At 33.0% G+C, this 54,910-nt stretch overlaps 8 protein-coding genes and 1 long non-coding RNA gene across 10 annotated transcripts; 1 reads left to right on the top strand and 8 right to left on the bottom strand.

Moving 5' to 3' along the window:
- Positions 1–1,913: 1,913 nt before the first annotated feature.
- LOC133689687 (proteasome subunit alpha type-4) lies at positions 1,914–4,658 on the bottom strand. Its single transcript, XM_062109668.1, has 2 exons — positions 4,497–4,658; positions 1,914–2,855 (listed from the first exon to the last, which is right to left on the bottom strand). Exon 2 carries the CDS (start codon positions 2,842–2,844, stop codon positions 2,092–2,094), a length of 753 nt encoding a protein of 250 aa, XP_061965652.1. The 5' UTR covers positions 2,845–2,855; positions 4,497–4,658; the 3' UTR covers positions 1,914–2,091.
- A 929-nt stretch (positions 4,659–5,587) lies between these two features.
- On the bottom strand, positions 5,588–19,338 carry LOC133688171 (36.4 kDa proline-rich protein-like). 2 transcript variants are annotated; one of them, XM_062107571.1, is made up of 2 exons: positions 18,719–19,338; positions 5,588–5,718 (listed from the first exon to the last, which is right to left on the bottom strand). In XM_062107571.1, the coding sequence occupies exon 1, from the start codon at positions 19,279–19,281 to the stop codon at positions 18,727–18,729; it is 555 nt and encodes a 184-aa protein (XP_061963555.1). In that variant the 5' UTR covers positions 19,282–19,338; the 3' UTR covers positions 5,588–5,718; positions 18,719–18,726. The 2 variants fall into 2 exon arrangements, with proteins under 2 accessions (XP_061963555.1, XP_061963554.1); XM_062107570.1 differs by lacking the exon at positions 5,588–5,718 and adding an exon at positions 18,263–18,588 and having other exon boundaries at positions 18,719–19,337.
- On the bottom strand, positions 5,840–6,556 carry LOC133688431 (36.4 kDa proline-rich protein-like). Its single transcript, XM_062107912.1, has 2 exons — positions 6,469–6,556; positions 5,840–6,357 (listed from the first exon to the last, which is right to left on the bottom strand). Exons 1-2 carry the CDS (start codon positions 6,554–6,556, stop codon positions 5,840–5,842), a joined length of 606 nt encoding a protein of 201 aa, XP_061963896.1.
- Positions 19,339–26,088: 6,750 nt separating the features above from the next.
- On the bottom strand, positions 26,089–27,198 carry LOC133687794 (36.4 kDa proline-rich protein-like). The gene is made up of 2 exons (XM_062107121.1): positions 26,443–27,198; positions 26,089–26,311 (listed from the first exon to the last, which is right to left on the bottom strand). The coding sequence occupies exon 1, from the start codon at positions 27,157–27,159 to the stop codon at positions 26,455–26,457; it is 705 nt and encodes a 234-aa protein (XP_061963105.1). The 5' UTR covers positions 27,160–27,198; the 3' UTR covers positions 26,089–26,311; positions 26,443–26,454.
- Positions 27,199–35,333: 8,135 nt separating this feature from the next.
- LOC133689522 (uncharacterized) lies at positions 35,334–36,385 on the bottom strand. Its single transcript, XM_062109380.1, has 3 exons — positions 36,257–36,385; positions 35,774–35,905; positions 35,334–35,627 (listed from the first exon to the last, which is right to left on the bottom strand). Exons 1-3 carry the CDS (start codon positions 36,383–36,385, stop codon positions 35,334–35,336), a joined length of 555 nt encoding a protein of 184 aa, XP_061965364.1.
- A 514-nt stretch (positions 36,386–36,899) lies between these two features.
- LOC133689121 (uncharacterized) lies at positions 36,900–38,271 on the bottom strand. Its single transcript, XM_062108870.1, has 3 exons — positions 38,103–38,271; positions 37,274–37,975; positions 36,900–37,167 (listed from the first exon to the last, which is right to left on the bottom strand). Exons 1-3 carry the CDS (start codon positions 38,158–38,160, stop codon positions 37,136–37,138), a joined length of 792 nt encoding a protein of 263 aa, XP_061964854.1. The 5' UTR covers positions 38,161–38,271; the 3' UTR covers positions 36,900–37,135.
- Positions 38,272–42,018: 3,747 nt separating this feature from the next.
- On the bottom strand, positions 42,019–43,461 carry LOC133687895 (hyphally-regulated protein-like). The gene has a single exon (XM_062107233.1). It carries the CDS (start codon positions 43,313–43,315, stop codon positions 42,200–42,202), a length of 1,116 nt encoding a protein of 371 aa, XP_061963217.1. The 5' UTR covers positions 43,316–43,461; the 3' UTR covers positions 42,019–42,199.
- A 1,936-nt stretch (positions 43,462–45,397) lies between these two features.
- Positions 45,398–46,504, top strand: LOC133688093 (uncharacterized). The gene is made up of 2 exons (XM_062107483.1): positions 45,398–45,969; positions 46,254–46,504. Exons 1-2 carry the CDS (start codon positions 45,505–45,507, stop codon positions 46,353–46,355), a joined length of 567 nt encoding a protein of 188 aa, XP_061963467.1. The 5' UTR covers positions 45,398–45,504; the 3' UTR covers positions 46,356–46,504.
- Positions 46,505–49,765: 3,261 nt separating this feature from the next.
- Positions 49,766–51,437, bottom strand: LOC133688094 (uncharacterized). The gene is made up of 4 exons (XR_009841105.1): positions 51,271–51,437; positions 50,978–51,035; positions 50,441–50,619; positions 49,766–50,326 (listed from the first exon to the last, which is right to left on the bottom strand). It is a non-coding gene; the product is annotated as an uncharacterized LOC133688094 (long non-coding RNA).
- Positions 51,438–54,910: the final 3,473 nt, after the last annotated feature.

Below are 54,910 nucleotides of genomic sequence, written 5' to 3' on the forward strand. Positions count from 1 at the left end.
GGGAAGGACTTGGATCATTGTTTTCGTGAGCAATATATAAGGGGAAACCGTGACGGAGAAGCCAAGAGAGAAGTTCGTAAGAGCTAAGTTACCTTTGATCACCATTATTTCAGGATTATCTTGTTAATTACCCCCATTATGTTGTCTTCTGCTAGTTACCATTATCTCAATGTCGTCCATGTGAGTTTCTTGGCTTTTATCATCACATGGATCAATTTGACAGACAATGGTGATAAACTCAAAGCAATTTCTTACAAGCAATACTAATCAAATCAAGGAAGTTGGCTGTCTTTGCATGAGGGAATTGGAATTTCAGTTCTTGTTTGATGGATGAGCTAGATTAAGAATCTCTTTGTCATTTAGGAGAGCAGCCAATTATCTTGTGCTTGACAAAAATCTTTTCGGCTTAGAATCTATTAATCATAACAGAAACATCTGTAATTGGCCGGTGCTAGAATCTTAGCACAGGTAGGTTTCTTTAGAGATTGTAGCTGCCATATGTCCAATGTGGAGGGAAAGACAGGCTAAGCAGGGCAGCCTGCAAGATATAGCAAAACACAAACCAAAGGGTCAACATGGTCTTTTAGTTGGCCCTCGGCCTTCAATAAGAAAGCAGAAACTAAAGTTCCAGGGAAGACTTCTGCTTCATAATTGTAGTAGAAATATTACCTAAACACTCTACCAACTTGAGTTTATTATACTATTTATATATAATGAAGCATCTTCATATTATTTTTTTTAATTCATTTCATAATAATTAAGTATCGTAGCTGTAGCTGTAGCTGTAGCTGTAGCTGTAGCTGAGTTGATTAACGCTATCTCATAAGTTAGAGATTGGAGGTTCGAGTGATGAGTCTTTTACCTATTTTCTAAATTATGACAAACGACTTATCTTTTATCACATGTTTTTTTATTAAAAGAAAATAAAGGATGGATAATATGTTATATATAAAAAAAATAGGGACAAGCTAGCGGGACCAGCCCATTGTTGATTTTTTCTTTTTTTTCTTTGGTTTTTTTTTAACATTATAAATTTTTTTTATTAGATTTACCTCTTTAATTTTGATATGATTCTTAAATATTATTAAAAGTTTTTATTTATATTTTAATAAATATTTTTTTAATTATTATATATTTGATGTGGAAATAATAATACTAATAATAAATTGTTCATAACAACTCGATTAAAATTAAGTTTTTATTATTAAAATATTTAAATAGATTTTAAACATAATTTTATCATATTTATAATTTTTTTTAGTTTTTAATCACACAAAATACCAACATACTATTTTGATATTTTTTGTTAATTTACTTTAATAATCATAAAATATATTTTTTAAACAGAAATAATAATTATATTTAAAAATATTATTTTGACTAAGATAAACAAACAACATATTTATAGAAAAAATCAAAATGAGTGTATTTTAAGATTTAACAACAAAATTAAGAATATTAGAATCCCTCACGGCCCAGGCATTACTATCGAGCAGTGTTGTGCAGGAAACTAAGGTCAGCTATGTATCCTATAATAAGAGGGAAATATGGCAGTCATTATGTCCCGTTTTATTGCATGTTACATCACTTCTTGTTTGTCTATCAGATTCAGAAATGGAGATATTTTCTTGCCTGCTTGAGCCCCAGGCTTGCGGCTTGGCTTCTTTGGTCATGTGCTGGATGATAGATTTAGGGCCACCTGCAGAGACAAATGGCCCTGAGAACAGAGTTGTCTAACCAGATTCTAGGTCTAACCCAGTTAAAGTTTGAGTTAAGAGATCAACTCAGAGGTTACCTGGTCAACCAGGTCAATAAAATTCACGATGAGAGTCTAAAATTCACTTAGAAGTGCATATTTTAGCGCTAAAATCACAAAACCAGTAGTGTGAATGTAATAATTTCAACACAAAACATGATAAAGTTTAAAGGTAAATTTAGTTAACCAACAAAAGTATCTCATAGTACTGTAATTCTAATCAAGACATGGTCTTGGAGTCTCATTTGCATGAAGCATTCTGAGAACAGAGATAATACAAGCATGAATTGCTCTGAAGCAGTGATTTACTGAAACGAGATACAAAAGAGCTTGAATCAGGAAGTCTCAGCAGCAGGTTGGGTAACTCCAAACTTCACCAACAGCTTGCTTAGAACATCGGGTGAGCAGACTTGGTATTTCACATTCCCAGAAGGAGAAAGGAAGACCTCAGCCAGTTCGAGCTTCTCTGAAGTAAGGCTTGTACTATCCATGGTTTTGCTGAGCACCTTCAAAGCAAGTTGGACAGCCTCCTCCCTTGTGATTTCATCCTTGTAATCCTGCTTTAGCATGGATTGTGCAGCCTGGTTGTTTGCACCAATTGCTCCAGCTTTCCAACCAGAATAATTTCCACTAGGATCGCTCATGTAAAGTTGGAAGCCATAATTTTTGTCCCATCCTGCAAACAGAAACGACACACCAAAGGGCCGAAGACCTCCAAACTGTGTGTACCCTTGCTTAGTATCACAAAGGGATTGAACTAGTTGCTCTACAGGCATCGGCTCTTGGTATGCAAAGGTGTAGCGTTGTGCTTGGATCCTGGCAGTGTTGATGAGGATGTTGGCGTCAGACATAATTCCAGCCACAGCACAAGCAACATGATCATCAATCTTGTACATCTTCTCAGTGGAAGTTGAGGTTTGCAATAGCTTGGATGTAACCTTCTTTTCTCCAACCAAGACAACCCCATCTTTGGATAATATTCCTATTGCAGAACCAGCATTTCCAATGGCCTCCATAGCATACTCAACTTGATACAGGCGTCCTTCAGGGGAGAAGATTGTTGTGCGGCTATCATATCTCCTAGACATTTTTCGTTACACTGAAAGAAGAGAATTTAAAAAGAGCAAGCAACAAACAGAACAAAAATATTTTTTACCCTTGCAATCAAATAAATAGGAAAGGCCAGAAAGCAGGGTTGGGGAATCCACAGTAAGAGAGTCAGACACTCGCACAGAAGATTAATTACATGCAAAAAAATGAGAGCACACAACACATCAGAGAAAACAGAAATTAGAGCAACTCTTAGAGTACAGCATAGCTAGTTATGCAAGAAGCATGATCAACTCAGGAGTGAAAACTTAAAACAATAGGAAAAATGTTTCAGAAATAATGAAGCTTCAAGAACCAAAAAGAAGTCAAAAAGTTGTGGAAATTTCCATAAAATGAAATGGTAAAATGTAGGAGATGCATTTTGCAAATTGACCATACAGTAAATTCTTCATTTTTTTTAAGAAAAAATTTTGATTAACCAGAAAAGTTAAGAGATGCAAGGATTGTGCCATTTTCCCAATCCAGCCCCTTTACATCTCCTTGTCATGCTCATCCATTTTTAAGGAATATATTTGAAGGAAATGAGCAACATTTTAAATCATAAAACTTGCCTAGTGGAAACCACATACCTATTTCCAGTTCCAAAGAGCCAATTGCAAGCATAGAAGAACATGTATCACATACACATGCATGAAATTTTTAAAGGATATGCATAAACTTGAGTTTCTTAAAGGAGAAGAGGCCATCTACATGTGCAAACCCTAAAGTTCCCAAAAGAAGCTGAAAATGTCAATAACTAGGAATTATAATAACTCAAGAAGTCATGAATACATAAAGGAGGAATGAATTTATTAAAATAAAACCTTAAAACTGTAATTGAAAGCAATGTTAACCCTTCATTTAAGATCTTGGCCATCCAAAACAACATAGAAAAGACATTGAAAACTCTAACTAAAAAAATTAATATGCTTAAGAACAATACTGTAACAAAAATCCATATTCCAAAATATGTTTTCATACCATTGTTCAACTCCATTATACCTGTCAAAAGTATTATAAAGGACATATAACAAATCATATTACAATAAAAATCCAAACATCAGTCATCTCTAGCAAATATACAAAGGTAGTTCCGTCATTGTTCTATTTCATCTCCAATATTCAATCAACGATTCCTAGTAAAGTTGCCAAACTAAATTCAAAATCTGTTTTCTCAAATTTTATGTCTCTATACTACACAATCAACAATGTGTTTTCTCTATCGAAATTCCACTTTCAACAAAAAACATTCAATCTCAAAAAAGTCTATGTAAAGACACTAACCCAGGTTCCAATTCAGAATCCACCTACAAATCACATCAAACCCATGAAAAATCACCTATAAGAACTAGTATTACCAACTAAAACCCCTCGACCAAGAAACAAAATCAGAAAACAAAAAAGCAAACACTTTTATGCTTTACCACTGTAACAATAACCCAAAAACACAAACAGATCTATGTAAACAACTACAAAACTAACTTAAGAACACTTAAAAACAAAAACCCATGATTAATTTTCAATTAAAAACACAATCAAACACAACAACAAAAAAACGATTATAAAAAGTCTGAATCTTGAAGACCCAGTTCATGGAATCAAGAGAAGAAGACACAAATAGCATTAAGAATCGAAGGAGAGAGCTAATTACCTGTAAACTGCGAGTGATTTAGAGGAATGTTCTGTGTCTTATGACGCGAGTGATTTTGAAGAACTGAAGAAAGCTTCGACTTTTTTGCTGATTTTATACGGGTTTCCTTTGTAGCTCTGCCTTAACTTCTTGCTCAAGAAGAGGGGAAACAGCTGACTCAGTGGGTTGGGTTGGGTTGGCAATACTGTAAATATTGGGCATGGCCTTAAAGTTTAGGCCTAATATGATTTTAAGCCCATTTAGATTTGTTTTTTTATTTTTATTTAAAGCATGTTTTGGAAGTGCAGTATAAATGATTTTTAAAATATTTTTTATTTAAAAATATATTAAAATTATTATAGAAATAATTTTTGATAATTAAAAATTTTAAATAATTTTAATTATTATCTCAAGATAAAAGAGATGTCTTTTGTATATTTTAAAATAACATAAAATTATTTTAAGATTGTGAATAACGTATATTAGTAATATACGATATTACTAGTATACTAATTACTATGTAATATTCATTTACTAATTACCATGCATTAAATAAAATCACCCACATAAACGTGCTAAAATGTCCTCGCCAATATTTATAGCTCCACAGTAACCGTGACCTTCCTTATTTATGTGGTGAAATTAGGGTTTAGTTTTGTCATGTAATTCAAAGAAATTGTCGTTGAGCGTATAAAATACATGCAAAAGAACTCATTTGAGATACGCGCAAATTGATCCGGACACCCACATTAAATTAAAAAAAAAAAAAAACCCATTCGATGCCATTATAACTTCCATCTCCTTTCCCATTTCTAGCCTTTTCCGGTGAACCAAGCACTACCCCTTTACATTACTTTAGTTCACATCACAAGAATTTGCTCGAGAGAGAGAGAGAGAGAGAGAGAGAGATGGCCTTGGTCGCCATTAATCGAGTAAAAATTTCAAATCAAGCATGGATTAAGAGAAAACAAACATTATAATTCTTTAAACTAATTAATCCATATCATGTAGCCCGAGCCCATTACAAACTACTTTTGATACACAATGAGTAAGACAAATTAACACACAATATATTCTCTTGAAAAGGGAAACAAGGAACAGAAGAAAATTCTCTAGGAAAACAAAACACAAGATATCCTATAGAAAACTGCTTCATTCTAGCCACTTGAAGATCCCTCGTGCAGTTATTCTTTAATTATGCTTCCAAGCTCACACATGTATACTCTGTAAGTTACAGCACAACCTGCAATCATCAAACATAGAGCGCAAACTATGAATTTTACTGAATATCTTATCAAAACCAACACAAATTTTTTTATATACAGCAAAAGCCTGAAGATTCAAGTTAGCTGGAACCTGATTAATTAGGCAGGACACTTGAACCCTGGAGGTGGGGTCTTGCCACAGTCAGCAAGGACGTCAAGAGCAATGGGTATAATAAGGTTGATGTTGAGAAGTTTAGCCTTGATGACGGTGCAAAGACATGAAGCAGCATCCAAGTCTACAAGACCTTCAAGCACTGGGCAGCATTCATCCTTGGCACTACTGCAAGTACGAATGTGGACTAGTCCACCTAATACATCCACACATGCACCTAACTTGAGAGTGTTAATGGGGCACGTCTCTTGCTTTGGTGGTGGTGGTGGGCATAGCTCTGGTGGTGATAGATGAGGAGGGCATGGTGTTTCAGGTGGTGGTGGTGGGCATAGCTCTGGTGGTGATAGATGAGGAGGGCATGGTGTTTCAGGTGGTGGTGGCTTCATGATTGGTGGTTTTGGTATCACTGGAGGATTTAGTGGTGGAAGAGATGGTGGTGGTGGCTTCATGATTGGTGGTTTTGGTATCACTGGAGGATTTAGTGGTGGAAGAGATGGTGGTGGTGGCTTTATTGGAGGAGTTACAGGAGGCCTCCATGGTGGTGGTGGCTTTATTGGAGCAGTTACAGGTGGTAACTTAGGAGGATAGTTTGGTGGCTTAGAGGGTGGGAGCGGGTAAGTGCAGTCGGGATAAGCAAGTGAAGTAAGCGAAGTGCCCGAGTTCACAAGAAGGATCAAGACATTGGCCAAAGCAAACTTAGCCATCGTGGCGACTTACTCTACTGAGTTCTCAGTGGATATGAAGCTCAAGTCATGCATGCCAGCCTTCTTATAGACATGATATACGTCTAAAATTGATCTTGCTCATATTTTCAGTCCAATATTTTATTGTAACTTTTGTCATCATTGATTGACTACCTCATTCAATTAATTTCATTATCATATATCAAATTGGATTTTGGGGCAAATATATTGGCATTGGTACTGTTACGTGCATATCAACTATATTGAACTATATATCCAGCCGAACCAAGTTATTAATTAGTTCTAAGTAATACATTAGAATGTTGTAGTGCAAGGATCAATTTACTGGTGATCTCTTTCAAAACTTAAATCTTAAATCATAACTGCACACGCCTATATATCAAATGAAACATGTAATTTCCTTAGAGAGAGAAAGATCTTTATACGAAGAACTACACAAGAGGACAAGCCACACTCGGATTTTTGGCACTCCATGATAGACTTGTAAATTGATCTATCTGTCTAATGAATCCAATGGTGCCGCACACAGGCTCACAGACACAGTTAAAATACAGAAAACTAACCACCAGTTTGGTTGTGCTTTTCTTGCTTCAGAGTTTCCAAACAACAAACGTGGCTTCATTTGCATAAGTGCTCGAAAGATTATTCTTACATCTTTTTATTCTTTAATTCTTTTTTCATGTTCCTCCTACGGTCCTCTTTAGGATAATTCAATTACTTTCTTCAGTAAACTTTTGAGCTTCACAACCTCAGAAAGGTCATATCGTTTCCACATCTGCAATGCACTTGTGCGCATGCAGAGGACCCGAATTGTAAAGATTATATATTTAGTGAAATAGTACCCCGTTTTTTTTCCTTTGTTTTTCAGACCACTATGATAAAATGATACAATACTTATAAGTACCGCCATCATTATCTCCAAGCTGCATGATATTCAAAGCTTATTTCAATTCCAGAGGAGTTGAAACTGGTTGTTTGCAAGATATATTTACATTTTATTTAGTTTTGTTTCGGGGCTTATATTTTATTTAAGTAGTAATAGTGGGATTGGATTTTTTGTTTTGTTTTTTGTTTGATTAAGTGCTAACTTTTGATAAGAACTCTTTAACAATGTTATTCGAACATAGATCTAATCAAACTATTGAATTACTATGTACTGGTTTAAGTAGTGGAACAATGGTCAAACAACTGGATCGATCGAAAGCATTATAATATAAATATGTTTTCCAACACTAAAATTATAAAACTAGAAATGATAAAGTGGTGTTTGCATGATTTATTAAGGTGAAGGTACCAAATTTGAAACCTGCAGAATGTAACTTTTATCTTTTATTTTAAAAAATTGAATTAATGTCAACAAGACTATCCAAACCATCATAATTTTTCATTTTTTATTTAGTTTAGCTGGTTTTGATCTAGATTTATCTAAAACTTGTATAATTTAGATTAATTTTTATTTAATTTAATTTAAATTCTGATTTAGATCAAATCCTGATTTGGGTTAAATTTCAAATTAATAGATCATCACTGGTTAATCTTTCAAAATTTAAATCTTAAATCATAATTGTAGACACCTATCAAATGAAACATGTAATTTCTTTACAGAGAAAATATCTTTATATGAAGAACTACATAAGAAGACAAGCCACACTCGGATTTTTGGCACTCTGATAGACCTGTAATGATTTATTCAGATGCCTAGATGCTACGTATTTTGAAATGGACTAACAATTAAAGATTAAATAGCATTAGCGTAGTTCTTTGATAAATGTATAGGTTTTTTCTCTCGTCTCCTTATCTTCTGTACTATTTTATCAGTTTCTTTTCTTCCATAATTTCATTTACTTAGTTACTATTTATTTTTATGTTTTAAAAATATTTTTTTAATTAATATTTTTTTGATATTTTTAAAATATTTTTATATATTGATATCAAAAATAATTTTTTAAAAATAAAAAAAATATTATTTTAATACATTTCCAAATAAACTGTTAATAATTTACTGAAGTCATTAACAAAGCTTTAATTATTATAAAAAAAAAAATTACGATAGACTTGTAAATCGATCTATCTGTCTATTGAATCCAATAGTGGCGCCCCCACGCTTACGAACACAATTAAAATAGAGAAAAAGCACTAGTTTGGTGTACGCTTTTGTTGCATTAGAATTTCCGAACAACGAACGTGGCTTGATTTGCATAATTCCTCAAAAGATTAGGGTACGTATTGTTAGAATTTATTATCAGCTAAGAGTTAATGGAATTTAGAGTTTATAAAAGTTATAATATTTTAAAAGGGCTTGTAAGAATATATAAAAACATCTTAAATATTCAAAAAATATATAAGAAAAATAATAAGAGGAGTTATTGTGTTTTGCAAAACCTAAATGAATTTTGAGCTTCATCCAAGTACTTTCTTCAATAAGCTTTTGAAATTTCATTACAACAAAAACTAAATGGTATAGGAAAATCACTTTAGATCAAGAAATTTTTCACTGTGGATTATAATAATAATTTTACTTTCTTATCTTTTCACAAGTGGATAAATGTTTCTTTGGTTTATTTTCTTCCTCGACGAATGGGCAGCGCCGACACCATTAAGGAAGCACGTATAATGCTTGCTGATGGCCAAATCTGGTCATCCGTTGTCTAACTAAATGCACAGCCACACCTTCTTCCACATGGTGTGACGCGTGTAGACAGATAACATTTAAATTGCCATCGATGATCTATTGTTTGTATTTTTTTCTCTGTTTTCTCTCTCCTGACAACTAAAGTGCATAATTTTCTTTTTTGTTTGTTATTTGTCAAATCTAGCATGTTTACCATACATAAGCACCTTGGGTCTGGTATGATTATCAGACCCAAGTGGCTTGGGTCTGGCAACCCTGTACAAGTGTATTGTGAACCAAGACATAATCCACTATAGATTTGCATAATGAATTTTCCAAGCTCTGAAGGCTTTGGATGAGGCTAATGTTATCTTTCCATAAAAAGTTAAATTATCATTTTGCTCTTTGGTTGAAAAAATTAAAACCTTGGTTATAGGGGGTATTTCGGTATTTTTCATGGGCTCATTGGTCATTAAACATTTGAGAGGGGGTATGGTAGTCTTTTCATGTTTATTTGCATGGTAAAAATATTATTCTACCCTCAAGGTTAACAAAATAAAGACTTGTTACCCATAATTTTTTTTGACATTTCACAAACTGTTAAATAGTTAAAATATATCTTTAGCCTTGGAAAATACAAAAAATAAACTTTGCATATACGAGTATTTTTGTTCTTTCATACTGTTTTTTGTGTAATTCTCTATAATTATGAAGGTATTTTGATATTGTTTTATTATTTTTAAAGTTACAAAGTTGTATCTGACCCACGTTTACTTGGGCTTGACAAACATGCTAAACCCAACTTACTTGGGTGCTAGATCCAAGGTTCTTGAGTTTGGCAACCCCGTGCAAGTATATTGTGGACTAAGACACAATTCATTGTAGACTTGCACTGTGAATTTTTCAAGCTCTAAAGGCATGAGATGAGGCTAATATTGCCTTTTCACATAAAGTCAATTATCATTTTACCTTTTAGTTGACATTATTAAAGCCCTGGTTGTAAGGGTATTTCAATATTTTTGTTCTCTTTCACACTTTTTTTTGTATAGTTTTTTGTAATCATAGAAGGTATTTTGATATTGTTTTATCATTCAGACCCAAGACGCTTGAATCTGCGCTTGAGTCTGGCATGATTACTAGATCAATGTTACTTGAATCTGATAAAAAATTAAGTGAATATTTAAAAATTAATCCACTTTATTAAGTTTAATAAAACTATTAAAATATTTTTAATAGTTTTTTTTGTATTTAAAAAATAATAATATTAATTCGCCACACAACTCGGTACAATTTACTATTATCCTCATTAATGTCATATCGTTTTCAGTCTCTTTGTATCCATATATGCAATATTGTTTTCAGTCTCATATCTAAAGTCAAATGATTTTTTTCCCGTAAACCACCATGATAAAATGGTATAATATAGTTGTAAGTGCCCTCGTCATTATCTCATCCTGCATAGTATTCAAAGCCTGGTTTGAACTCCATGATAAAACTTCAATTCCAAACGAATTGAAATTGGATGTATGCATTATATATTCACATTTTGTTAATTGTTTGATTGAGAAGGAATTTCTGCAGACCTTTTTTGCAATGTAATTAAAACCGATTTGAAAAGTGGAATAGTGTGGTTGAATCATTTGATCAACAACATGTAATAAATGTATCAAATTTGAAACCCGGTAAAATGTGTTTTTTTTATGTAATTAGATCAATGTCAAACTCAATTTTCCAACAAATAATAAATTTTCAGATTTTGTCGGAGTTAGCTAATTTTGATCAAGCATGATCCAAACTTATATTCATGCTCCATTGCATCAAGCTAGATCAGTACTTAGATGACTAAATCATTGAATTTTCAATCCTACCAAGTTGATACAATCTAGGTTTAATAACATTAAGCATGGTAAACTCATAATAGTTATATACTAAACTTGACGTCGTTACCACTACCCACAAGGATAGGTTTTTAGGATGTTTCTCATTTTACACCACGGAAAGATCAAGGATGTTTGAAAGTGTGATAGTAATTTTTTATTATTATTCTTGATTATTTTGTCTGTTATTTTTTATAAAAAAGAAACTTGTTTTTTCTGTTTATGTGGTTTCTATTGCACAAATGATTAGAAGTAAACTCGATGGCTTAATGGATTTTTTCGACTAGTTAATCTCGGGTCCTCTTATCAAGTTTCACCAGATTTTACCCATTATCATATCAAAATACATGCATAAGAGCCCTTTCCATGCCAGTATAAATCTCCTTCTCCTCCTCCTCCTCCTTTTTATGCCCCTTTTTTCTAGCCTTTTTCCCGTAAACCAAGCACTATCCATATATAGTATTAACTTTAGGTAACATTATAAGATTTTAGATGTTGGGGATTCCAGCACCCCAATGCGTGGACCGGTGGTGTACTGATATTTGCTCATAGGAGGCTTAAGCACACTGTGACACAATACTTAACGTGGTTCAGCAAATCACCTACATCCACGGGAGAGAGTCCATATTATTTAGAGATAGAGAAAGGATACAATAAATACATGGAGGACGATCACTCAACTCCCAGCTCACACACTCTGGTGCATATGGCAGCAGGGCTGCTGCCCATGGCAGCAGCTCCTCTTTCTCTTCATTTCATGTTTTCCCTCACTCTCACAACTCTCACAATTTGCTCTCCACAAGACATGCCTATTTATAGGCAAGTATGGTGGCTCCTCTTTTTCAACAATAGCAGCTGCACATGGGTTGATACATTTGTCAATGGTAGGTGCAACTACCATTGACAATGACAACTCTCTCTTCTTAGGGTAGGCTGCACAAGTCATTGCCCATTAATAGCAAATCCCAACAATCACCCCATTTGCCATTCATATGGGGCAATTGTCCTCTTGCTTCTTCAGCACATGCTTGCATCTTGCAGCTCTTCCAAGTTTACCATTCTGAGAGCATCTGTGACCGAGTTTACAGGTACTCGTTAAACCTTTCAATCACCAGAATTACCAAAGCACACTTTTTCTCACATAAAAGGATCACTACAACCAGATGGTCTGCCACTTCACATCTGAAGAGTGTTAACGTTTGTCTCTAGAACACAACATTCCCCTTCGAGCGTATCAACCATGCTCGGTCCGGAATGATTCATCAAGCTTTACATCAAGGCTTACAACACCCCCTCAAACGGAAATTTCTATTTCCAAGTTCGACAGTCATTATCTGAGTATCTCAATATGATCACGAGCTCACCACTCTTCCAAGAGTCTACTCATCCAGGAGTTGCGCCTGCCCTCTGTTCCACCCTAGGAACCATGACTTCCTTCTCCGTGAGTCTCTCGCTCTTAGTCGTAAGAGTCCAGGTAGCTCTCCACCTTTAATCATGGGGGCAGCCCATTAAAGGTTGATCCATATCTATCTTCATACTCTGAGTATTATAATGCCATTACCGAGCTCACCACCTTGACAAGAGTCAACTCGTTCTCGGAACCTGCGCATGCCCTTCTGCTTCTTCATAGCAGCCGCGTCTTAATGCTCCACAAGTCACACACTTATTGTCCAAGGCAAATGTCTTCTAGCTGATTGATTTTTAGCATGGGGGCAATATCCATGAAAGTCAATCCTGCATTTGTCTCCATACTCATCATAGCCACTTCATTGGCTATACATCTGTCCACTCATATCTAGCCCTCACATTGGCTCTGAGGCGTTCTGAACTAGGCTCATATCACGGCTCTCACACCTTTTCTAAGGCGTATTCGCCCGTTGTCATGGGGCGGTCTGAACTGGGGCTCCTCTCATGGCCCTCACACCTTTCCTAAGTTGTCTTCGCCTGTTGTCATGAGGCAGTCTGAATTGGGGCTTCTATCACGGCCCTGACACACCTTCCATCTAAGGTGTCTTCACCTTTCATAGGTGGTCGCATCCTCCTTCAGCTGAGATGCTTCAAAGTGGCTCCAGAATTCTCCACCACCATGTGCACTATGAGAGAGATACTACCACTAATCATATAGAAAGAGAAACTTGCGGTATACTCCTCGCAATCCTCCACCTCGATTTCTATGTTTGGAGCTTCTGTGCCTTTCTGCTTGACAACTCCACCTACACCAACTCTCTTTGGTGTCTTCGCCTTTCATCATAGGCGGTCGCCTTTTATCACAGGCGTTTGCACCCCTTCAATTAGGTGCCTCTACACCAGCTCTCTTTCCATCCTTGCATGCATTGGAAAGCTCTTCGCTTGTTGTCTTCATCAAGAGCACAAGAGACTTCATGTTATACAACTTCTACATAGTCTCTGCTCTGAGCTTCATCTGGGAACACTTCTTCTCCTTGCACCTGATGTCTCAAAATAGTACCTTGTTTGATCCTATGGGTACCCCTGCACAATCTCCGTGTGCCCTCGTGCAATTTTTGTTCTCCAGATTTCTCCATATTCCTTGCTTATGTTTGACAGCAGCTCATCCTGTCACAACACCTATCCAAGTCAAAATAGGGTGTCAATCTTTATCCCTTTGCTGTATTTCTCTTCCATTATCAGGGTCTTCATCAATTCTCCCCTCAAGAAATCACAGTCACCGAATCTAACTTCTTTGGAGAAATCACCACTTCATCAGATCCTTCAAAATACGGAACCCAACTGTTCCCTTGTGCCTTCGTCTTGCTAGTCTTCAACCGTTTCATTACAAACTGCTATATATACAAAAATAATACCGTATGGATAATCCTTCCACTAAGCAAGTTCTCAAGAAAGATTGGAGGGGTCACACTGGTCCCGCTTAAAACCCAATCTCCTAGACAGAACTTCTCAGGCCATATCTATCCATCGTACTGCCTTTCCGTATATACAACCATTTGCTAGCTTTGTTGCTGCTTTTCTTTACAAGTGATCTGGAATATACTGGTTTAATACATGATTTCTCAACATCTGGCTAGACTACCAGTTCTTAGATTCGTCAAGATTGGTCTTCGTCAATTTCACTCTACACCTCAAATTATCCAGTTGATCGGGTGTCCAGAGTGTCCCAATTTTGTCTTCCCTCAAGGAAATTAAAATTCTCCCCACTTAGCAGTTCAGCACATGCAATTGGGTAAACATGTGCGATTTCTTCTTCTTTATCTCCAACGTCCACCATGGAGACCATTGGATGCCTCCTGATCAGACAATCTCTCTTTAATAATTCACCACCACCACTTTTGGTCTCAAATCTCAATGATTGGACCATACCATTGCATCCGGAACGATCAAATTAGCTGGAAACAAGTCTGAAATCGTCCCAAATCGCATTTCAGACGGCTAAGATTTGATCAAAACAATTCTGGCCTGATAAACGGCCCAGATTCAATCTCAGATCCGGTTGCACGTAGACTCTATTGCACAGAATCTTAGCCCTCGGCTCGCGGCTTGGCTCAGCTCCACAACGGCTCGGCTCAACTCGGCTCGCGGCTAGTGACATGGCAGGTGGGTCTCGCGGTGATGACATGGCAGATGACTGGTCGTTGACATGGCATGCCAACTGTGCATATTGACATCACAATTACATCATGCTGATGTCATCCCTGGCATGCCTGCTGTGCATGCTGACATCACAATTATGTCATGCTGATATCATCCTTTGCATGCTTACTGTAGACTACCACCTCGTCGGCGCGTGGGGGCATGTTTGACGTCTGTTTTTGATGTCGTTTTCGCTAGTGGCTTCGTCTCGGCCTCCTCTACATAGTGGTATGGTCAAAACACCATTTTGAGAACTTTTATTTTTGAGCAAAAATCAAACACCCCTTTAAACCATGAGCTCTGATACCAATTGTTGGGAATTCCGGCACCCCAATGCGCGGACCGGTGGTGTACTGATATTTGCTCATAGGAGGCTTAAGCACACTGTGACACAATATTTAACGTGGTTCGGCAAATCGCCTACATCCACGGGAGAGAGTCCATATTATTTAGAGATAGAGAAAGGATACAATAAATACATGGAGGAGGATCACTCAACTCCCAGCTCACACACTCTGCTGCATATGGCAGCAGGGCTGCTGCCTCCTCTTTCTCTTCACTTCACGTTTTCCCTCACTCTCACAACTCTCACAATTTGCTCTCCACAAGACATGCCTATTTATAGGCAAGTATGGTGGCTCCTCTTCTTCAACAATAGCAGTTGCACATGGGTTGATACATTTGTCAATGATAGGTGCAATACCATTGACAATGGCAACTCTTTCTTCTTAGGGTAGGCTGCACAAGTCATTGCCCATTAATGGCAAATCCCAACATTAGATAGCTGAACCCAATCACATATATTTTTCCTTTTGGCATTTAGATAGCTGTTGCGTGGTAAATGCCAAAATGGAGGGATTAAACCAATAATTCAAGTTTTAGATTTTATTAATATTGAATATCATGTAGCATAACTTTCATCCATAATCCTTGTCTGCTAAAAGAATTCATGCTAGATATCGAATATCTTCTCTTTTTTTTATTCGAGGAAACCCCACCCTCCAGAAAGCGCACTTTGTGGGCCCAGGTGAGTGAGTAAAACCCCGGCTGTCTCAGGCTCTTACAGGAGGTGCACGCCCTGACTCGAAATCGAGACCTGCTGTGCAGATCTCAAGCCCTTTGCCACCACGCTACACCCCCTGGGGACTGATGTCGAATATCGTGTAGCATACTATCATATCCCTCTTGCTAGATTTGTTACCTGTGATTTGTAAAGGGCCGGGTAAATTTTTTTCAAAGTAAGAAAAAATTTTGTAAAAAAAATATAACACTTGAGTTATTGATTTAATTGTTAATTTAAATAATTAAATAAAAAATATAACAATAATAAATACACTAACAAAAAAAATAATAAGTAAAAGAACTAGACTTGAACGTATCTGGATTATCAAACAATTCAATATTAAACGGTGAAACTATAAATATAAAAAAATCAATTTAAAAAAAAACCATATTAGATCGGGTGAACTCGAAAACCCCGTGACCAAGAATATAAGATTGAGATAATCTCATAAAAAAAATCATGGGAAAAAGTTTGAAGGATAAAGTTCAAATCTATCAATTTTTTTTAAAAAAATGAACCTACATTAACCTAAAACTAATTCGCAAACCGTAAAAAATAACAAATCAAAACTAAAAAAAAAAGATGATAAAAATAAGAAAACATCAACTTAATAAAAGAGAGAAAAAAACTGAGCAAACTCAGGCGAACATCCTAAACTTTTTCTAATCTCTAAAACTTGCAACCTGTGAAATCTTGGTTCCAGGTTCAATCAAAAAAGTTAATTCTCAACCAATTTAATTCTAAATAATGAAATCATGGAAAAAATATTAATAAAAAAAATTGCAAAAGCAAAAAAAATAAAAACAATATTTTTTCGTTAAAAAATAAATAAATGATGAACAAGTTACAACTGGATTTTTTACCGAGTTAGGACATATCGATTAGGTCATCAGGTCAACCCTGATTTTGACCAGATTACTCGGGTTTTTGACATTTTCTTGCTTTTTTTTTAAGCGCAACTCGATTTTACTTCGGGATTAGACAAGTTCCTAGTTAACCTGTCAGATTAGATTTTAAAATTATAGTTATGATCACACATCATATGATAACAATAGAATCCCCATCAAACTAATGAGAAAGTATAATGTTTAAATAATTTTTTATTATAATAGTCATCGAATGCCCGAGGATGTTTTACAAGAGTATTAACCTCGGGTGATGAATGGCCGTGAAGATTGAAGAAATAGGGAACTTAGAATTCAGATTTCAAATGGGATTTCAAGATTTCTCAATTAAGATTTTAATCCAAACTCTGTCACTGACTTATAACTAAAAACTTTAAGTATTAAGGCATTATATTTAATATATACCTTTAGGTAACCTCGAAATTTACAATAAAATAAAATCGATGTAAAATAATAAAAAAAATCCTTAAATGAAAAGCATTATATTTTTTATTCTAGATTTAAAGTAGTAACTTTACTATGCAAAAAAATGAAAAATCTAATTTCATACAATATGTTAAAGATAATTATGTTATAGCAATAAATTACTTTACCCTTAATATCTAATTCAATAGGTTTTTTTCAAGAGCAATTTCATAATTATACTATTACTCTTAATAATATTTTAAGTTACATTGTAACTTCTTGAAAATATTTAGTTTTTTTAATAAATAAAAAACATCTTACTAATTAAGGTGAACATGCCCAACAAAAAAAGAAAGCAAGAAGTTAGGCGCTGCTGGGCCTAGCCCATTAAAGAAAGGGCTCATGTGTGGGCCTGCAAGAGGCCTATTTTTTTAAAATGTAATCGCAAAAGATGCCTTATCGCCTGTCCCATTATTTTTTGAAAAAAATATTTTAGATGATGTGTCGTGTGGGATTTTTAAGATTTCAACCTTTATGGTGGCCGAAAAAATAGGATATATGTTTTTTTTATTAAAAAACCATGTTTTGACCCAAAACAATTAGAAAATAGCACAAATATCTTTACAAACCCATAAAATAGCTTTAAAAAAACCATACAAAAATCTAAAATCAATCTGAAACCAAAAAAATTTTTAGTCTAAATCTGGGTTTTAAGCCATTTCAGAATAAAAAAAAAATATGGAACTCTCCTCACAAAATAGAACTTTTAGACATCACAATCAACCATTTAGTGGTCGAAATCAGGGAAATCATTGAGTTTCTCTTTCTATTGTTAGATTCTGGCGACCTGCCTGTCTTTTATTTCTCAATCCAGAGACAAAAAAATAACAAAAATGAATTTTTTTATCAAAGTTGAATTGAAAAAATATTAAAAAACTGAATATATATATATATATATATATATATTCAGTTTTTTAATATATATAAAGTTGGAAACCATAAGCCTTTCCTATTTGGATCTCTTTCATTTAATTTTTTTCTTTATCATTAATTTTGAGTTCAAAAAAGATACAAGTTATAAATCACAGGGAATGATCTTGTTAGGCGCAAAACTTCTAGGGTCCAAAACCATGATCTTCATCTTAAAGGAGAATCGTACGTTTAAAACACCCAGGCCAGGATGGACGCTAACTTCATTTGTATCTTAAGCTTTGAGGTGGGCTTCATGACCATCATAACTTGGAACCAAATTTCTTGTAGTATTAATTTCAAGTGGTTGGTACACGAAGAACATCAACCCCTGGCCCATGACAAAGTATAGCCATAATGGATACACAAGAAGAAGTAAAACAAATTAACACACAATATATTCTCTAGAAAAGGGAAAGAAGAACAGAAGAAAATTCTCTGGGAGAACAAAACACAAGATATCCTATATAAAAATGCTTCATTCTAGCCACTTGAAGATCCCTCGTGCAGTTAGACACTTGAAGATCCCTCGTGCAGTTATTCTTTAATTATGCTTTCAAGCCCACACGTGTATACTCTGTAAGTTACAGCACAACCTGCAATCATCAAACACAGAAGACAAACTATGAATTAATATTTTTCTAATTACTGAACATCTAGTCAAAATCAATAAAAAAAAAATCGTTTATATATAGCAGAATTCTGAAGATTGAAGATAGGCAGTACCTAATTAATTAGGAAGGACACTTGAACCCTTCAGGTGGGGTCTTGCCACAGTCAACAAGGAGCTCAAGAGCGATGGGTAGAATAAGATTGATGTTGAGAAGCTTAGCCTTGATAACGGTGCAAAGACATACAGCAGCATCCAAGTCTACAAGACCTTCCAGCAGGGGGCAGCATTCATCCTTGGCACTACTGCCAATACCAATGTGGATTAGTCCACCTAGGACATCCACACATGCGCCTAACTTGAGAGTGTCAATGGGGCAAGTCTCTTGCTTCGGTGGTGTTGGTGGTGGCTTCACGATTGGTGGTGTTGGTATTACTGGAGGAGGAGGGCACGGTGTTTCAGGTTTTGGTGGCTTCACGACTGGTGGTTTTGGTGTTACTGGAGGCTTTGGTGGCTTCACGGTTGGTGGTTTAGGGTGAAATGGCGGCTTTACTTTGGGAGGTTTTACTGGTGGCTTAGGGTGAGGAGGGGAAGGGCAAGAGGGACAGGCAAGTGAAGTGAGCAAAGCGCCCAAGTTCAAAAGAAGGATCAAGAGATTAGCCACAGCAAACTTAGCCATCGTGTCTACTTACTTAACTGAGTTCTCAAGTGAATATGAAGCTTAAGTCATGCATCCTATCCTTCTTATAGACATGGTAGATCTAAGATTCATGCTCATATTATTTTCAGTCCATTATTTTATTGCGACTAGTTTTGTCATTATTGATTGACTTAACATACACCACTGCTTTGCGCTAGTAATCGTGATTGTTCAATTCATTATCAATATCAAATTGGATTTTGGGGCGAATAAAATGGCATTGGTGTTACGAACATTTCAATTATTTTCGTCGCCAATTATCAAATTGGATTTTGGGACAAGGAAATCAAAAAACACGGTTTTTGGATGGAGGACATTTTAACCTTTAGTGCCTTGTTGTGCTCGTTATTGGCTAAGGCTGCTAGAAACCACTCGTGGAAAAGAAACAATTGATGGTAAGAATTAATGTATCAACTTTCAAGTATTGAGACTAAATATCTTTTATCTAGTTTGAAACAGAGTTATTAAAACAGTACCTATCCATCACCCAGTTAAGATTTTGATTACGAGTTGTACAATTAACTTGGATAAATTTAAAATAATTTTTTTAAAAAATAAATAGTTGTTGTTTTGAAATTTTTTACAAATTAAATTAGATTTTAACTGGTTTAATAATATTATGAGTTAATTGAATTAATACTCATCCAATTTAATTTAAAATATAATCCTTGCTAAGTTGTGAATTCACCGGTTATCAAATTGATTAGTTGGGTTTGGCATTGGCAAGTTTAATAACATTGTTTTATATTACATAGTTCTTTAACGTTAGAATGTTGTATTATAAGGAACACTTTACTATCTATCTCTTTCAAAACTTTAGTCTTAAATCATTATTGTAAACTTCTATCAAATGAAATATGTAATTTTCTTAGAGAGAATAAATCTTTATATGAAGAACAACATATATAAAAGGACAAGCAACGCTCGGGTTTTTGGCACTCTACCATAGACTTGTAAAATCTGTCTGTCTGGTGAATCCAATTGTGTCGGCCACATACTCACAAACAATTAAAATAGAGAAAAACTCTAGTTTGATGCATGCTTTTCTTGCATTAGAATTTCCAAACAACCAACGTGGCTTGATTTGCATAATTGCTCGAGAGATAAGGACATGTATTCTTAGAGTATGTGGTTGATAACATTTAGAGATTTCAATCATTTTTATTTATTTAATAAAAAATTAAGTATAAAATAATATAAACTTATACAAGTTTTAAACCCAAAAAGCTTTCACTTAAGAAAATATATTAAAAAATAATATAAATAATCATATCTAAGAATTTAACTTAACAACTTAAGCTATGAAATTAAAATAGTTTTGTTACATTAAAATATGTATTCTTAGAGTCTATAGTCTATAAGAATTAAAGTTTTCAAAAGTTGTAATATTGATAGAAATATGCAATATCAAGATAATTATACTTATATTATAGGATAATTTAAGTAATTTTTAAAAAATATATCTTTAATAATTATAATGCATTTAAACAATTAAAAGAATGCTTTGATTTCAAAATTAATTCTAATAATATATTCATATTTTATTTTGTTTTGTTTCAGGGGCTTATATTTTGGTGGGATTGATTTTTTTTTATATTTTTTTTATGGAGAAATCTCTTCAGTGAACTCTTTAGCAATGCTATTAAAATTATCAAACTATTGAATTACTATGTAATAGTGTAAGTAGTGGAATTACATTGGTCAAACAACTGGATCAATAGCATTATAATATAACTTCTTTTTTCCAGAATTAAAATTATAGAACAAGAAGTGATAAAGTGGTATTTGCATAATTTGTGAAGGTGAGGTACCAAATTCGGAACCCTGAAGAAAGGAAATTTTTTTTTTTTAAGAAAAGAAACCAGATCAATGTCAAATTCGACTATCCAACGAATCATAATTCTTCATATTTAGCATGTTTTGATCGAGATTTATCTCAACCTTACGTGCATGCTCCATTAATGCATCAACTTAGATACGTTGGATGGCTACATCATTGGATTTTCGATCCCACCAAACTTATTGACATTAATAGTTATAAACTAAGCAAACTGGGCACAGCTACCAATTGAGCCGACGACATGGCTACTTGCTCACGAGGATAGGCGGCGATTGGGAAGTTTCTTTCTCACTTCACACCGTAGCTAGACTGGGTATGTGTATGTCCAAAAAAGACAACTTGCAAGGCCAGCTCTTATCGATGGCACATCCTTGTGGATTATATTAATTCTTTTATCAAATTGGTGTTCGTCTTTTTGGGCATCATTCTTCTTCTTTAGTCATCCAAAAAGATATATATATATATATATATATATATATATATATATATATATATATATATATATATATATATGTATATGTATATATTCAGTCAGTCTTTCATCCAAATGAACTCTCTATCACCACCAGTGACATTGACTGGTAATGGCACTGTAGCTGCCCTCTGAATCCAGTCTTTACAGTGCATGCATGTGAATTCAAGCTTCAAATGAATTACATTTCATGGAGAGAGAGTGAAATTTGTTGTTGCCTTCGACCGACATCACCCTGTGTCTCTCACTCATTTCATCGAGGTTTCACCAAGCCACAGTGTTGGCCTGCTCATCAGTTTATGAATCTCTTTTACTGCATGTCAACGGTATTTTTGAATATAGGATAACGGTTATTTTTGAAATGTTTTTTATTTAAAAATATATTAAAATAATATTTTTTATTTTTAAAAAATCATTTTTAATATTAGCATATTAAAATAATTTAAAAATATCAAAAATATATTAATTTAAAATAAAAAAAATTTAAACTTAAAAAAAAAAACTTTCTGACTTTACTAAAAGAGAAACTGGGAAAATTGTATCTACTAATTTTTTTTTATTAAAATCAATAAAAGGTAATAGAAATAGAAACATATATGAAACTCAGTGAATAAAATAAAAGAAAACAAATATTCTGCAAGGCCTGACATATCAAAAATATTATTTTAAAATAAATATTTTTTATAAAATAAAGCTTATTAGTATAAAATAAAAAAACATTCTTCAAAAATTAAACCGTGATCTATTAGAAAAGGATTGCAAAACTCGTGGTTTAAGTCATGAGATCAGGATAAATCGATATAAAAAAATTAAAAATAACTACAAAACCAATATTTTTTAAAACAATAATACAAAATCATAAAATAAAATGAGAAAAAAAATTTGTAATTGTATGTATCAACTTGTGATCCGTATTATTATATTAGAACAATAGAAAAATCATGAAATCTAATTTCCAACAAATCAAACGTCGAAGAATAAAACTTGAGAAAAATCAATCACATAAAAAATTTTAATTAAAAGAATAAGGGTGAAAATGAAAATAAAATAGAGGGCAAAAAAGTAAATAAATTAGAGGGTTAAGTTGAAAAGAAAAAAAAAATCAAAAGCATGAGAGTTAAATTGAAAAAAAAATAAAAAAATATAAACTTTGATTGAAGGATAAAATTGAAAATAACAAAACTTTAACAAAAAAGTCATGGAAAAAAATCAGAAATCAAAAGAATAAGGACTAAATTGAAAAAAATAACATATAAGAAATTGTAATTTATGGACTAAATTAAAAACATTAAAATTGTTTCTAACAAGACCAAGGATGAAAATAAGCAATAAAAACATAAGAGATGAAATTGAAAAATGAAAAGAAAAGAAAAAAAATGTATGGTTTCTCTTGAAGAGAGAGAAAAGAAGAACGAAAAAAAAAAACAAATATTAGTAATTAACCACCCATCAACTATCTTCACGCACCGTACTAAAAGAAAGAGGGTTAGGCGGCGCTTCCGACGACATGCGAGAATGCAAGTGGAAAATGTTTTAACAAATTTTTAATTAAAATATAATTATTAAGCATAAAAAGTCCAAAATACCTTCATGATTTTGGAATCAACAAAAAGATTAATGTAAAAAGATGAAATCTTTCATGAACACATGCCTTTATTTTTTGGATTCTAAGGGCAAAAAAATTATTTCTATGTTTTAAAAAAAAGAAAAGATAAAAATTCCCTTTGTAAATGGATCTAATTTTTTTTATTTTAGAAATAAATAAGTCATTTTATTATTCTAAAAAAGTGAAGAAGATGATAAAATAGCCCCTGGCAAGCCATTAAAAACAACCGAATTACTCTCCAAAGTCCAGACAAAAGCATCTATTTTTCTCGAAGGACAAAAGCGTGATTTAACTTTCACAGTAAATACTCTTTTGTGTTTCTGTGTGCACAATGATTTATATAGACATCACCGTTTAGAAACTGTTTGAAAATACGTGTAAATCGTATGATTAAAAAATTTTATTTTTTTTATTAAAATTTAATATGATTTATATATTTTAAATCATTTTGATGTGCTGATATTAAAAATAATTTATAAAAAATAAAAAAAAATTATTAACATATATTTCAACACAAAAAAATTATTTACAAACCAACCACTACCATATTATTTCTGAAAATAATAGCACTATAGGCTTATAGAACAAAGAAAAAACAAATAGTACTTCAGGCTTATAGAAAGTGAAATGCTGAATATGTTCCTCCATGTCACTGCTCTGGATTGTTTTGTCTGCACATTTTATTTTTTGTTTTTTGTTTTTTTTCACCTTTCCTATCTCATAATTGATTAAAAGCAACGTTATTGGTTTAGTGTCTATTTAGCGATGCAGCCAATCTCATAGACAGCCGCACTAATAATCTATTTATTTTATTATGAAAATAATTATTTTTTAAAATATTTTTTATTTAAAAATGTATCAAAATACATTTTATTTTTTATATTATCACATCAAATCAATTTGAAAACAGCAAAAAAATTCTTAATTTATTTTAAAAATACAAAAATAAACAAACTTTAAAAATATTATTTTAAAGGTTACAGAGTTGTTGGCACCAAGGATTTTTAAGGGTTTTTCCTTTGTCCTGGGTCCCGTTATGAAGTTTCACCACATTTAGCTCCTATCATCTGAAAATGCATGTAAATATAAATTTCCCCCTCCAGCCACCCCTTTTCTAGCTTCTTTCCCTGAACCAAGCACTACCCATATATGGTAAAAAGTGAAGAAAAAGACAAAACTGCCCTGACAATCCTTTAATGATCAATGTCCTGTTGAAAAAGACGGAATTACCTTCCAAACCCAGGCATCCCCTTTTTTCTCGAAGGACAAAAGTGTGATTTAACTTTCACATGAAATAGTATTTTGTGTCTCCTTGTGCACGATGATTTCTGTCGCGTTCTAGCAACATCATTTATTATCTCTGTAAATAATAGTACTATAGGCTTATAGAAGAAAAAAAAAGACAAATTAAAGAAAAAAAATAGAAAAATAGTACAAATTAAAGAATGTGAAAGGCTGAATATGTTCATTCCATCTATTGTTTTGCTGTGCATTTTATTTTTTTTGGTTTTTTTCCCTTTTCTATCTCACAATTGATTAAAAGCAATATCGATGATTTAGTGTCTATGCAACAAATCTCATAGCAAGTCACATTAAAATTTTATTTTTTTAAATATTTTTTATTTAAAAATATATATAAATTATTTTTTTAAAAAAATATTTTTAAAACATAAAAATAAATTATTTATAGAATTGTTCGGCCCAAATCCTGTGTCCTGTTGTCAAGTTTCACCACATTTAGCCCATATCATATCAAAATACATGCAGAAGAGCACGTTCCATGCCGGTATAATTAAATTTCCTCCTCCTCCCACCCCTTTTCTAGCCTTTTCCCCCTAGCCAAGCACTACCATGATATATAGCATTAAATTTCGGTCACATCATAAGATTTTAGCTCATAGTAGGTCGTTTATTCTTAGTAGCCATACATTCTCGGTCATGTTATCGGTCTACAATATATTGTGCACATAAAATACGTACGTGCATAAGAGTCCATTCCATGCCAGTGTATAATTAATTTCCTTTTCTTTTTCTATTTCTAGCTTCTCAGGCGAACCCATTACTGCCCATTTATAGTACTTTAGGTCACATCACAAGAATTTTCTGGGGAGAGAGAGAGAGAGAGAGAGAGATGGTCTTGGTCAACAATCGAGTAAACACACAATAAGCAAAAAAAAAGAAAGAAGAGGCAATCCATTTAAATTAGCTTAACGTTCATCCATAATCCTTGTCTCGTAAGGAAATTCATGTTCTAATTCTCTCCTATAAAAACAAACTGTTCAAATACAGACAACATCAAAAGCACATATGCACGCCATGCTCATCACATTTTGATCAAATTAAACATTAAGTAATCACTGCAGTGGTAAGAATACATAAAGAATTAGACTTTGACAATTACAACACTTGCAAAAACAAGTTTCTTGAGAGGGGAATTCTCTTAATTATGCCTAAATTCATGTGATAAATATTGGTTCTGGATGCATGAAGGCTGTTTAATGCTGGACGCTTCATATGTGTTGGATTCTAGGGGCCTAGAAACCATCACCTTTGTTTTAGAGGAGAAAATTGGGAAACTCAGGCCGAATGAAATACGAATTTATTTAGATATTAAGATGAATATATTTTTGGTTATTTTTAAAGTGTTTTTTATTTAAAAATATAATAAAATAATGTTTTTTTAATTTTTAAAAATTATTTTTGATATTATATTAAAATTAAAATGATATGGAAACATAAAAATAAATATTAATTTAAAATAAAATTAAAAAAAAAACACTTTGGGAAAATAAACAGTCCCTAAATTATAAGCGAGTCACGTGTAAATAACATAAACCCCGGCTCCACGACAGAGTTTAACACATAATAAGCAAAGCAAATTAAGACAGTATATTATATCGTAAAGGGAAAAGAGGAACATAAGAAAATCAACTAGGAGAACAAAACACAGGATATCCTATTGAAGTATGCTTCATTCTAGCCACTTGAAGATCTCTCGCGCAGTTAGACACATGAAGATCCCTAGCTAGTGCAGTTATTCTTTATGATTTCAAGCCCACACACATGTATCGTCTGTATGTTACACCAGAACCTGCAATGATCAAACACAGAATACAAACTATGAATTAATATTTTTCTAATTAACTGAACATCTACTCAAAATCAAGAAAAAATTATATATATGTATATAGCAAAATCCTGAAGATTGAAGCCAGGCAGTACCTAATTATCTAATTAGGAAGGACACTTGAACCCTTCAGGTGGGTTCTTGCCACAATCAACAAGGAGCTCAAGAGCAATGGGTAGAATAAGATTGATGTTGAGAAGCTTAGCCTTGATAACGGTGCAAAGACATACAGCAGCATCCAAGTCTACAAGACCTTCCAGCAGTGGGCAGCATTCATCCTTGGCACTACTGCCAATACCAATGTGGACTAGTCCACCTAGGACATCCACACATGCGCCTAACTTGAGAGTGTCAATGGGGCAAGTCTCTTGCTTTGGTGGTGTTGGTGGTGGCTTCTCGATTGGAGGTGTTGGTATTACTGGAGGCTCTGGTGGAGGAAGAATTGGTGGTGTTGGTATTACTGGAGGAGTCACTGGAGGCTTTGGTGGAGGAAGAGTTGGTGGTATTGGTATTACTGGAGGAGTCACAGGAGGCTTTGGTGGCTTTATAGGAGGAGTCACAGGAGGCTTTGGTGGCTTAATAGGAGGCTTTGGTGGCTTTATTGGAGGAGTCACAGGAGGCTTTGGTGGCTTTATAGGAGGCTTTGGTGGCTTTATTGGAGGAGTCACAGGAGGCTTTGGTGGCTTTATTGGAGGACGCTTCGGCGGTTTAGGGTGAGGTGTGTAAGGGCAAGAGGGACAAGCAAGTGAAGTGAGCAAAGCGCCCAAGTTCAAAAGAAGGATCAAGAGATTAGCCACAGCAAACTTAGCCATCGTGTCTCCTTACTTTACTGAGTTCTCAAGTGAATATGAAGCTTAAGTCATGCATGCTAGCATTCTTATAGACGTTATTAATTAGGAAGGTATTAGATTTGCTGTAGCCATTTTTACTTACGCTCTGGACTCATTGTCAATAAAAATATGCTTTTGCCCTTGACAACAGCACACAAATAGCCTTTGCTGCAGGGTATAATAGTATTTTTCTGTTTACTGAACAATAAAATGATTAATGTGCCCTCGGAGGGGGGAAAAAACAGAACCAGCGAACAAGGTCAGTTTTAACTTTTTAATTTTATTTGCAAAATAAATTTAAATTTTTTTTTGTCTTTTTCATATAGTTATTTTTGTTATTATAGAGTTTAATCAAGGATATTTAAATATTTTATTATAAAAAATATTATTTTGTTTAGAAAAGCAGGCTAGGCATGGCATCATGCGAACATGTGTGGGTTCTTTTATGATATTCAGAAGGTGCATACATTGCTATTCTGTGGGTGGTATTTTAATCCTCACGACATTGTTTTTATTTTTATGTGACAAGTGTAACAAAAATATATCGGGGTTTTTTTGTTGATGACCATTTAATTTTTTTCTTTTTTTCTTTTCATTTTTTTACTTGGTTTCAGAACCAACCCTTCCATTTATTTTGCTTTTAAATTTGGTTTATGTTATTTTTATTTGTTTTATTTTAGATTTTCCATACAAAAAATTTTTTATTTCAATTGAATCATCATTTGGTTTTTTACTGGTTTTAGATTTGATCTTTATTTTTTTTATTTTAATTTTTTTAATTTTCTCTCAATTGAATTATCTTTTCAATTGCATTCCTCAATATTTTGTATCATTCTTTTAATTGCATCCTTCAATATTTTATATCATTCTCTTAATTAAATTATTTTTTCAATTGCATTCCTCAATATTCTAGTTCATTTTATTTTATATTAGATTTGATTCTTATTTTTTTATTATTATTTGTTTTGTTTTTAATTCATTTTTATTGGATTTTTTTTCAATTTCATCCTTCAATATTTTATTGATCAAGATTTTGTTAATCTTTTGGATCACAAGTTTAAAAGATTTGACCGGGTTAGTTTATATTTTTTTTTTCAATTGATTTTTTATGGTATTATTTTTCTATAATATTATCTCGATCTCGTATACTGGATCACAAGTTTCAAGTGTTAACTCAACTTTACCTGTAGCAATATTTTTTTAAAATTTATTTGTTGTTGTTATTGCTTCATTTTTTTATTATATTATTAAATTAATAAATATTTAATCTAATTATGAAATCTCTTTTAATTCTTTAAGAATATAATAATCTTCTGAATTGTTTTTTTGGTTAAATGTTTTTTTAGTTCTGCCTGCGACATCATGGGCACACCAATGTAGTGGTAGATCTGAAATTAATGCACACATTATTTTCAGTCCAATATTTTATTGTATCTTTTGTCATCATTGATTGACTTATTCAATTAGTTTTTGTTGCCATATGTGAAATTTAATTTGGGGGCAAAAACATTGGCATCGGTGTGTTGCACAATTCAACTTTTAAGGATATATTAAATTTAAAATAATTTTATTTTAAATAAAAAAAATATTATTTTAGATTTTTTTAAATGTTAAATAGAATTCTAATTAAATTAATCAGGTTATAAATAAATCTGGATAACTCCCATCTAATTTAATTTAAAACATCATCTATACCAAATCTTGAGTTAATAAATTATCGGATTAAACAATCATTCCATATTATACATTAATTTTAAAAGTGTCATGTATTCACATTAGAATATTGTACTGTAAGTAACAATTTACTATTCACCCCTTTGGAGACTTAAATGTTAAATCATAATTGTAGAGTACACCTATCAAATGAAATATGCAATTTCCTTGGAGAGAAAAAATCTTCATACGAAGAACTACATAAGAGGCAGACTCTCTCGGATTGTTTTTGGCAGTACTCTATGATAGACTTGTAGATCATAGAGTACTGTCGAATGAATCCAATGAAAATCTTCATACGAAGAACTACATAAGAGGCAGGACAAGCCACTCACTCGGATTTGTTTTTGGCAGTACTCTACGATAGAGTTGTAGATCACAGAGTACTGTGTAATGAATCCAATGGTGTCGGCCATATGCTTACAACATTTACAACAGTGAAAGTCTCCGGTTTGGGATATGTTTTTCTTGCATTATAACTTCCAAGCAACAAACATGGCTTCATTTGCATAATTGCTCGAAAGATTAGGTTACGTATAATCCATTATAGTTCTTCTTTGGCGTTCTTTTCTTACATCTTTTTATCCTTTTTTTTTTTTCATTTCCCTCCTATGGTCCCTTTAAGATATTTAACAATAACATTAAAACTCATGGGAGTCTATGGCCATGTTTGTTTTCTGAAAAATAGTTTTCGGAAAGCCACTTTTCAAATTTTCTTGTGTTTGTTTGCCATTAGAAAAGTTAGTCAACGAAAATTATTTTCCTGTCAATGGAAAACACTTTCCAATCAAAGAAAAATTTGGTTTGGTTTTCAGGAAAGTGTTTTTCCTTTTGACTGTGTTTGTTTTTTGGAAAGTGGTTTCTGGAAAATCACTTTCCAAACTTTCCTGTATTTGTTTGTCATTAGAAAAGTTGGTCAACGGAAAACACTTTCTAGTCAAAGGAAATTTAGCTTGGTTTTCAGGAAAGTGTTTTCCTGAAAAATTTGGGCATAAAATACTTTTTGAAAGTTGTGAAAAATTTAGAAATGTCATTATTTGTTGATTATATCAAATTTGACCCTCAAACTTTTGATTGCTATATATAATTTGTTTTGAATATTTATTTTTCAATTTCATCTCTTAAAATTTAATTTTTATATTAACTTTGGTCCTTATTTTTATAATTGCTATTTGCTTTTTCCTTATCATTTTTTATTGAAATTTTTTATCTATCAAATTTGGTCCTCATTCTTTTGATTTTTACTTATTTTATTTGAAATAATTTATGAAATGTTAATTATTATTATTTTAATTTCTTCATCTTTCATTTTTTTTTCTTTTTTAGATTCGATCTCTATTATTTTGATTATTATTTATTTTATTTGAGATAATTTATGAAATTATATTTTTTTTCAATTTCATTCTCATTCAACTTTTTAATTTGTAAGATTTGTTCCTCATTATTTTAATAAACTTGAGAAAAATAAAATATTAATAAGTTATTTTCCAGCTCATTTTTCATGACATAACCAAACACTGGAAAGTGTTTTCCAACTTATTTTCCAATACACTACCAAACATTGGAAAATACTTTTCCAGAATTTACTTTCCCCGTAATTCACTTTCCAAAAGGAAACTACTTTACAGCAAACAAACGGAGCCTATAATGGAATTATTATGTTGCCCTTGACTGGAAAAGGACGAAGTCTTGAGAGTGAGAGTGATTTGTTTTTTTTTACAGGTCTATTGATCATTAAAAGATTTTACAGGAGTGTTTACGTCTTTTTAAATTTTCCAACATAGTAAAAATATTATTTTACTAAAAAAATCAACAAAAAATAGAATTATTGACCAAGAGCTTTCTTGACTTTTCACAAGTTTCTTAACAATAAAAATACTTATTTTCCCTAAGGTCAAAAACTTGTTGGGCTGCTGGATAATGGTTTTTTAGGGTTTTCAAATATCTTTATACAATGAAAGTACATCTTTAACCTTGAAAAATACAAAAAATAATCTTTGTATTTAGGGGTATTTTTATACTTTCACACGAGTATTTTGTGTAATTTCCAGGGTCACAGGGGGTATTTTTAGTATTTTTCATATTATTTTAAAATTAGAAAAGTTGTTGGTACATGTTCAACATGTATTAGTGAGTGAGTTGCATCTACGTCATTTAAGTAGCTCGTGTAACGTCATTCTATGGCTGAAATTGGACTTCCACCATCTCTCTAGTGCACCATTATGTCCTCTTCAATGTGAAGTAGCGCGTGACAACTTTCGATGATTGGATTGTCGTCGGTGGTCGTTTGATTTCCTCCCTTTAGTTTCTCTCTCCTAATAAATAATGTACAACATTGTTCTTTTTTTTCTTATTTTTTAATTTCATTCATTATTCTCTTAATTTATTATTTCATTCCTTTTCAATTTATATAAGTTTTTTTCTTTTCAACTTAGTCCTTTAATTGAAATTTCTTATATGTTTTTTTTTTTAAAATTTCATTCCCCATTTCTTTTAATTTATTATTCAATTTATAGAATTTTTAGTTTTTCAATTGCAATTTCTCATATATATATATTTTTATTTCCTTGGCACTTTTATTGAAGTTGTTTTTGGCTTTCAATTTCATCCTTCAATCAAAGTTTTATTTTATTTTATTTTTTTTAGTTTGACCCCATTCTTTTGATTTGTTTTTCCTTTTATCAAAGATATTTTTAAATTTAATTTAACCCTTTAATTAAAAATATTTATATAAAAAAAACTCTAGTCAATTCCAATAAATAATATTTTACGACATAAATTTTTTTTTAGGGTTAATGTAGCTTGATTTAAACCTTCCGTACATGCTCCATTATATCAACCTAGATTAGTTGAATGACTAAAATCATCGATCAGACCGAAACTGATTATTTTGATGCATCTAGGAGTCCTCGGATTAAACAGGGTAATCTCATATTAGTTATAAAGCAAGCTTAGCAAAACTACCAGTTAAGCCTAATTACACATGGCTAGTGGCCGACGAGGTTAAAATATTGGGAAATTTCTTGCTTCACACCTTGACAGGACATGGTCTCCATGTCAAGAAAGACAACATTTCTTACTTCACAGTTCACACCTTGACAGGACATGGTATACATGTCAGGAAAGACAAATTCTATGTGACTGTCGGAAAATAATATATATTATATTTTAAAATTTTATTTAATAACTTAAAATTTTAGTTGATATAATTTTTTTATGTAATATAAAAACTTTTGTAATCAAATAATCAATAGTTAACATCTCATCCTTTTCATTTTAATTAATAAAATTAAACATATGCTATTTTGATTTTGTTTAAATTTAAAATTTTAAAAATTCACTTAAGAATATATATAAAAACTTATTTATTATTTTAAAATTTTAAATTTTAAATTGAGATAATGATTCTAGGATTATTATTTTATCATATTGGTGTTCGTCTTTTTTTTGTATCATATTCTTTTTTAGTCATTCGAAAACGTATATATTCAACCAGTCTTTCATCAAAATGGACTCTCTATCAGCACAAGTGACACTGACTAGTGATGGTACAGTGATTGCTCTCTGAATTCAGTCTAATCAAGACGTTAAGATCCATATGAACTTTCTCTATATGTTCCTTTCATTTTCATTTTTCCCCACTAAATCCCAATAGAAATTAATGTCACATTTCAAGTTTTACAATATCCTGCTGTACTCATATAGTAAGATTTTTATTGTCTTCGTTCATTTATCAATATATATATCATGGCCCCCCATGCCAAAGCACTAGAAGACTAGAACCTACCAGCAAAGTAATACCCCACCATGACAGCTTGTGCATAGAATTCAAGCTAGACTCCATGCAACAACTAGCTGGCAAGACTTGCGGATGTTATCTCATACACATCTAATGAAGTGGATTTGGAGATTATCTCAAACTCCATGGCAGTAATTTGTCTTGTTGGTTAAAGGCCATTCAAGAAACCATGAAAGTCATGAGTTCTTTTTGCATTGCCATGTGGTGTTACGAGATTGTTGTACTTTTGAATCTAAAAAGTAAACAATCGTGGGCTAATTTTTGTTGCCAAAATTGTGATGTGAATGTTGTTAACTTAGTTAACCATGGCGTTTTGCTACCCTACTGCATGCCGACAGTCATCACAATATTTCAACAATTCATGCACCAAGGTTGCGCTATCTCTTGCGAGAATTCTGGTTTGTCCATCTAGCTATATGTGAGATCGATGAAGTCGATCGTCGACTGAAGAGATTATCATGTCCCTGCAATTCATCTTTTTTTAATGATCTCAAAAGAATGTAAAAGGGGAAGATACATACATACATACATACATATATATATATATATATATATATATATATATATTCAATCAGAGGATTAGCTAGTGAATACTGAGTAAAGCTTAAAAGGTAACGATTAGTTATTGGTATTTTGTAATATGTTGTATTTATATATATAAATACTCGATTATGAAGAAAAAATAATATATCTAGAATATCGAAGCAAGATAAATCAATCTATAATAAAAATAAACTGAGTATATTATATTACACTCATTTTGCTCTAATTGACCAACCAATATTAGATTTAAGAGTTTTTCTAATTCCTTACAATAGAACAAAAGCTTGTTAGAACAGTACAAATGTAACATTTTTTTCCCTCTGCACGGCATGCCATTAATTTTCTTACAATTTACTCTAATGTTTTATTGCAATATATGTGGGTCATCATGATATTATGTAGGTGGATCTCAGCTATAACAAGCATTACTGTTTCACACCACAAGTTTCTCTAGCAATTATCAAGAGCATGTGGGAATACAGCATGACCTGATCAGGATCAGGCACCGTGTGCTCTGGGCACACACTAGTGGTTCGAGGCCATCTAGACTTTGTGGTAAGGGGGCCTAGACTGTCTGGTTGTGGTTTTGATGGACCCCTATTTGTCATTAGAAATTTAATTATATGATGGTTTTGGATAAAAATTTAACTTTAGTGGGCTAGGCCCAGGCTAGGGCCACCCCGCTCCCCATCACCTTTTTTTTTTAAACCTGTAACAGTAAAAACTACATCAATATCAAGTTATCTTATATTTTAAAACTCATGGAAAAAATATTGTATTGATATTATATACATAAAATATTTGTATTGTAAACTACATCATAGATATTTAGAGAATCATGAGGATATATATGTATGTGTATATATATATATATATATATATATATATATATATATATATATATTATTTTAAAAAGTGTTGACACGTATTGATCTAAGATATTTAAAATATCTTTATTTTATATTTTTATATTATTTTATATTAAAATAATTATTGTTAACCCGTTATAAAAGCAATAGCAATATGCCAGTACACATTAAATCAAGATCCAATTTCTCAGTAGAAATCACAAGGGTGTTTTTGTCAATAATCGATACTTTAGGACCAAGTGTCAAAAAAATATCTTTAAGGGCTATGCCCTCTCTAAAAAGGAACTCTTTCAGTTACTATCAGATGTTGTCTTTGCCTTCCAACCACCATTACAGGCAATGCTTCCCCTGCTTCTCTTGATAACAGGCCTCTGTTTTTTTTTTTTTCCAAGTTTTGACTCGTTTAACTTGCTATCACCATTGAACAATCTGAAAACAGCCTTATTCACACTGCAATAACACTGAAAGTTTCTACTTGGGATTCTCAGGCTTTCGCAAACTCTTAAAACTAGATTTGTCACATGGAGATGCTTTGAAGAATGCATTTTTTTACCCTTTCACCGATGCCTAGACGACATGAGTTGGTTGCATTTTGATCTCAGGAAGTCATTAAGTGTAAAGATTCCAGTTAAGTTTACAGAATTTGAGAAGCTATACATATGATCAGATGTTAGTAGCTTAAAATATACATTTGGCTAACCAGTTGATGACTAATGTAATTGATCAAGATTGCACCATTGAAGGGAACACAATTTCAATCTAAGCCTGGTTGAACCTGAAGCAAGCAAGGACGAATACACCTTATCAGGACTAAACTAGTTTCAGAATTCCGGTCCATACTTATTATTTCAGGCGAGGAGCACATCAGAGGTATCATAAAGGTTCTCATCTTAGCAAAAGAAAGGAAGGAGAAACAGGAAGTCAATATAAGCCCATGAAATGTAAACACTTGGTGAATTCTGCTTCACAGTGTTAGGAAAAGCCGACATCAAAAGATCAAAAAGTAATATCGTTATGAATGCTTGGCTGCCACAAGTTAGTTATCTCTCTGATAACTTTTCTAAGTTATCTAGTAACCATTTCAAAATGTTATAGAGAACAAGATTTTATGAATTATATAAATAAAAACAAAGAAAGAAAACAAAATGTTCTTCCATCTTCCACCAAACGCCAAGAGAACAAGATCCTCTTGTCTTTGAATGTTGCAAGGAAAGAAGGATATGCCATTTGTATTAGTCAAATACAAATGCAACAACTGCAAACAAATTCTTATGAAGCAAATGATGCAGAGAACAAAGTTTCATAACAATAGCCTCAATCATCAACCTCAGCCTTAATCTAAGTTCGAAGCTCCTCTTTGTACTCTTCAAATGTTCCAGGGAAAGTATCCAGAGTTCCATCTTCCACCCCCCAATTTCACTCTTCTCTTCACCATGACAGTCACGCGATATCAACCTAGAGTCATGACTGACAAGGACAACTCCACCGGTGAATTCATCCAGTGCATCGGCCAATGCGTCTATACTCTGCATATCCAGATGATTGGTCGGTTCATCCAGTAACAGAATGTGAGGCTTCGGTATGTATATTGATGTGAGAACAATCCTGGCTTTCTGCCGCCCTGATAAGTTTGCTATAGGTGTAAGATGATTTTACTCAAGTCCAAATTAACCAAGCTTCTCTCGAACAGCCTCCACTTTGCCAAGGCCTTCTTGGTCCGGACGGAGACGGAGGAGGCACTGAACTGGTGTTTCATGAGAAGATCCACAAAGTGTTGCGAGTACCTTTTACTGTTCCTCCTACTCTAATAATTTGGTACAGAGCATTAAAAGACATATAAATCAACATATAAAAGAAGTTTGTTGATAGAATATTAACTTTTAATTTTTAAATTGAAACAAGAATCATTCCTATGATCTTAAAATAATTTATTGTTCGAACCAACGAGACTCTTAATTACTCTCCTTAGAAAGGAGAGTAAGATTTTGGCAAGAGAAAACGTAAAAACATGAGTTCTAGAAAGACGAGAACTGTTCTTGATCTATAAAACATTGTCAGAATTGTCTTTATAGACAATCTTGATATTACTTCTTAAAAACAAACAAACACATCCTCTTAACTACACATCTTTATTTAAATTCATTTACTCTAACACCTTCCAATCCTCAACTTCTGACTCTGCCGCACTTTCAACCTCAGTTGGTAGCAAATCACCTTCAAGAAGATTGAGCAGAGTAGATTTTCCATCCCCGTTGGGTCCAACAATAGCAACGTGAGTCCCCATATCGATACCCACATCAACATTGGACAACTTGAAATCCGATCGGTCTGGATGACTAAAGCTTACTTCATTGAGCTGCAACAATGGTGGTGCTAGCTTAGTAGGTTCAGGAAAGTGTTTTTCGACACTGTAATCTCTCCACCTCTTTGGATGTTCAGGAAAGTGATAGTTTGTAGTGCATATTCCTTTTATTTTGGATATATTCAAATTATTACTAAGCACAAAGTGGTGGGTAGAGTTACGATTCCATTGTAACACGAAAAAAAATAATGTTATTGTGTGAATTGTATATGATCATTAGAGGGAGCAAACTCATTAGCTACCTAACCAAACCTGTTGAGTTAAATTAGATTGATGAAGTGAGAATTATATTTACTCTTATGTGCCATTTGGTCGATAAATGTAAGAAGTCAAAGGATGCTTGGATGATTTTAGGTATAATCTTAAAAATCATGGATAGGTTACTGTATCCCCAAGCTATTAAGTCCAACGTTGTTTTTCCTGAGGCAAATGAAAATGCTGTCCATGAATCTGAATACATAGATGCAAAAGATATAGAAGTTTCGTATACAAAATGTGAAACAACTAGAAAATATCACAGCAATACGTTTTAACTCATTGGCTAAAACCCTATAAATTCAACAAGAATATTAATTTTCTAACAAAAAGTATTGTCTTCAACTATATTCCCGACACCAGTGCACTGAACTCAGTGGACTGGCTGGTCTATGAAAGTGTCTGTCTCCTTGGTGCTCAATTATTGATGAAGTTGCAGTCATTATAACCTGCAGCAATCATGAAGAGATTAGTTAGTAATTATCAACATTGTTAGCTAAAAAAGGAAATATTATTAGCATTTCTTATCCTCCTTGAAATTAAATTCATACTCACTTGGATCAGTTGTGACAAGCATGGCACTCCCACCAAAATCACAAGTGCCCCCACGAACCTTTGTTTTCTGCCAGCAACTATTGAAAGCATATGAAGCATGAGCAACCAGTGTATTGGGCTGAAAGCAATGCCCATTGGGCTGAATTTGTTTGCATTCAGCACCCGACCCGCAAGCATAGTCCAGGGCCTCTTGGATTATTGAATCAGGCACGGTTGGTTTTGCCACACACCAAACAGCATATTGTGGGTTCTTATGTGGCGGTGGCGGCATGGCGGGTGGAGGGTAAAGCATCGGTGGTTGATACCCCGATGGGCTTGGAACACGTTTTGGTGGGCTAGGCTCATAATGAGGGGATTTCGGAGTTGGTGTGTGAGTGGGCGGGCAAGCGAAGTTATAAGATGGGCTTGGAGGTGGGTTTTGGATAGGTAAAATAGGTGCAAAGGGTGGTGGAGAGGCTGCTGGAATGTGGCCTATTGGAGATGGCAAAGTTGTAGAAGGTGGCGGTGGACCAAATGGTGGGTTTATACAATAGGGAGGAGCACTATCAGGTAAAGAAAGTGGTGACAATGATTCTAATGGTGGGAGGGACAATGGAGAACTAGCGCCATATTCTAAATCAGCTTTCGGCTCTGATAGCTGATCAATCTTCACTTGATTTGACACCTCCGGTTTCTCGAACAATTGCATAGGAAGTCTTGCATCTGCAACAAAACAAATTATAGGCATGACGGGGATGTGAAAATGTAGGTGCATAGACACAAACTAGACATGCCAAATATATTCATAGAAGAGACTAAAAAGCTCTAAAAACAAGAATGAACATGTTACCACTAAGAGTGAAGAAGATAGGCGCTATAACGAGAACGTAAAATACTATAATCTCCATAAGGTCTACTAATCTTGGCTTGAAATGTAGCTGTCTTCAAAGCTCCAGAAGTGAAACTTCTAATAGAAAATTTTCTGACATCCTCCTTGCAAGCTCATGGGGATATATAATTTATCCATAAAGAGAGGACTAACTACAAAGTGGAGGAAAGCGAGGAGGGTAGGAAAAAAGCAGGTGGACATAAGGTGGGCCTATCGACTCAGAGAAACTAAAGATTATTCCCTTGCATTGCCACAATTATGTTAGAAGCTATCTTAGTAATTAACAACAACACAAAACGCAAAGATGTGTGATTGAAAGAGTAATCAGAAGGTTGTTTAACTAGGAATATATGCTTGCTTGACAAGAGAGAAAAATTAAAGAAATGGAGTTTAACTCACTTTTATTTTGCTTGCTTTCTACTCAAAGATAACAAATGTTTGTTTTCTTGCTTTTCGTCCTATGTAATATTCTTTCACTTAAGATTCCAGAATCATAGGCACTGTCCGTTCTTAGGAAATAGTCCATTGATTCTATGCTTAATATTAACCCGTAACATAATACATTACAAAAGTTCAGAGTAAAGTGTTTGATATTGCGTTTATACTGTATTTGAATTTAAAAAAATGTTAAATTGTTATTTTTTTAATGATTTTGATATTATAATACTAAAACATAAAAAAAAACAAGAGAAAAGACAACATGTCAAAGCTACGATCTAAGTTCACATGAGTTAGCGTATCAAATCCACAATTTAGTTGTGATACCAGCATAATCTCATATAATACAATTTAAATAAAATTACAAAACTCAATTTTCAAAACAATTCAATATTGAAAGGTGAAATTGAAAAAAAATCAATTTAAAAAAAAACAATGAAAATAAAACCTCAAGTAAACCTAGATTAACATGTCAAAACTACGACCTGAAACATGATATTGAGATAATACCATATAAATAAAGTAAAAAAACCACAGATCTCATTCCCTAACCAACCCAATATTGAATGATATAATTGAAAAAAATAATTTAAAAAAATTACTAGAAAAAACTGAAGTCAGCTTAAGATAATCTTTTAAACTCGTGACCCGGTTCATAAAGTCAGGATTACTCCATATAAGACAAACATGAAAAATTCATGAAGTTAAATTCTCAATCAACTAAATGATCAGGGATGAAATTGAAAAAAAATCATTTCAAAACAAAATAAATAGTAATCAATAGAATGATGACTAAATTTAACATTAAAATACAATGACACCAAATTTTGATGGATGAAATTGAAAAACAAAATTAAATTAAGAACATGATCCAAAACAAAAGAAATTGTAATAAAAAGAATGAGGACTGAACTTGATATAAATATTAAATAAAATCAAATGCTAAAGGGAAAAATTACAAAAAATTAAAAAATCCTAAACAAAACAAATAGTAATAAAAAAAGACCAAATTTGATATCAGAATAAAATGACAAGATATCTTTTAATTTTGGCAGGCCAGCTAGAATTCTGAGAAGAGAAGAGGGAGGAGAAGAAAAAAAGTATGCCACAACCTTACCACCGCTCCATTGCTAACATATGTCTAACCAACGAGAAAATCATGTTGTGTCATTTCCAACATCATCATGAAAACTGGTTTTTGTCTATCGAGAAAGCCGTATGTGCTACCTGAACATAGTGGGCTTCCTCCATAAAATGGTGCATTTGTTGCGCATGATATTCAATTTTCCCTTCTCACTTACCCTAATTCCCATATTTGTTTTAGTTTTAATTTTGGTCTCTTAATACTTAATTATTTTAAATTAGTAAAAATTTTGTTTTAGTTTGCAAAACTAAACGTTAGTCGAGCACAAAAAAAAAAAACATCTCAATATTGAGAGCTCCTTGTATCAAAGCAAACAAAAAAAGTTAGTAAATCAAATCGTAAATAAAGTCAATGAAAAGGGTCGAATTAAACATAAAAAAAATTAAGGGATCAATGTTATAAAAGGGCCATCAACTTTTCCATGACCATCCAAATCAGTCTCTGATGTTGGCAGAAAAAAAAAGGGATTGAGAATTTCTTTAAGCTTCACATTTGATAATTAAAGCTCTAATTATTTTAAATCAATGAAATTAAATTTTGTTTCACCAAATCGAGCGATGTAACATTTCCTCAACTCTTTGAGATCCACATTCATAGGCATGAAAAACAAATCACCAAGAGTAATTGCATATCAAAATAATATCAAAGGATCAAATAAGAAGAAGAAAAAAAATTAGGTGCCTAAGCATAAAAAATTCTATGAACCAAAAAACAAAAACACTTTTCAAATGAGCAATGCTTCTCCTTAGGGTCTATAGTTAAATACCAGCACTCTTAATTTTATTTTATTAATGTACTAGTTCTTTTTTTAAATGAATTAATTAACATGTTCTTAATTTGTTTCATGGGCTTAAGTAGTGTTTGGAAACGAGACCCAAACATTATTCTTAAATATTTAAATTTGTTTTTGTTTAAAATTAATTTTTTAGTTATTTTTTTAGATTGTTTTAATGTGGCGATATCAAAAATAAATTTTTCAAATAAAAAATATATTATTTTAATATATTTTTAAATAAAATATATTTTAAAAAATAACTACTACCACAATATCAAACACCGAACCCTAAAATAATGGTTGAACGTGCAGAAGATGCATCATCTACCAATCTAGTCAGTCTTCCACACAAGTTGTCAATATATATAGCTGTCATAAATATACTTGAAGGGTGCATTAAAATGATAACCTTAACTAAGAAAGTCCTCCCTGTTTTCTTCGATAATTATTACAAAGGACCTTTGACTTTTCGTGACCTAAATTCACGGTTGGGATACTTGTGGTTATGGCAAACTTGTTTGGTAGGTGTATCTGTCCAAGAAAAAAAAAATGTGACCTTTCCTTTAGTTATATTGATTTGGTCTAATCTTTCCCCATAATATTGATATAAAACTATATAATTAACAATAAAATAATTACACAGTTTAATTTTTTTAAAAAAAGACTCTCGACAGCAACATAGATTTATTTATTGTTGTTGATTATGTAGGAATTTTTCAACCATGTTTCAGTGATTTTTTTAACTAATTTTGTTTAAGAAATTAATATAGTCTGTTGTTAGGTGTAGTAATTAGAAGATGAGGGGTACTATTTTCAATTGCATCTGATGAACCTAATTTTCAATTGGCTTCTTTTCTAATTTAAATTCGATTGATGCAAAGTTTTTCTCTTCGAAAATTAACATAGAATTCGATTTGCTTAATTTTGTAAAATTTGTTTAAAAGATTTTTCTTTTTTCCTGTTTTCTTTCAAGAGAGCTTGTAGTTTTTCCTCTCTATTTTTTTAGTATATAGAGCTTGTAATTTTTCTGATTAATAACACGACCTTAAAAATATAAAATATATATTATGAATATTTTTTTCACATTTATTAAGTGTTATTTTTCTCTAATTCATGAAGTACCATGGATGAATTTGGTGATTCATTTACTCAGCTGGATTGGATTTTATTTTAAATTAAATTGAAAATTAATCCAATCAAATTTAATTGATAAAAATAATATCTTATAAATATAAATATACATTTCAGATATTTTTATGAAGTGTTATATTTTTTTATTCTTGAAACATGACGGATTAGTTCGGTGATTTGTGTACTGAGAATTTAGTTTGAGTTGGACTTTATGTTAAATAAGTTGAAAATTGATCCAAACAAATTTAATTGACATCATGCATCCTGAAAATATAGATATATATTTCTAATATTTATTCCTCATTTATTAAGTAGAGTACTCCCAATTTCCCTGTAATCTTCAAAATTCCGATCAATTTAAAAAAGAAAGAAGGAGGAGACATCAAAGCTAATAATAAGTTGTATGTATTAATTTGAAATTTCAGCGATTGAAATTTTATATAACCTCTATTACATGATAAATCATAAAATTTCAATAAAATAAAAAAAAATTATAATTGAAAAATAAAGATATATCAAATATTAATTAACAAAAGAATAACTCAAATATTTGTTGTGGCTAAACACGAGTCAATACTTGGTGCTGGTAGTGTATTTGTTTCCACAACAAGGACTTGGACCCTCCTTAATTCCTCCAAGTGTCCCACTGTTGGTGAACCCATGTCCTACACCAGGGCTAGAACCCTCCTTAATCCCTCCTAGTGTTCCACTGTTGGTGAACCCATGTCCTACACCAGGACTAGAACCCTCCTTGATCCCTCCAAATGTGCCACTGTTGGTAAACTCATGTCCTGCACCAGGGCTAGGACCTTCCTTAATCCCTCCTAGTGTTCTACTGTTGGTGAACTTATGTCCTACACCAGGGCTAGGACCCTCATTCTTAATTCCCCCAAGTGTTTTACTGTTGGTGAACCCATGTCCTACACCAGGGCTAGAACCCTCCTTGATCCCTCCAAGTGTGCCACTGTCGGTAAACCCATGTCCTGCACCAGGACTAGGACCCTCCTTGATCCCTCCTAGTGTTCTACTGTTGGTGAACTCATGTCCTACACCAGGGCTAGGACCCTCATTCTTAATTCCCCCAAGTGTTTTACTGTCGGTAAACCCATGTCCTACACCAGGGCTAGGACCCTCCTTAATCCCTCCAAGTGTGCCACTGTCGGTAAACCCATGTCCTGCACCAGGGCTAGAACCTTCCTTGATCCCTCCAAGTGTTCCACTGTTGGTGAACTCATGTCCTACACCAGGGCTAGGACCCTCTTTGATTCCCCCGAGTGTTTTACTGTTGGTGAACTCATGTCCTACACCAGGGCTAGAACCCTCCTTAATCCCTCCTAGTGTTCCACTGTTAGTGAACTCATGTCCTGCACCGGGGCTAGGACCCTCCTTGATCCCTTCAAGTGTTTCACTATTGGTGAACCCATGTCCTGAACCAGGGCTAGGATCCTCTTTGATTCCCCCAAGTGTTTTACTGTTGGTAAACCCATGTCCTACACCAGGACTAGAACCATCTTTAATTCCTCCAAGTGATAACCCATCAAATAAACTCTCAGTACCTCTGCTAGCAGCAGAGTTTCCTGACTTCATAATGTTGAAGGGACGGGCTTCGGTAGTCCCAATGAAGAAGAGGGAGTTCACCATCAAAAGAATGACAAAGAAGCGGAGAGATTTGAGCGTGGTTGCCATGTTAATTAACGTCAAAAACAAATTAACAAATACTTTATATCTAGCTAGAGATCAAACTGATGCTTTATTGGTGCAAGGAAGTGTATGAGATCGATAATGGAGAATGCAGGAGTCCATGTGGGTATTTATAGCGTTAATTGGCTTGTAAGATGAGGCTTCTTTGACTGGAAATTCGGGCATGCAAACCATTCAAACAAACGTGAGGCTAATGGCAGAGAATGAGATCAGTGCCTAGCCAGCTAGGAAGCAACGAGGGATGTTCATAATTTGATCAGCTAGCTTGATAGTCCAAATTGGAAGGTGTAGAATAGAAAGCGTTAATGGTAGAATGTTGAAGCTGATAATTCCTATATGTTTTCCTTCTTCCATGAGGTCGGAGCCCGAGTCATGGGAAATTTCTCTTAATCAAAGAGCTAGAATGGAGACCAAAGACCGCGCAATCTTTGAATTCTATGGGTGACACGGTTAGTCAAATGTCAAAGGTTACATGCTTCAACAGATCAAAAGAGGAATAGAGCGATAGATTTGGATTGGGTGCATTTATTCAAGTTCGTATTCCCTTCGACAAGGGAACAAGAAAAGTCCAACACCAGGATTGAAAATGGCACTCGTTATATTGAGACTCATATTTTTGCTGACCATCTTGCACTCTACAGATTATTATTATTATTATTATTATTATTTATAAAACTTGATTTAGTCTATGACCTGATATAAAACTTAAATGACTGATTTGATCGATCACTCGGTTTAATCCAAAACAATATTGTTTGTTTTAAGATTTTATAAATTTTGTCACTGTGTTTGCATTTGTGAATGATACAAATTTAAATGCTTGCTAGACATTAAAACAACATATACTGGCTTCAAAGATATATATCCACTTTGTGATTCAAGTCCTCCAGTGTTTGTGTGGGCCTGGATCTGACCCATTCCAAAGCCCACCCATTTCCCATTTCAAATGGGCTTCACCCGAAAACAAAAATACCACTGTTCATCATTTGGAGAGCCGAATCATGGAATAAATCAAACCATGTATTAATTAATAGTAGTGGTGATGGAGGAGTCAAAACCCACCGCTCTGTGTTTCCCCTGTTTTCTCTCTTATATTTTCTAATATTGTAAAGAGTCAAAAACCCACAGCTCTGTATTTTCCCTATTTTCTCTTTTGCATTTTCTAGTACTGTAAAGAGTCAAAAACCCACTGCTCTGTATCATGAGTTTTTTGAAACAATCTTAAATAAAATTCTAATTGATTGTTGCCTTGTTTATACCACATTACTCGACAAAAGCACACAGCACAAGAAACTGGGGGAAAAATTAGTTGTAGGTTTGGACTTGTCGGTTTGTTCAATGGAGGAATTAGGTCTGCCAATCAGATTTTTAATGTCTACATTACTAACATGAACGGGGTATTTTTCATAACTTATGCTTTTTAAAAGTACTTCTGATATTTATTTGATTAGGATAGTATTTTAACCAGAGTTTTCACAATTTTTTTTCAAAAAATCTCTTATTTTAAGATATATATTTTTATATCGTTTTGATATGAATGAATTTTAAACAATAAAAAAATTATTTTAATATATTTTTTTAAAAAAACAACCACTACCACCATCTTAAATATCCCTCTTAGCTTAAAAAAATATTAAATTAATTTTTTTAATGTTTTTTTAATAGTCTTAATGTGCGGTTATCAAAATAAAAAAAATATTTTAATACATTTTAAAAAAATTATTTTAAAATATATCATATATCATAATCTCAAACATTAATTATTGTATTACAATAAGGAGGGGTAAAGCTCTAATAATCCCAAAGATAATGAGAAAAATGTCAAAAAATATATAGATATAGAATATTTTTACTTTGATCCCTATACTTCTTTATTTTCACAATGTCAACCTTAAGGCTTGCATGAAGGTGCAAAATTCGCTTTTGGTTATCCTCCATTCGACTATTCTAGTTTGAAATGAAACACAGCTCGGGTTACCGTGGATCCAAGGGCAGGAAAGGACAAAAAGTGTCCTAAAATTTAATTAATGTACCTCTTTTCTTTTGCAACGGTCACTTTTTGTGTCCTGTTCATCATTTGTCACCTCTTTTGGTCCCTAAAACAGTTGGGTCTTCATTTCAAACACTGCAAAAAATAACGGTCACAAAACAAAGAAAAAGATCCAACTCCAAAAATGAAAAGGAAACAAGTAGAAGAGGAGGAGCAGGAGGTGGAGGAGGAGACAGCACGGCTTATTTCTTGTAAAGTGGTAGAATATTTAGAGCCAGTGATGTCAAAAGAGCTTCTCTTCAAGTTCCCAGATAACTCTGCCTTTGATTTCGACTACGCTCAGAGCTCAATATGGTCTCCTTTAGTGCCAAGAAATTACAGCCCCATGGATTTGGACTTGGTTAGTCCAACAAAAATCGCATTTGGGTTTGGCTCAGAATTGGACACCAAGAACAGCAGCAGAAGTGGTTCCAAGAAACTGAGCTCCAGCATCAAGAAGAAGAAGAAGATGATGATGAAGAAGATGGCTATCAGCACAACTGCCTTCAATGTTAGTCTTAGTAAGTTGAAGATAAGGAAGCATAAGGTTAAGGTCTCTGAGTTCTCTCCAACTTCAATTAAGACTTCTTGTGTTCCCTTTGCTACCAAGGTAAATTTTAAGTCCTTAGTATCCTTATAGGCTTTGACAGTTTGAGTAAAATGTTTTGATTAAAAGAAAAAAATGTGAAGAATATTTATACAAGATCCATAGAAGGGCAAGGATTTAGAGTTCTTTGTCCTTCATAATGTTTGTAAAATGGATGCCCCTTCTAGATCCTTTAATGTGCATCCTTTTCTTCTTTATTGTTATTAACTTTTAACCCTTTGATTATTTATTGTTTAGTGTTGTAATGACCATGTTAATTATCATAAATGGTTGCTACATATATTCAGGGATGGAATAAAGTGCTGAAAGCTGCCACCAAACATTTCAAGAAAAGGAAGAAAGATCCCACAGCCCATGTGAAGCTTTCTAATTATTTGAGAGATGTATAGCAATTGAATTATTGAATTCATTGCTCAGCTGATTTCAATTCCTTTGTGATCGTCCTAAACTAGAATAATCAATTGGATGGTATCTACATTATATTTGTAGCACTTATTCTTTAAAAGCTATAATAAATGGCAGATTCTCTTGTCAAAAACATGTGAACTCGTGTTAATTGCTGAGTCTAAATGTCAAAAGACTCGAAACATCTGTTCAAGGCTGCATTTCAATGTCATCATGCTATAGATTATTGTTCAAAATAAGCATGCTTGAGGGATCGAAAAGAAGATATAAAAGTGATGGTTCATGCACCTGGGCTGGGCATGGTGCACAACTTGACCAAGAATTCAGAAAAATTCCGATGACACCTTTTTTAAATTCGGTGGCGTTGTTTCTTCATTGTCTAGAAAAAATAAATTAGGTATTAAAGTTTCAAAATTCAAATCCAAAGCTTTGTCTATTGTTTTGATAAAATTTTAAACTTTAGTTGATCATCAAATCAAATATTTGTTACTTCTTTCATGTATATTAAGATGTTTTCTAGCATTTTTGAGCAATAAAACATCTCAAGGACTATCGAATCATCTGCGTTAATTTGTACATAATTGCAAACTCTACACCTGTAACTGCAGATTCACCCACAACTGTAACTGAAGAACTATTGTAACCGAAGATTTTGGGTCAACTTTACAAGCTATTATCACTGATCATGCATTATGAAAAAAGACTGAAATCTTGGGATTCAATCTTTACTGTGTATATGAAATCTGCTGGAAATAATAGCAGCAGATATTGATTTCTTTTACTGTATATATATAGTACTGCTGTAATCTTGGAAAGAAATACGAAAAACAATCTTCATTCTATCATTTTGTATAATTTTCTATAATGACCATTTTTTTTTCCCATTCCTTGCTCCATTAATTTTACAAGCTAAAAGCTGATGTTCCAAACTAATCCTTCATGGTTACAACTTATTGCTAGTATAAAACCTTTTCTTTTGCAGATCGTCTCATGGCAGACTCTGCAAGTTGATCGATCTTTAATGGCAAAATAGAGCTACAAAACCATAACCATTATCAGAGAAGATTTTTTGAAAACACATTCTCTAGTCAAGATCTTTCCTTAACAATCATTCTCTATCCCTTTATGCCAGACAAAAACTTGGAAATATCTGTATCTTTTTATAGTTGCAGATGGCCTGATACTCCGGCAATTTTAGGTCATGAAACCAAAACCTATTAGTAAATGGGAGTGACAAAGACAGAGCAACAATTGGGTCTAACCTGGTTAGCTTGAATATTTTTTTAATTAATTTTTTTATTTTATTTTTTAAAATTAAATTGATTGAAAATATAATGATTTTTATTTATTTTTTATAAAATTATTATGATTTCAGAACCTGAATTTTGAGTTTAATAAATTAATTTATGTTAACTCGAATAGGTTTTTTTTTCTAAGTTTTAATTCATTTAATATTTAATTAATTAAAAATTAATTTTCATAATTTTATGTGATTAGTTAATCTAAGTTAAATGCTAATTTGGATGGATAAAATATATTACCTCCTTAATTATTGGAAAAAAAGATATGTTACTAATCGCTTGTACATTGATTTTGTTAAAAACAATTGATGGAACACCAGAAAATGATCTAGTTCTTTGCTATTGCCACTTCTTTCTTTTATACGCAGCTCTTTCACACCCTCGTGCAACCACCAGCCATCCTTTTGTTTTTTCTAAGAATGCCACGTGGACACGTAGCACACACCTCATTGTGCTCTTTTTGGGTCGAGCTTCATTTCTTCACGAAGAGATCTATTTCTTTCTCTCTACAATATTATTTATTTTGTTAACAGATCAAATTTATTTCAATATCATGCGATGTAACGGACAGGTGAAGAGCTTTAAATATGATTAAATGCTATGTCTTTGTCACTTCCATTGACTAATAGGTTTTTGTTTGATTTCATGTAATTGTAGGAGTAAAAAGGAAAGGACCAACTGCAACTATAAGAAGATAGAAGAATCATACAGCTATTTCCAAGTTTTTTACTGGCAATAAAAAGATAGAAGCAATTGCTGCGGCTTTGTATTTCAAGGCCTCAGATTTATTGCTTTCTTCTTCTTCCAATGCACCACGTGTGCATTCTCCTAGGACAAGAGTAGGGAGAGTAGTACTAGAAGCAAGCCAAAGAAGGTTAGATAAAATTTCTTAAAATTCCGCATGATGATAGGATCAAGAGAAAACTTGTTAGCAAAGTGGAGAAAAAGGGAGTGAAGGAGAGGTAGGCAGGTTTTGTTGTTATATATACAGAGGAGTTCTCTTGAGGCAGCTTCTGTGTGAAAATATTGTGATTGTACTTTGATTTTTAGGAGCCTCTTTTAAAGTCCCAAGACAATAAGACACGGCGGCGACAAGACACTTTTAACACTCAGGAGTAGGTAGGAGGCCTGTGAAGTGTCATGATGATAATCGGCGGGTGATGACATATTTAGTTAGTAGGCGAACACTCTCTTCAGAGCACGCGCGCAGAATCTCTCCTTGACTGATCAGTTGCATGTGTTGGCACACTTAAAAGTAGTAGTACTAGCAAAATTAATTATTAGGCTCATGAGGGGGTTTTGGAAAGTCATCAAGCTGTTCCTTCAGTGGAGAAGAAAAGAAGATTGTGTTGCTTGTAGCTGAGGTTAAGGTTTTGGTGCTTAGGTATAGTTATATGGTCTTTCCTGTTCCTTTTCAGTTTGTTCAAGCTTGCGTTTTGGTTAAGATAAGGGTTGGACAAGTCTGTCGGTCAGAGGAATATATCAAATTTGGTCGGCACGTTTACGTCTTTGGTTAATTATTTAGTGATATCCATCGCATTTAAGCCTTTAGTTTTGGAGGTGAAACTTGTATGTAGCGATGTTAGAAATTTGAGTTTCAGGTCTCGGTTCAAGTCGGTCGATGGTTGGTTCTTATAACTAACCATGATTTAAAGCATCTTTCTAGAAGGTTGGGCAAAACTGCAGTACCTTCACATGCAAGAAGAAAAGGGAACTCAAGTGTTTCACTTAATTACCGGCTCTTACAGCTCATAGGTAGTCTCGATTTCCATGCCGTCCATGCACTTGCTCCTGTACAATAGACGAGCCATTCTGATTTTATGAAACCTAATTACTAGTTGGGCGTCATGAAATGCCTTGGGATTAGCTGGTGAATGTCTAAAACAGTGGACTAGGTTGCTTTGCAATGGAGTCAATGGTTAATTATGGCAGGTTTCAAATTAAGGAAACTTTAATCATGCTATTATCCTATGGAATCTTGTGGGGTATTCGGACTGGACAAAACAAGATGCTTTTTCAGGATAAGGTATGCTTTTTGAGGACAAGTTGCCCAATTGGAACACAGTGTTTGATCTTAGCATGTTATCTCTCAATGAATAGAAATTTCATATGATTTATTCACAAGATCTGAAGGTATCTTAGCATGGACAAACAAATGAAGATCCAGTAGTCTGGTCTCAGACTCTTCTTTCTGCTATTGTTTGTTTTATAGAATTCGATCTATCTAATGTTCTTCTCTTCTGTTAAGTATTGCCATGGTTGTCATTGTCTACTATATCAGAATTTCATTGACTTAATGCTTTTCTGAATTCATCAAAGATTATTGTAAAAAACAACGAGGTGGGCACTTGGGCTGCAATATCCCTAATTTTATAGTCTCGTGCCCTGATCCCCAGCATCCTTGACTGCAGCGGGAGGGCACAATGGATATGCACCTGGTTTGCCGAACCCACCCATGCCCATCGAATAAGTGATGGGGCAAAACACTGCATGTAGCGAAGCCAAAATAAGCCATAGAAGCTTAGAACAGAGAAAAGGCTTACAGAAAAAAAAGGATAAATTAAATGTTGCCAACTTAAGAATATTTAAGCAACGATGACTCTTTGAATGTATTTTCCATTGCTCTCCAAACAATAGTTCCTGCCCTTTTTAGCCTACAATTATGGTCAGTAACACAGTCATCATCCTCTCAGCCATCTCATCACATTTGCAAATACAAAATTAATAATTAAGCAACCCATTACTTTAACTAAGAGGTTGAAACTTACTTGGTTTAACTCAAATGGAACCCATCTTTAAATCTATTTATCCCTTCTTGTTGGCCAGCTAACCTCTACCGGAGATACAGGTGTCATCGTTGTTTGCCGTGACATGTTGATGAATTGCCATTGACCAGAACCATGTTGTCATTGACAAAAACCATGCTGCCATGGACGAACATCAACACCTACAGCATGTTTCCTTTCATTAGCGATTGTGAGGACTTTCAATTTTCATCCATCAAAATAAGTGTGAAAATATCAAAGTTTAAATTATCGATCACCCAAGAAAGACATTCATACTCCATCAATATGCTGCCCTATTCTCATACTTACAAAACTAAACCACAAATACGAGCAAACGCTTTGAATAAATGGACTTGGATATCTTTCCCATTAGAACTCAATTTTCATGGATATAATTCTTGTTTATGCCTCACTGATAAAGCAATCGAAACATTTTTCATGAGGGCAGTTTGGTGTGGTTAAAATTACATAAACAATTGTCTCAAACCACAAAACTAATGATAAGACATTGATAGATACCTTTGTAACTCATTTGCCGAACCCACCCATGCCAATAATGGAAGTGATGAGGCAAACACTGTGTGTAGCAAAACCAAGATAAGTTAGAGGAGCTCAACACATAGAGAGAACCAATATCAAACCTAATGAATAAAATTTAAGGTATTCTATGAGTTTTTGTTCAAAACCAACATAATACAGGGATCAAAAGGTAAACCAAGGAACTGAAAATTTAGGAATATAGGATCAAATATAAGAGAATAGCTTACAATACCTTACGAAGAAATAATTAAAAAAAAAAAAGAGCTAGGTACCTATTTAACAATTTAAGCAACAATGACTCTGCAAATATAAGCTTGAATGCTTTTGCCATTGTTTCATAGAGGGATTGATGTGAAGTTCTAGGTTTTTAAAACCATAGAATCAGCAGTGACTGCTAAGGGAGAGAAGATGTTGCAGGCAATATAAATCTTTGACGGGAGTTGCATATGCAAATATATATATATACACACACAAACACACACGCCTGTGTGTGGCTATTTCATATTGTGGTTTCACTGTATTTTTAAAATTTTTAATTTTTTTATATTTAAATTATTTTTTATGTATTTTTAGATATTTTGATATATAAATATCAAAAATAAATTTTAAAAATAAAAAAATTATTTTAATATATTAAAAAAAAATACTTCAAAAAATAATTTATTACTAGCTGAATTTCTAAACAGGTACATGCTGAGTATCTTTAAGTCCAAAGAGAAAAGGTGGAGGATCTTCCGGGGTGTTGCAATGTCTTAATCTAAAGATATTTTTAAATCAAACCCCATCTTTAAATCTAAAGATAAATTAGTGCATAAACTTAAATATTCTGCAATTTGATCGAGTTTGTTTTAGAGGTGTGTTAGGAGGTTAAAAATTCAAGGAATAAAGATTTTTTAAATCAAATGCTTTCATTTTTCTTAATTCTTTAATGAATAAAATTTATTATACTGTCCAACCATCTTAATTCCTAAACCTTATCTTTCTCAAGTATTAAATATATTTTTTAATTGAGTATAATTAATCTTCTAACAATAAAATTATTATATCCAAATAATTAATACTCTTAACTACTTAAAGAAGTCAAATCTCAAGTTTAGAGACTTAAAGAAAAACATATTAATAAAAATAACAAACATAAAAAAAATTAAGATACTTTCCATATATTATAAGTACTTAAAAATCTCATAATTATATAAGATTCTATTAATTCGATAATTAAAAGATTCATTGTTTTTAAACCATCAAGATTTAAATCTTAAATAAGATGGCGAAGAGTAAATTCTAATGATTTTTTATATTTCTTATAACATGGATAGTTTGTCTTTAATTAGATTGGATTGGATTGGATAGAAATATTAGCACTAAATTAACAATAAAAGTACAAGTGAGTTAATAGTTTAACCGACAATAATCAAGTTATAATGAGTCAATTAAAAAGAAAAGACATCTTTAATTTAAATCCTACCACTTGTATTTCACAACTTACATTTAAGCATGTGATTGCTAGGGACCTCGAGCTAGTGAGTTATTTCTCGTTCTTATGGATTGTGTTTAAAAATATATCTATGATATAAAAAAATAAAAATAAAAAATAAAAAGTGGTGAACTTCGATGATTTTAGAGTTTGAGAGCTAACTTATTCTTATCTATCAAAAATATTGGGGGCTAAACTAACAAAATATTAAATGGTATGACTAAATCATTATAGTTACATCTATAAAATACAATTCATTAGAATAATGTTTTTATTTTTTTAGTTAGAAGTGAGGGTTCATAATTTATTTTGATTTATTTTTTATAAATTTATCTTGTTTTTATGATCTAGGTCGCGGATTTAACAATTTGCCCGAGGGGACTAGAGCTATTTTTTCTAATTGATTTTATTTTCAATTTTATCTTTCAATAATAGGTTAATTAAGAACTAGGCTTCATAAATTTTTTCGATTTGCTTTCTATGGTTTTATCTTGGTCTCTTGATTCAAGTCACGGGTTTGACAAATTGACCCAAGTTGACTCTATTTATTTTTTAGGTCCTTTTTAATTGAATATTTTTTTTATTAAGCTTCGTAATTTTTTTGATTTTCTTTTCACGGGGTTATTCCGATCGAGTTGACCCGAGTCACAAGTTTGACAAGTTTATCCGAATTGATTCTGTTTATTTTTTTATCATTTTTTAATTAAATATATATTATTTTTTAATTTTACCCTTCAACGACCCAATTTTTATTTTGTTTTATTTGGTTTTTATCTTCAATTTTATTTTTTAATATTAGGTTGTTTAAGAATTAGGTTCCATAATGTTTTTTTAATTTGTTATTAGATAATCAAATTTGATTTTTAACTTAATGTTTTATAATATATAGTTTGATACTAATAAATGTGGCTGAAATTTTACCACGAGTTTCTAAAATGCTGTCGCAGTACTAAAGTTAGGTTCCATACTGTTGTATGTTTTGACTGCACACCTAACACACTTGTCCATCCACTCTTTCTAAAGTGTTCATCTGATTCGAGATCAATTTATGGTCCCATTGATGACCTAAAACACATGCATGCCTAATCGCATACAGCTAATTGGAAGGAGTGGAATGGTCGATGTTTGGAGTCAAGGGGGATGTATCAGGAAATATTAGCCTCATAAAACTTTTCAATATCTCTACTTTTATTTTTCTATTCACCTAAATTTTCATTTTTTATTGATCAGATGTTTTCCCCTGTCTTATGCTGAAATGATTGTTGGATTAAGATGTGATAGGTGTTAAGTAATATTTATCTAGTTTTATTTATTAAGGGTAGAATAGTATTTTCAGTTTAATCTATATATAATTCCTTTGTATTTAGGTTAACCTAAAGCATTCATAATAAACATCTTATTGAGAATTCTAGCCTCCTTTTATGTTTGATCAGAATTACTTTAACATGGTATCAGAGCCTAGTTGATCGAACTCTTGGCTTGTTAATTTTATGGAACTCGCTGCCCTTGTAGAAATCATGTTCACCAATGTCAGAGCCACTGCTCGTATCAAAATTGTTATCATCATCCACTTCATTCCCTGTAGGATGTTCCAGCACGCTCAATGCATTCCTATGAAGCTTAACTTCAGATTCATTTTTCAAAACATCAGACATGAGTTGTTTGACCTATTAAAAGATGGAGGATGAAGATCAAGTTTTGTACTTGCGGCTGAAGAATTAATATCTGAAACTTTATTTTAGATTTTTCAGCTTCTGCAATTTGATATTTCTGTTCTGCCTCTGCAATTGTTTTGGTATTTCGTCTTCTCATCAGTCTCTGCAATTTGGTATCAGCTTCTGCAATTTGGTATTTATGTTCTGTCTCTGCAATTGTTTTGGTATTTCGTCTTCTCTTCAGTTTCTGCAATTTGGAATCAGCTTCTGCAATTTGGTATTTCTATCTGTCTCTGCAATTGTTTTGGTATTTCGTCTTCTCTTCAGTTTCTGCAATTTGGAATCAGCTTCTGCAATTTGGTATTTCTATCTGTCTCTGCAATTGTTTTGGTATTTCGTCTTCTCTTCAGTTTCTGCAATTTGGAATCAGCTTCTGCAATTTGGTATTTCTGTTCTGCAATTTGGTATCAGCTTCTGCAATTTGGTATTTCTGTTCTGTCTCTGCAATTGTTTTGGTATTTCATCTTCTCTTCAGTTTATGCAATTTGGTATTTGAGTTAAGTTTCTGCAAGAAAAATAAAAAATTTTGGAGTGATATTTTGTCTTCCGCTTCTGCAAAATCTGGTATTTCAACTTTCCTTCAGCTTCTGTCATGGCATCTACTACCAAAGAGATTGTTTGGTTACGTTGGTTACTTGCTGATATGAGAGTTTTCTTTTCTCATCCTACTCCTATGAATTGTGACAACCAGAGTTCTATTCAGATTGCTCACAACTCGGTTTT

The sequence above is a fragment of the Populus nigra genome, chromosome 3 (genome assembly GCF_951802175.1).
Source record: "Populus nigra chromosome 3, ddPopNigr1.1, whole genome shotgun sequence".
Taxonomy (NCBI): Eukaryota; Viridiplantae; Streptophyta; class Magnoliopsida; order Malpighiales; family Salicaceae; genus Populus; species Populus nigra.

Bases quoted from the DNA above. Each gene is read 5' to 3' on its own strand.
- LOC133688431 (XM_062107912.1), bottom strand. From the start codon at position 6,556: ATGGCTAAGTTTGCTTTGGCCAATGTCTTGATCCTTCTTGTGAACTCG. The intron at 6,358-6,468 runs ACCCGCTCCCAC...CTCCAATAAAGC, and splicing joins TGCTTATCCCGACTGCACTT to CACCACCACCATCTCTTCCA.
- LOC133687895 (XM_062107233.1), bottom strand. From the start codon at position 43,315: ATGGCAACCACGCTCAAATCTCTCCGCTTCTTTGTCATTCTTTTGATG.
- LOC133687794 (XM_062107121.1), bottom strand. From the start codon at position 27,159: ATGGCTAAGTTTGCTGTGGCTAATCTCTTGATCCTTCTTTTGAACTTG.
- LOC133688171 (XM_062107571.1), bottom strand. From the start codon at position 19,281: ATGGCTAAGTTTGCTGTGGCTAATCTCTTGATCCTTCTTTTGAACTTG.
- LOC133689522 (XM_062109380.1), bottom strand. From the start codon at position 36,385: ATGGGGACTCACGTTGCTATTGTTGGACCCAACGGGGATGGAAAATCT. The intron at 35,906-36,256 runs GTGTTAGAGTAA...CCAAATTATTAG, and splicing joins CAGAAGTTGAGGATTGGAAG to AGTAGGAGGAACAGTAAAAG. The intron at 35,628-35,773 runs GTTAATTTGGAC...CTGGATATGCAG, and splicing joins GGCTGTTCGAGAGAAGCTTG to AGTATAGACGCATTGGCCGA.
- LOC133689687 (XM_062109668.1), bottom strand. From the start codon at position 2,844: ATGTCTAGGAGATATGATAGCCGCACAACAATCTTCTCCCCTGAAGGA.
- LOC133688093 (XM_062107483.1), top strand. From the start codon at position 45,505: ATGAAAAGGAAACAAGTAGAAGAGGAGGAGCAGGAGGTGGAGGAGGAG. The intron at 45,970-46,253 runs GTAAATTTTAAG...ACATATATTCAG, and splicing joins GTGTTCCCTTTGCTACCAAG to GGATGGAATAAAGTGCTGAA.
- LOC133689121 (XM_062108870.1), bottom strand. From the start codon at position 38,160: ATGGAGATTATAGTATTTTACGTTCTCGTTATAGCGCCTATCTTCTTC. The intron at 37,976-38,102 runs GTAACATGTTCA...GTTTTGTTGCAG, and splicing joins TATCTTCTTCACTCTTAGTG to ATGCAAGACTTCCTATGCAA. The intron at 37,168-37,273 runs GTGAGTATGAAT...TGATTGCTGCAG, and splicing joins GCTTGTCACAACTGATCCAA to GTTATAATGACTGCAACTTC.